Raw genomic sequence first — 72,089 nt, 5'->3', positions numbered from 1 at the left:
GTACCTAATCAAAAATGATGTCCCACAAATAGAGTTTTCTTTTGGTGGTATTTGATCTCCTCTGCAATTTTTATTTATAAACAAAAAATGCGACAATTCTGAAGAAAAAAAAACAATATTTTTCACATTTTGCTATATAACATTCCCAAAAAAAGAAATTTAAAAATCAAATTTTTAGGCCAATGTGTTTTCTGCAAAATATTTTTGGTAAAAAAAATCGCAATAAGCGTATTTTGATTGGTTTGCGCAAAAGTTATCGCGTCTACTAACTACGAGAAAGATTTACATAATTTTCATTGTTTTTTTTTGTTGTTTTTTTACTAGTAATGGCGGAGATCTGCGATTTTTAGCGGGACTGCGACATTGCACCGGACAGATCGGACCCCTAACTGACATTTTTGACACTTTTGGGGGGACCAGTGACATTACTACAGTAATCAGTGCTAAAAATATGCACTGTTACTGTAATAATGACATTTTCAGGGAAGGGGTTAACACTGGGGGTTATCAAGGGGTTAAATGTAAGCCTAGGGGAGTGTTTCTAATTGTATGGGAGTGGGGCTTTTGAAATTATCACAGAGACATGTGATCCTATATAGAAGGATCACAGGCGCTCTGAGATCCTTCCAGAGAGAAGAACGGTCAGCTGTGTTTACAACAGCTGACTGTCCATCTCTCTCAGCGGGCAACAATAGCGGGTGGCCGGCAGCAATTGGACCCGCCGGCCCCATGCATCAGAGTCCACGCTGCCGAGTGGGGGCGGGAGCGCTCCGCCGGTGGTGCGCGCTTGCCCCCTAGCAGCAGGCACGCAAACGCCATCGGGCTACATCGGTTCGCGCAGCAGAGGCTGCCTGCCGCAGTATATCTGCGGCGGGCGGCCCGGAAGAAGTTAAACAATAACACAAATTCTGGCAGAGTGTCTTGCAGGAAGCCTGGAAAAACAAATGAGAGAATAAAATGAGGTTAGTTACAATTTTGTGTGTTACATGTTAGCCCAAGAATTTGGAAAATGCTAAATTTCCGTAAAAAATACACTAAGGTTAATTTTAGGGCACAAAACACAAAAAGAAAGAAAATAACCAATTTTTTTCATATAATATAAAAGAAGAGGGTCCATTGAGTAAATAGATCCCAACAAGTCAAGCCTTAAAATTGTGTGTGCCAGTAAAACGGCAACAAACTTCAGTGCCCTATATCCTCCATAGGCAACAATTTAAAAGCCCCTACAGGTAATCAGTTTATTATCCAGGAGCTCCGATGTTAGAATTATTGCTCTCACTCCGGTGTGTGTGGTGATATGTAACCTGTAGCGCAAACAATGTTTTCATAGGTAGGCACCCCCAACACATGCATTTTTGTTCATACATGCATATATGTAGGGTGGGTGGAGGGGGGGGGGGGGGGCTTTACAGTTCTATGACAGGGGGAGGATTTTTTTTCAAATATGTCTTTTATTATTTTTCTCCAAACACAAATAGGGGTTTACAACAATTCAAAAGAAAGATAAGTACAACACTGTCCAGCTATAGCAACATTGAAACTCCTTCATACTAAAGAGGCTATTCCAGTCTTAATTTCATCTACTGTATATCCCTTCAGGGAGTTCTAAATTTATATATCTTACCACAATCTATAGTCACTCCCACCATTAAGGCGTCCACTATCTTGCTAGTCTCAACCATACTACCCCATTTGCATACCCAAACAATTTAACAGACGCCAGTAAAAACAACGAAACTAAAAAAAAAAAAAAAAAAAAAACCCCGAAGGTTCCCTCTCCTCCTCTTCCCATCATCATCCCTGTAGGTCTCCCCCCCTCTCTTCACTCATGTCTGCAACAACCTCAACCCCTCTTCTGACCGGATGAAGCCATTCCAGAGCTCCCAGGTCTCAGTATACAATCCACGTTTACTCTGTGATGTCAGCACCAGGTCTTCCATTTTATTAATAACCTCTACTCTACGTAACCAGTGCTTTATCGTAGGAGGATGTGGGCTTTTCCATAATGCAGGGATACAGGCCTTCGCCCCATTGACCAGATGTCGCACCACTGACTTCTCATATCTCTGTATGGGAATATCTGAGAGATGGAACAGGAAAAAAGCCGGATCTTCGTGAATAGTATATTCCGTAAATTTTTGGATAATAAGTTTCACCTCAGTCCAATATCCTGCAAGTTTCGGACAGGACCAGAAAACATGAAATATCCCTGCATCCTCTCCTCCACATCTCCAGCAGTTCGCTGATGTGTTTGGGAATATCCTGTGGAGTTTATGAGGTGTGTAGTACCACCTGTTCAATACTTTAAAGTTGGTCTCTTGGGTTTTGGTACAGATAGATGTTCCAAAAGCCAACGAGATCATATTCTGTATTTGTACTGATGTGAACGTACGATTTAGATCATTTGCCCACATGGTCACCCATGGTAAAGCATAATTATCTGGTACTGGCATTAATTAATAAGTTGTATAGTAAGGAAAGTGTATGTAATAGCACTCCTTCTCCCCGACAGTATCCTTCAAATTTAGACATACTCCTTGAGTACTCTGCAGAATTTGGCAGGGTACCCAGGAAATGATGCAGTTGTAGAGCTGACCAGAAGGTTAACCTAAAATTGCCATCCTGTTTCGTAAGAGTCTCTAATGTCGGCCAATTATCTGCTACTAGGAATTGCTCAGCTCGGGCATATCCATCTATACCCAACGCAATCAGGTCTGGTGATGAAAATCCAGGCCCAAAACGAGGGTTTCCAATCACCGGGAGCAATGGAGAGAAGGGGGGAATGATAGAGTATCTCCTATTAGCCAGATAGCCTATACGCAGCGTCGTACCTAAAAGAGGATGAAGTCTTAGTTGTGAGGGTAGATCTGGATAGCACCACAGTGCTCCTCTGAGGGGGATATTTGTCTGTGCTTGTTCTATACTAGTCCATAATTTAAGTGCATGATGTCTACACCAGTCAACCACCCTGCTCAGGTGGGCTGCCTGAAAATATTTCTGCATATCCGGGAGAGCTAAACCACCGCACTTTTTTGGCCAGGTTAGTAGCTTCCGCGCTAAACGGGGTCTTTTCTTTGCCCAGACGAATTTGATAAATAGAGCATGAATCAGATGGAAGTATCGAGCAGGTAACCGCACCGGTAGGGCTCTTATCAGGTAGATATGTTTAGGCAGAATATTCATCTTTATCAAATTACATCTGCCAAACCACGAGTGGAAGCCTGTGTGCCATTTTTCCAGAAGGGTACGTGTCTCTGCTATCAAAGGGGGAAAATTCAAATCATAAACCCTGGATAGACATGGTGGGATATAAGTGCCCAAGTATCGTAAAGCTCTATTAGTCCAACGAAAGCAAAAATTTGTCTGTAATGTTCGCCGAAGTGACGCACTCACCCTCACTCCCATCGCTTCCGACTTACTATAGTTAATTTTAAAGTTCGATAGAGATCCGTATCTGGTTAGTTCCCTCAGTAAATTCGGTAGAGAAATAATTGGGTTTGTCAGGGAAAACATAAGATCATCAGCGTACGCAGAGATCTTATAATCACCCACTCCCACTTGGAGTCCCTGTATATCTGGATTCTGCCGCACCGTACAAAGAAAGGGTTCCAGTGAGAGAGCGAATAATAGAGGAGATAAAGGGCACCCTTGTCTCGTCCCGTTATTAATGGGAAAAGAGTCAGATAAGAATCCATTCACTTTGACCTGTGCAGTAGGATTTGAGTAAATGCTAGTGATCCAACGTTGCATATTACTTCCCAAGCCTATATGTTTAAGAATCGTAAACATAAATCGCCAGTTCACCCTATCAAAGGCTTTTTCTGCGTCTGTGTTGATAAAGACACTTGATATTCGAGAGGTATCAGCAACGTGGATCAAATTTAGAATTTTAGTAGTGTTGTCTCTGGCTTCTCGGCCTGTGACAAAACCCACTTGGTCAAGGTGAACAAGATCAAGAAGATGTGGAGCCAATCGGGCAGCTAGAATTTTAGAAAAAATTTTTAGATCAATATTAAGTAAGGAGATAGGTCTATAGCTTCCACAGCATGTAGGGTCTTTTCCCTCTTTCAAAATCACAGTTATATGTGCCGCTAAGGTATCTCTAAGCATGATAGGGTTTTCTCTTGGCGAATTAAAAAGTCTAACCAGATACGGACCCAAGATGGGAAAAAAAACCTGAAAATACTGAAGCGTGAAACCATCTGGGCCGGGAGCTTTCTTTAACTTCATAGTGTTGATGGCCTGTTGAATCTCTGTCAGGGATATTGGCTCCTCTAATTGTTCTCTTATCTCAGTGTGAAGGGTTGGTATATGCGATTCTACAAGATAATCTTCCATCTCTGAGATAGAGGCTGGAACATCTGTCAAAGAGTATAGCGACGCATAGGATCGACCGAATTCACTCACTATTTCTTTGGGTAGGGTCAGTTTCTGTCCCTGTGATGAAATAATATTAGGAACATATGTTGTTAATTTTGGGTCTTTTACCGAGCGCGCCAGTAGCTCCCCACATTTATCCCCGAGTTCATATCCCCGGCCTCTGCTCCTCTGTAGTGCCGCTTTGGCCCTAAACAGGAGCAGATCAGCTAATTGCTGCCGTACTTGTATAAGTTTAGCCTCTAAAGTTGATGTTGTAGAATGTTTGTATTGAGCTTCCAAATGTCTAAGTTTATCTAGAAGCTGTGTTGATTGTTTCTCACATTCTTTTTTGAGTCTAGATCCGTGTTTAATGAAAAGCCCTCTAAGAACCGATTTATGAGCTTCCCACAGATTCCTTATTTCACAATCCTCCAGATCATTCATATTAAAGTATTCTTGAAGGCCCGACGAGATATCCGTCAGGACCTCAGGAATCTGTAAGAGGCTCTCATTCAGTCTCCAAAAACCTTGACGAGAGGCGGTATACTCCGATACAGCATAAGTGAGAAGCACTGGTGCGTGGTCCGACCATATTATATCCCCAATTGTTGCCGTTTTAACCGCATGAAACTGACCGTGTGGGATTAAAAAATAATCAATCCTTGAATAGGACTTATGGGGTGCTGAAAAAAATGTATAATCCCGGTCTGCAGGGTGTAGTATTCGCCACACATCTATCCATTGGGCATTATAAAACGTTTGTGCAATATTTTTATTTGCGGATGGTAGTATAGCCGAGTTACCCGTGGATGTGTCTATTCGGGGAAGTAGTGGTACATTAAAGTCTCCGCCTAGAATAAGCTGTCCTTCCCTAAACTCCAGGAGTAATTTAGTCACTCGCTTAAAGAACCCTGCCTGTCCTTCATTTGGTGCATACAATGTTGCAAATGTAATTAATGTGTCTGCTACTTTCCCCTTAATAAAAAGGTATCGTCCTTCTGTATCTGCCATAATCTCATTCAATGTCCAAGGTATTTTAGATGATAGCAGTATAGATACTCCCTTGGTTTTAGCGTCAGTGTTCATAGAGTGATAAACTGTATTGTAAAGTCTATTCGTAAATTTAGGGGCTTTATCTCCTTTAAAATGCGTTTCTTGAATAAAGGCAACATCTACCCTCAATCGCTTAAGATCATTAAGTAACATCCTCCTCTTTTCCGGTATATTAAGACCCCTGGTATTTAAAGAGAAGATGGTAAGGTCCCCCATCGTCAAAATGGGGAGAGGAGGAGAAAGTTTTAACAAAAAAAAAAAAACCCCAAAACCCCAGACAAACCCTCTCAAAGAAGAAAGGGTGGCGTTACCCCTTTCCTCCTTAGAGCCTATCGCTCTTCCACTAATAAGGGAATTCCCATGTACACTATGTGACTAAAAAGTCACCCCTCAATGTACTGACCTAATTGGGAGAGTGGTATAAATCATGCACGGAAGCAGAGGTATATATAGAAAAAAGAGAAAAGAAAAATCACTGCTCTCCCAGTTCCCCCCCAGCCCCACCGACAAGGATCATGACCTTATTATTCTAAAAGGGAAAAAAAAAAAAAAGGGAAAAAAAAAAAAAAAGGGGGGGGGGAGGGAAAGACAAGGGGGAGGAGGAGAGATAAGAAGGCCCCTAACAGGGAAGAGGATAAAAAGTAGGAGAAAAAAAAAAAAAAATTCTTTCTCTTTCTCCCTTCCCCCCCTTCCCTCCCCCTCCCTTAATTCCTGTAGGAGCCTGTAGGATCAGTATAATGCCCACTAATCCAGCTCACTCATTATTATTTACATAGAACATTATTAGTAATTAGATATTGGTTGTTCATGGTCGATCCACCAGGGTTCATAACTCACTGGCGTTCAGCATCACCCATCCAGGGTCGTTCACTGCCAGGGGAGACAAGGGTCAATAGGGTACTTCGACCCTTGTGAACTTGTTCGTGAAAAAAGAGCACGAGAGAGAGAAAAAAAAAAAAAGGGGGAATAAAACCCCTGATGAGAGGCCTTATATATAGGCCTCAAGGTAGAAAAGAAAGAAAGAAAAAAAAAAAGAAAAAAAAAAGGAAAAAAACCCACGTCATATTATTATTGTGAAAGAGATCAAAAAAAAAAGGGGGGTGAAAAAGTGAACCCTTATCATCCCCGTGAGTGATTCCGCCCGTCAAATACTCTTCAATACTCGTACTAAAAATATCTTGCGACGTCCCCTTAGTCCCCTTGGTGTGTCTGGCCACTAAACACCACTCCTTGCTTCCAACATTTATTTTGCATGTCAGGAGTGAGAAAAAGAAGAGAAAAAAAAAAAAATAAAGGCAAAAGAAAAACGCAGAAGCCTGACCTTAAGTCTTCTAAGGAGCATAGTTCTGTATCCCTAGGGCTCCTCGTTCCTGCTCGGGCCATATCCTCTCCCTCTCTCCTCAATTCATCAAATATCATTATATCCTCTGTTATCAATAATCTAGCATTATATCAACCTATTATCTTGAAGAAGGGGTGAGCAATACTATACATTCTCTATTATCCACTGATCATGGGGTGCTACCCCTTAATATGTCTAGGTATAGCTCTGCATGCGCGTCCATCGTTTAGTGTATCGAGAAAAAAAAAAAGGCAAGCATCCCAGAAACCAAGTAGGAAGGAGGAAAAAAGGAACCCCCTATTCCATGTCTAAACCAAAGTGGGAGGCCTCTTACCAAGAAGAGGAACTTTACAAAAACACTAAAAGAAAACCCACACCTCCCCCGTTTCAGTGATTACGAGAGCTATATTAGGCTCAAACAAAGTGTCCCCAACAAGTGAGAGAGAAAAAAAAAAAAGGGGAAAAGAAAAAATTCACCCTACTATTGCGATGGAAGGAACATGCAGACCCGTACCTCTCTCCATTAAACATACATCATCACTCCCTCTATTTAAATTTCCTTGTAGCCCCATTCCCCTCACCCCTCTCCCCCCCGTCACTTTTACCCCACCTCATATCAATAGAAAAGTATATATCTAAAGATGACGACATAAGGAGGGGTTGGAGTGATACCCTCCAGTCTCGTTCAATTTCACCAAAAGGGGAAAGAGAAGAAAAATAGGGGAGAAAAAAAAAAGGAAAAATAAGGGGGAAAAGGTATCGTCCCATAATACTATATCCCCCTAGACACCTCCAAAAAACGACAAAGAAGGGTGAGAAGGGACTAAAGAGCAGAGACTCTCAATTCCTTCTTTCTTTTCTCTTTAAGGGCACACGGTCCTCTCCCCCCATCCCCCTAAGAGTCTCAGGCAAATGTCTTTATTCTTGGTATGTCTATTGCTTCTTTCCAGGAGGTATCATATCTCTGCTCCTTCTTGTATTGGGAGAAAAGGTTAACCAGTTCGGTACTTGTATAGGCTCTATTCCCATAAATGTGAAAAGGCTTGAAAGGTCACTTAACACGCGTAAGGTAAAGGAGCTTTGTGCATTACGGAAAGTGACGGACAATGGGAAACCCCATCTATACTTCAGTCCCAGTTGTCTGGCTTTATCTAGTATGGGTCGGAGAATGGCTCGTCTTTGCAGTGTGGCCTTAGACAAATCTGGAAGTATTTTAATGGGTACCCCCTTTAAATCCACTGAGCCCTTTTCCCAGGCCATACGCACAATTAGTTCCTTGTCCACATAATGATGAATCCTACATACAACGTCTCGAGGTCTATCTGGATCGGTAGCTCGAGGCCCTAGGGCACGATGGACCCTATCAAGTTGTAATCTAGTAGGATACATTTCCCCAAGAGTCTTTTGAAAAATATCTTTTACAACCACCTCTAAATTTTCCGTGTCTATAGCCTCTGGAATACCTCTTAGCCTTAAGTTATTACGTCGGCTTCTATCCTCCAACTCCTCCATACGCAGTTGTAGGGATATTTCTGCCTCTAAGTGTAGTTTGGAATGGGACTCCAAAGCTCTTACCCGCCCTTCCAGGGTAGCTATGGCACTCTCATTCACCGCCACTCTCTGCGCCGTCTCCTGGATCTCTCCTCTCACCTCATTAACGGCTGCTTGATGTTTTTCCTCCAGCCGGGTAACCATTGCAGCGATGTCCGCTTTAGTAGGCAGTGCCTGCAGCAGTGCCCTTAGCTCCGCATCAACCCTCAGTGCCAGCACTCCCTCTTCACCTCCATGCACACCCGGGGTATCGGCGTCTACCCCCGAGGTCTCCGGCATGGTGGGATGTACTAGACCTGTGCTCTCATCCCTCGGTGCGCTCTCGCTGGCTGTATCCATCGCTATAGCGTGTCGGCCACGAGGCGCGGCCATCTTGGACCCTGAGGGGGTTGTAACCGGGAAAAACTGCAGGATCTCGCCTTCAGGTTTAGGTACGCTGTTTTTCTTAACTGATCCCTTGGTTCTCCTTTTCTTTGTCAGAGTCATCTCTCCCTTGTTATCTCCGTGTATGTCGGCAGGGCGGGGGAGATCCCGGGAGCTCAGCTAGCGTGCAGCTCTACTCCGCCATGTCAAGACCACGCCCCCTCACAGGGGGAGGATTTTAAGTGCTTCGGTGTAACCTTAATTTTACAATGTTACATTTTTTCACTAAACTTTTTTATCTTCATCACATGAGGACAATGCGTTTCCTATGTGATGATTTTTTGGTGGCATGTTCTCTTTATTAAGACATTAGAGGTCTAAAAGACCCCTGATATCTCACTTATCCTCCAATGAATCTAATACAATGCAGATTGTGATAGTGAAAGGGAAATCTGGAAGTGACATTACCCATTGCTTCCGGGTCAGCAAGAAGAAGAGGAGAAGAGTGGTCAGATGTTTGCTCAATTCTCTACCCTGTAACAGGTGCGGAGCCTGGCATACATGGCGGGGGCACACATTGGGGGGGGTGGCCATTTTTTAATCGATCCATCTGACCACTGGCAGTCAGCTTGTCATAAATACACACACTCCTCCTGGTGGCTGCAGCCACCAGAAGTGTGAGTAAAAATCCCCTGCTGTCGGGTCCATACAATGTACGGACCTGGCAGTAAGAGGGTTAAGAGCTAAAAACCAAGAAAAGTGACATTTAATTAGCACATGTTTTTATCTTTCTTTTTATACATATCAATGTACACTTTTTCGGGCAGCTCCATATTATAGCAGAGAGCAGCCACATTTTTCTATAGAAGAAAAAAGAGGCTCTCTGCAAGGGAGCACAGAAAACTATGTTTTTTTTTTGTCTGCCATGTATTCGCTTCCAAACTGCGAGGCATAGTGGTGCGGTAGAATGCAAACATTTTACATAGTTACATAGTAGTTGAGGTTGAATAAAGACAACAGTCCATCCAGTTCAACCTGTGTAGGTGTGTGTGGACAAATTCATTTCCCATACCCCTGAATGTTCTGATCTTGGAGATGTATGTCCAAGAGTCTTTTAAAAGTAACCGTACTTCCCGCAGTTACCACCATTTGTGGAAGAGAGTTCCACAATCTTATTGACCTTACTTTCAAAAAAAGTCCTGCGTAGCCTGAGGTTAAACCGCTTCTCCTCTAGTCCCATTTTATGGCCTTGTGTCCTCTTGCATTCCTTGCGACTGAATAGTTTTTTTCTATGCTGAGATCACCGTTGAGGTATTTGTAATTCGCTATCATGTCCCCTCTCAGGCGTCTCTTCTCCAGGGAGAATAAATCAAGCGATTGTAAACGCTCCTCATAATTTGAGGTGAGTGAGGGAAAAAAGTATTTGATCCCCTGCTGATTTTGAACATTTGCCCACTGACAAAGAAATGATCAGTCTATAATTTTAATGGTGGGTTTCTTTTAACAGTGAGAGACTGTTACAACAAAAATATCCAGAAAAACACATTTCGAAAAAGTTATACATTGATTTGCATTTTAATGAGTGAAATAAGTATTTGATTCCTTTGCAAAACATGACTTAAATGGGGTACACACTATAAGAAAATCGGGCAAATGATTGCCCGATTTTTCTCGTTGTTTCACAGCAAATCGGAACCAATGAAAGAATTTTCTTACGAAAATTCGTACAAAAATTCTTGTACGACAAAGGCTTTTTTTTTGTTTGTTGTTTCTGATCATGCGCAGTCTTTCTTTTCTGATTTTTCTTGTACAAAAATCGTATGTAAACGGTACACATTGAACGAAAACCATTACTTTTTTCCCGTACGGGAAAAATTTTGGTGTTTGTCCCTTTGAGAATTTTCGTAAGAAAATTCTGAATCATCTGTAGAAAGTTCTGTACACACTATACGAAAATCGTACGAAAATTCTTTGGACGAAAATGTTCACCCGATTTTCTTATAGTGTGTACGAGCCTTTAGTGTCAAGGTCTTACCTTGCCTTCCTGTTGACAGTCATCTTGGACATGTGCTGCTGTCTCTTATATACTCTGTTTGCATCATCACTTGCCTGCTGCCTGGGCATTGCTCAGTGATGATGTTGCACACCTGACTATATATATATCACCTGAGGGCTTTCAGTCCTTGTCCTTGTGTTTGTGCTCCAAGGTGCATCACTGCTAGCATTTTTCTGTTCTCCATGTTCCTCCGTGCATGACCTGGCTTGTCTGACGACTTTCCTGGCTCTCGAATTCTGCATCGGCAGATGACCCCCGCATCGGCAGATGATCTGGCATCGGCAGACTACCCGCTACTGGACTCGACCCCAGCTTATATGACTATCCCCTCCTGGACTTGCCCCCGGCTTGTTCCTGCTCTCACTTCCTCACTCTTGCTGTGCATTTATTGTTCTTTGCTCCAACAAACTGCTTTATTTTACTTGCATCTTTGTGTGGTCTGGTTTCCTAGCACCCTGAAACTTAGTACTTGGTGGCAAAACCCTTGTTGGCAATCAAAGAGGTCAGATATTTCTTTTAGTTGGCCACCAGGTTTGCACACATCTCAGGAGGGATTTTGCCCCACTCCTCTTTGCAGATCCTCTCCAAGTCATTAGGGTTTTGAGGCTGATGTTTGGTAACTCGAACCAATAGGTTTTTGGATCTGAACTGGATAGAAGAAGTAGTTTCTGCCACCATCCCAGGGTTATAGTATGTCGGTCTGTGGTGCCTCAAGTCAAGTATGGGATTTTAAGGGCAGAAGTAAACAAGTACACAGAAATAGTACAATTTTAAATAAAAAATAGAATTTATTCCATGTTAAGGTTTTATACATAACATAGGTGAATAAATGGGTACAGTCCCATAGTGATAGTGAAGAAGAATAGTAAGTTGTGTTGAACGTGAATTGAGTGACTTTAAAGAAACAATTAGTAATTGGTCCTGTTCTGCTGTTCCTCATATCCAAGATTAGGAATGATTGCAGAGAACGGGCTTGATCGGTATTTCCGACATGTTTCGGCCTGTAGCGGCCTTTATCAAGGATTTTTTACCGATTCTGAGGTAAATGAAAAGAATGTCAGTGGTAACAGTATATGGTTGTAATCAACTTAATTTGTTCATAAAAATTGTGGTGTTACATACATATTTTTTGTCCAATTCCTAAAATATTGTTTTTCCGGAATGTCTCCGGGAGCTGCAGGAACAGTGCTGTATTAGATGAGAGGATATATATTAAAGTTTACCAGATTTAAGCAAATTGGGAGTAAAAAGTATAAAAGAAAAAATTAGTATTTTTACTTATTGGGCCACGCTTTTTTGGGTCCAAGATGCAATGTGGTCAGGATAGGTGAGAGTCCACATCGATGAGGGTCCTCTATAATAAAGGTATATAATGGTACTTGTGATGAGTAATACATCATGGGTTCTGAGTTGTGCAAGTTTGGGAGTAAGGTGCAGAGTGGAGGTAAGTAGTTAGACTTGGTCAGAAGATATGTGATAATCTTCTCCGAGTCTATACTTACATTTGCTTGATGCGTGGTTCAAATAGGGTATCGCAGCACGTAGTCTCCAGGTCCTCTCCTCCCTTGGTCCGGGAGAGACTGAGGACTCGGAGATGTTCCCCGGCCTTTTAAAGGCTGTCGCGCATGCGCAGTAGTGCGCTGCGTGACGCCAATGAGCAGCGTGCGTGGTCAGGTGGGGGATGCGCCTGCGCGATGCGGGAGCTGCATCCCTTGTGACCGTGCGGACGTGCCCAGACGGCCGCCGACACGGAGTAAAAGCCGAGATCCCCAATGGGGATGGTGGAAGGTCAGAGACCGACCGATCGGCCTTAAAATGCCCCGATCCAAGGAGGATTCGGGGCTTACCGTGCCGGGAGTTCCCGGAGTATGCGGGAAAAACAAAAAAGGAAAATGGATTGAACAATCTTGTATTGAGGTGATACTTACTTAAAAGTAATCACCTTAAAGTACAGTAGTATAATAGGCAGTATAATTTAAGACATAAATTATAACTTTATATAGAAGATGCAGCAATGTAGTGGTGGAATGCGAGACACAGTTGTGGGAGAGTCTGGATTGGGTTTGAGGGAAAAAAATCAGAGTCAGGCATATGCCAATTGTGTGGCAAGGTTTTAAAAGATTTTAAAAAGAAAAAAGGATTGGATGGTGAGTGGTGATAAGTTTGGACAATTTGAGCAATCTAAATGATTGGTATAGGTAGTAGTTGGTGGAGGGGAGGGTATAAATGGTATGTGATAATTTTTCTGGTAGGTAAGGGGGGGTGATAGGGGAGAGAAAAGGGTGGGGGGGGGGAAAGGGTTTGATTTTTGGGGTTTAGTCTTTTTTTCCGGATGAGAAGCCTGTGAGAAGTCCAATACAAGATTGTTCAATCCATTTTCCTTTTTTGTTTTTCCCGCATACTCCGGGAACTCCCGGCACGGTAAGCCCCGAATCCTCCTTGGATCGGGGCATTTTAAAGCAGATCGGTCGGTCTCTGACCTTCCACCATCCCCATTGGGGATCTCGGCTTTTACTCCGTGTCGGCGGCCGTCTGGGCACGTCCGCACGGTCACAAGGGATGCAGCTCCCGCATCGCGCAGGCGCATCCCCCACCTGACCACGCACGCTGCTCATTGGCGTCACGCAGCGCACTACCGCGCATGCGCGACAGCCTTTAAAAGGCCGGGGAACATCTCCGAGTCCTCAGTCTCTCCCGGACCAAGGGAGGAGAGGACCTGGAGACTACGTGCTGCGATACCCTATTTGAACCACGCATCAAGCAAATGTAAGTATAGACTCGGAGAAGATTATCACATATCTTCTGACCAAGTCTAACTACTTACCTCCACTCTGCACCTTACTCCCAAACTTGCACAACTCAGAGCCCATGATGTATTACTCATCACAAGTACCATTTTATACCTTTATTATAGAGGACCCTCATCGATGTGGACTCTCACCTATCCTGACCACATTGCATCTTGGACCCAAAAAAGCGTGGCCCAATAAGTAAAAATACTAATTTTTTCTTTTATACTTTTTACTCCCAATTTGCTTAAATCTGGTAAACTTTAATATATCCTCTCATCTAATACAGCACTGTTCCTGCAGCTCCCGGAGACATTCCGGAAAAACAATATTTTAGGAATTGGACAAAAAATATGTATGTAACACCACAATTTTTATGAACAAATTAAGTTGATTACAACCATATACTGTTACCACTGACATTCTTTTCATTTACCTCAGAATCGGTAAAAAATCCTTGATAAAGGCCGCTACAGGCCGAAACATGTCGGAAATACCGATCAAGCCCGTTCTCTGCAATCATTCCTAATCTTGGATATGAGGAACAGCAGAACAGGACCAATTACTAATTGTTTCTTTAAAGTCACTCAATTCACGTTCAACACAACTTACTATTCTTCTTCACTATCACTATGGGACTGTACCCATTTATTCACCTATGTTATGTATAAAACCTTAACATGGAATAAATTCTATTTTTTATTTAAAATTGTACTATTTCTGTGTACTTGTTTACTCCTGCCCTTAAAATCCCATACTTGACTTGAGGCACCACAGACCGACATACTATAACCCTGGGATAGTGGCAGAAACTACTTCTTCTATCCAGTTCAGATCCAAAAACCTATTCTTTCAACCAATACCCCGGATGGATAACACATCCAAAGCCTCTCGGATCCCTGGAGATACTAACATTATCATATAATTATTATTTTTGGTTGCTAGGCAGCAATAGCACCAATTACTATTCCCAGACATACACAGCTTGCACTGTAGAAATCCACTACAGTTTGCAAGGAAAGCCGTGTAAATTGCCTGGTTTCAAAACAACACCCTTTCTTAAACAAGTAAGGATGACTGAAGAGGAAGGAGAAAAAGATGTGGGAGACCTGGTTGGTGATGAATGGGAGACTCTCATGTCAGGCATCCATACCAATTTCAAGGTAAAAGAACAAACTGATTCAGATATTCTGGTACTTTTTAGAACACTCCAAAAACATCTGGAGAGAAAGTCGGCATTACACTGGCACATCAAGACATTCGAACGCTACATTAGCGAAAGAATTAATCCTGTAGGATTAAGAATCCAAATTTTTCCTACGATGGAAAACATCTCAACCCAACTTAAAAAAGAATGGGAAAATCAGCTAAATGAATGTTCATGGAATTTAATGATTCTTCTACAGGAAGAATATCTAAGACAAATAAAAACGCTGGACCTTGACATCAAAAAGACCTACGAGCAATTAGCTCCCCTTAAAAAAGTACAACTATACAGTGAACAAGAAACAAAACTCAAATCACACCTGGAAGAATACGGAAAAGATATCCTACGCAAAAAAGAAAGAAAATATTGGCGTGACAAGAATGCCTTTGCCCAAGGTAGAGCTTACAGATGGGCCAATCAACGGTCCAACCGAAGAACACAATATGGCAGATCTATTGATAAAACTGGACAACCCTACTACTCATCGGATTCATCTTCATACAATTCTGGCCCTGAACAATACAGAAACAGAAGGGGACCTCCTAAACTACAGGAACCCCAACGAAGAACAGACAATGAAAACACCCAAGAGACTGAACCTCAAGGGACTAACCTAATAGATGAACAGACAACACAATCGGTGAACTCTGACCAACCCTCCAAACCTTACAATATGTTTACTAGATCCAAAGTTGATCCCAAACAGGGTGTTTTTTTTAGGAAAAACAAACCCAAAACCCTCCAAAAAACACCAATCGGAGAAGAAACAGGAGGAAGAAAAACGGTAATAAACTTATCACCTCACATACTAACTGAAGATCAAAAAGAAGTGCTATCCCTAGGACTCTCTTTTTGTCCCAATACACGTATTGATAGATTTGAAACAATTAAAGACGTCAATCTATTCGCCAGAAACCTGTTACTTAAAACTCTTTATCAAAAACAACCGCAACCACAAACCACACCTACACTCACAGCGGCCGAATTCAGAGCCATCCGTGACCTCAACCTATTACTCCAGGAAAGCGATTTAGATGACTGGGATGATCCCATGGAACCGGACCAAGACCCCGACAACGATGAACCTGAAACCACTTCAGACATACCGACATTCAAAAAGAAGTCCAACAAATTCCCCTCCTTGAACACAAATCCGGCCATCGCACTATTTGTGCGACAAACTACTAAAGACATAGAAGCCATCAAGGAACACAGATATGTCGCAAACCTGACTAATAACCAAAAACGAGCACTTCAAGAACTCAAAAATAATGATACGATCATTATCAAACCTTCAGACAAAGGAGGAAATGTAGTAATTATGAGTAAAGAAAAATATAAAAACATGTGCTACACCATACTCTCCAATACCAAATGCTACAAACATATCACTCCTATAATGATCAAATCATACAACCAAATCTTTTACACCAAAGTCGACAATGCATTCAGGAACGGCACCATCTCCCAAACCTTATGGGAATACATAAGGACACCTCATCCCAAAACCCCTACATTATATGCACTACCAAAACTGCATAAAAATATCAACGACCCACCCGGAAGACCGATCATATCGGGAAATGGAAGTATCTCGGAGTCAATGAGCAAGGTTATAGATAGATACCTACGCCCTCACGTAAAAGGATTACCCTCCTACACCCAAGATACTCTGCATCTTCTCAGAATACTCAACGACATCTCTATACCTGAAGAAACCTACCTAGTCACGATTGACGTGGAAAGCCTATATAATAACATACCCCATACTAAAGGGATACAAACAGTGGAAAAGACACTTTGCAGCCTTAGTGAACGTGACCAAAACTTCAATTCCTTTATCCTTGACATGTTACAATATATACTGAACTACAACGTTTTCACCTTTGGAGGCAATTACTACATTCAAACCTGTGGGGTGGCGATGGGAACCAGCTGCGCCCCCTCCTACGCCAACGTCTATCTAGGCTCATGGGAACAAGAGTTCCTATCTAATGAAGACAATACCATCTATACGGACAGGATCCTCACATGGCAAAGGTATATTGATGACATACTGATTATATGGAACGGGCCCGAACATATGATACCTCAACTACTAAACAGGATGAACCAAAACGAATATAACATGTTCTTTACAATGACTTACAACAAGCAACAAATACCTTTCCTTGACACCCTAATATATAAAGAACCTACCGGAAAAATCTCCACCACCCTCTACAGAAAGGACACAGCAGGCAACTCCATCCTCCTTGCCTCCAGCTTTCACCCACCACCCCTCATTCACTCCATACCCTACAGCCAATACCTAAGATTAAAAAGAAACTGCACTGATCCAGCCAAATTTCAATTGGAAGCTGATGCACTAACCTCCCGACTTTTACAGAGAGGCTATACAAAAACATCACTACGCAAAGCATTCAATCGTGCCAACAATTATGACAGAGAAACACTCCTCTTCAAAAACAAGGAACCAACCAAAACGGGACTGGATACCCGTATTATTATTAAATTCTCACAAAAAATTGGCCGATCCTTATGGAAGAACCAAGCACCTCCAAGCTTCTACCACAACACCCACTCATCACCTTTAGAAAGGCAGGTTCCCTACAACAGAAACTAGTACGCAGCGAATTTCAGGAAGGATCTACAAAAGATCCATGTAAAAAACAAAGGCACCTACCCCTGTGGGAGCTGTGCCCAATGCCATGTCATCCGCAAAACAACCAATACCATCCTACCCAATGGAGAACCATACCAACCAAAACATTTCTGCAACTGCAAAACGAGAGGAATAGTATACCTGATGACTTGTGAATGCGGGTCTTTCTATGTAGGAAAGACCCGACAAGAGTTTGGCAAAAGGGTCAATCAACATCTTCAAACCATGCAGGTTGGCAACTTCTATGTACCGCTAGGTAGACACGTGAGAGACGACCATAACTATAAAATACCAAAGATCAACTTTATGGCACTGGACAGGATTCACATCCCCCTACGCGGTGGTGATTGGAACAAAACATTGCTACAATTAGAAATGCGATGGATTACACATCTCAAAGCTACCATTCCACCAGGATTAAACGAAGCACAAAGCTTCCGCCCCTTTCTCCCAGGCTTCTCATCCGGAAAAAAAGACTAAACCCCAAAAATCAAACCCTTTTTCCCCCCCCCCACCCTTTTCTCTCCCCTATCACCCCCCCCTTACCTACCAGAAAAATTATCACATACCATTTATACCCTCCCCTCCACCAACTACTACCTATACCAATCGTTTAGATTGCTCAAATTGTCCAAACTTAACACCACTCACCATCCAATCCTTTTTTCTTTTTAAAATCTTTTAAAACCTTGCCACACAATTGGCATATGCCTGACTCTGATTTTTTTCCCTCAAACCCAATCCAGACTCTCCCACAACTGTGTCTCGCATTCCACCACTACATTGCTGCATCTTCTATACAAAGTTATAATTTATGTCTTAAATTATACTGCCTATTATACTACTGATTACTTTTAAGTATCACCTCAATACAAGATTGTTCAATCCATTTTCCTTTTTTGTTTTTCCCGCATACTCCGGGAACTCCCGGCACGGTAAGCCCCGAATCCTCCTTGGATCGGGGCATTTTAAAGCCGATCGGTCGGTCTCTGACCTTCCACCATCCCCATTGGGGATCTCGGCTTTTACTCCGTGTCGGCGGCCGTCTGGGCACGTCCGCACGGTCACAAGGGATGCAGCTCCCGCATCGCGCAGGCGCATCCCCCACCTGACCACGCACGCTGCTCATTGGCGTCACGCAGCGCACTACCGCGCATGCGCGACAGCCTTTAAAAGGCCGGGGAACATCTCCGAGTCCTCAGTCTCTCCCGGACCAAGGGAGGAGAGGACCTGGAGACTACGTGCTGCGATACCCTATTTGAACCACGCATCAAGCAAATGTAAGTATAGACTCGGAGAAGATTATCACATATCTTCTGACCAAGTCTAACTACTTACCTCCACTCTGCACCTTACTCCCAAACTTGCACAACTCAGAACCCATGATGTATTACTCATCACAAGTACCATTTTATACCTTTATTATAGAGGACCCTCATCGATGTGGACTCTCACCTATCCTGACCACATTGCATCTTGGACCCAAAAAAGCGTGGCCCAATAAGTAAAAATACTAATTTTTTCTTTTATACTTTTTACTCCCAATTTGCTTAAATCTGGTAAACTTTAATATATATCCTCTCATCTAATACAGCACTGTTCCTGCAGCTCCCGGAGACATTCCGGAAAAACAATATTTTAGGAATTGGACAAAAAATATGTATGTAACACCACAATTTTTATGAACAAATTAAGTTGATTACAACCATATACTGTTACCACTGACATTCTTTTCATTTACCTCAGAATCGGTAAAAAATCCTTGATAAAGGCCGCTACAGGCCGAAACATGTCGGAAATACCGATCAAGCCCGTTCTCTGCAATCATTCCTAATCTTGGATATGAGGAACAGCAGAACAGGACCAATTACTAATTGTTTCTTTAAAGTCACTCAATTCACGTTCAACACAACTTACTATTCTTCTTCACTATCACTATGGGACTGTACCCATTTATTCACCTATGTTATGTATAAAACCTTAACATGGAATAAATTCTATTTTTTATTTAAAATTGTACTATTTCTGTGTACTTGTTTACTCCTGCCCTTAAAATCCCATACTTGACTTGAGGCACCACAGACCGACATACTGGTAACTCGAACCTTCAGCTCCCTCCACATTTTCTATGGGATTAAGGTCTGGAGACTGACTAGGCCATTCCAGGACCTTAATGTTCTTCTTCTTGAGCCACTCCTTTGTTGCCTTGGTCGTATGTTTTGGGTCATTGTCATGCTGGAATACCCATCCACGACCCATTTTCAATGGGAAGGAGGTTTTCACTCGAGATTTGACAGTATATGGCCCCCTCCGTCTTCCCTTTTGATGCAGTGAAGTTGTCCTGTTCCCTTAGCATAAAAACACCCCCTAAGCATAATGTTTCTACCTCCATGTTTGATGGCGGGGATGGTGTTCTTGGGGTCATAGGCAACATTTCTCCTTCTCCAAACATGGCAAGTTGAGTTGATGCCAAAGAGCTTGATTTTGGTCTCATCTGATCCCAACACTTTTACCCAGTTCTCCTCTGAATCATTCAGATGTTCATTGGCAAACTTTAGACAGCCTGTACATGTGCTTTCTTAAGCAGGGGGACCTTGCAGATGCTCCAAGATTTCAGTCCTTCACAGCATGCCTTTGAGATCATTGACAGATTCTCCTGTGTAGCTCTGGGCTGATCCCTCACCGTTCTCATGATCATTGAAACTCCACGAGGTGAGATCTTGCATGGAGACCAAGACCAAAGGGGATTGACAGTTATTTTGTGTTTCTTCCATTTGCGAATAATCGCACCAACTGTTGTCACCCTCTCACCAAGCTGCTTGGCGATGGTCTTGTAGCCCATTCCAGCCTTGTGTAGGTCTACAATCTTATCCCTGACAGCTTTTTGGTCTTGGCAATGGTGGAGAGATTTGAATCAAATTGATTGATTGCTTCTGTGGACAGGTATCTTTTATACAGTTAACAAGCTGGGATTAGCAGCACTCCCTTTAAGAGAGTGCTGCTAATCTCAGCTCATTAGCTGGATAGAAGACACTTGGGAGCCAGAAATCTTGCTAATTGATACAGGGATTGAATACTTATTACACTCATTAAAATGCAAATCAATTTATAACTTTTTTGAAACGCGTTTTTCTGGATATTTTTGTTGTTAGAGAGTCTGTCTCTCACTGTTAAAATAAACCTACCATTAAAATGATAGACTGATCATTTCTTTGTAAGTAGGCAAAGGTACAAAATCAGCAGGGGATCAAATATTTTTTTCCCTCACGGTATGTCCATGTATTCATTCACCTAGCTTATCCCCATTCATTAAAGGGACAGGCAACTCTTGTTCTGGGTCATGCAACATCCAGTTCTTGCCTCACCATTTCTTTGCTGAATCACAAATGTGGGAGTGCTAATGTGCTGAAAACACATAGCTTTTTTTCATTGCTCTGCCGCTTGTGTCTGTTTCAGATCTAATTAATATGCAGTTGAATTTCTTTTGAAAAATAGCAGAGCTCTTCTTGGTATGTGAGTGTGAATGGGTACTTCTGTGTCTACAACTTCATAGCTATGCCCAAGGCTTTTTTGAGGTGGAATGTGGCAGAACTCTGTTCTGCTACCTCCAGCACTGGCCATGGCCTCACCTTACTGTTACTTAAAAGAAGCCTGACTTCTGTGTTTCCAAGTGACGGCATACTTTTCATGGCAGCTGCCAAAAATACAAACTGTATGTATGCAGCTGCCAACATCCCCACAAGATGATCTAGCTCCATGGCCCTCAACATGAGGCCCGCAGGTTATTTGCATCAGTCAGATTGCAGAGTGCCAGCGAGGTGCCAGGCTCTGAAATGTGTCCCAGCACTGAAAGAGAGAGACGGTACTATGGGTGGTGTTAACTCACAATATAAGTAACTATGAGTGGTGTTAATTCACAATATAAGTAAAGTATGAGTAAAGTCCTGGCCTGAAGAGAGAGAGAGTAGTGCAGGAGCGTTTGATGGGTAAGGGATCAACAATGGAGCACTGCCATGACTGCAGGAGGGGTATGGGGTGGGGGTTAACACTTTCACTGGTATGACCAGCAATACAGGAGGGGAGGTTAACACGTTTACTGCCATGACAAAAAATTACAGGGGGGATGGGAGGTTAACATTTTAACCGACATGACATGGGTGCTTCTAATGTTTGTGGACTTTTTCATGAATGAGTTTTAAAGTCTTGCATTTTTTTCTACAATTCTGTTAATTGTTTCCAGCAATTTATGCTAGCTGCTTCATATTACCTAAGCACAGAGAAAATTCCCTTTTTTTGTATTTTCTTTCACTGACATGATGACTAATATGGGGGGTTAACTTTTCCTGCCATGATCACCAATGCAAAGGGTAAGGGATTAACTATTACAGCCATAATCATAAACACAGGGGGGGGGGGGATGGGGCGGGGGTTAACACTTTCACTGCCATGACCACCAATATGGGGGTTTAAAACTTTCACGGCCATGACCACCAATACAGTGGGATGGGAGGGTTAAGTTAAGTGAACCCTGTACTTTGTTACATATGTATATATACATAGTTACAAACAGGGGATGGCTGGCAACCTTGGGCCTGGGGGCAAGTCCAGTCAAGTGGCCCATTGAATCACCAAATCAGCTTACCATCAATGCCCACTTGGTTTTATAACAGATATTGATGTTATGAAGCAAGACAAAATTGACATGGATCTTTTTGCTCCCCTCCACGCTGCTCTATGTCCCCTTCATCCCTACACTCATTCCCTCTGACATCCCGCAATTTCATTACCAGAGCAACTCAGGTATCCTCTTATCTCCTATCTCCTCCTCTTTTTTGTAAGATAACTGGTCTAATGGGGTCCTGGGTGGCAATGCCCCCTGGCCCACGCTTATGTTTGATCTCAGTTACATCTCAGTTTATTACGCCTAATGCATGACTTTTTTCCTAAAACTTTGAACATACTATGCAAAGTTTTCTGTACTGTCGGTGATCGGATGTGTATTCTACTAAGGCTCGGTTCACACTATTGCGATGCGGGAAGGCTGCGAATTCGCAGCCTGTTCCCGCATCGCACACGCACCCCCGGCAGTTCACACTGCCATATGCGATCCGCTGGGGGTGTCAATGTAATCTTAACGACACCCCCAGTTTGATCGCATATCGCAGTGCGATCGTGCAGTTCGCACAGGATCGGATCGCACAAGTGTGAACCGCTGTGCGATCCGATCCTGATGCGGCAGCAAAAATGCCTCCTGTGCGTCTTTGCTGCGGGTGCGGTGCGAATTTAGCCATACAAACTGTATAGCTAAACTCGCACCGCACAGCTGATCGCATGTCATGTCGGAGCAGTGCGCTCCGACATGACATGCGAACCCGGAACACGCAGTAGTGTGAACCGGGGCTAATAGCGGGCCATCTTTGTTGGCCCTATTTTGTATTGTTTTCCCATTGTTCACCACTGTTTATCATACATACAGTTTGTATTTTTGTTGACTTTGCAAAAATAAAATAAAAACGTAAAAAAAATTGACATGGCGATAATACGTCTCTTTACGTCTCTTTACTATTGTGTCTCTTTACGTCTCTTTACTATTGTGATCGGCTGTGTCCAATTACTGCACATGTGCAGTTCTGAGCTGGCAGTACAGCGGCCCTTTTATGGGGAATCTGTCAAGGTCTTACCTTGCCCTCCTGTTGGCAGCCATCTTGGACATGTGCAGACTGCTGTCTCTTATATACTCTGATTGCACCATTACTTGCCTGCTGCTTGGGTGTCGCATAGTGATGATGCTGCACACCTGACTATATCTATCACCTGATAGGTTGCAGTTGCTCGCAGCTTCTGTTTTCCGTATTCCTCCGTGTATGACCTGGCTTGGATGGAAGAATGGAACATTCTCTAGCCTGTGACAGGTGCAGCTAACCTGGCTCTCCTGGCTCTCAACCCCGCATCAGCAGACGACCCGCTTCTGGACTTGATCCCGGCTTGGATGACTATCCGCTTCTGGACTTGACCCCGGCTTCCTCACTCTCGCTGTGCATTTATTGTTGTTTGCTCCAATAAACTGCTTTATTTTACCTGCATCCCCTTGTGGTCTGGTTTCCTGGCCCTCTGACGGAATCAGAGCGGCCCGGAGGGAAATTGCCACTCTGCCCCCTGGCCCAGTCCGCCCCTGGTTACAAAGTTGGTAAAGTTGAATAAAGACACCAGTCCATCCAGTTCAAGATGTGTGTGTCTGTAAGTATTTATGTCACTACCATTTTTAATATCCCTGTATATTGCATTCGCTAAGATGCCCATCTAAATGTTTTTTGAAATTATCAACACTCCCCAATGACACTACCAGCCATGGAAGGGAGTTCCACATCCTTACTACTCTAACAGTAAGGATCTCCTTATAGATTTTAAAAGGAGAAGTATGGCCAAAGCTTTTTTGGCTATACTTCTCCTATGGATCCTATGACCCATTTTTAGCCAACAGAGGGCTAAAACTGATGTCACTATTAAAGTCGGGTTCCAAACAGATTCCTGAACCAGCAGCTATCTCAGCCTTTCAGCATGCTGTTGAGAACCTGAGTCAGTCTCTCCTGCCCCCTCCACAACCTGGTGCTCCAGTTGGCACTAGAGGGTCAGAGCAGAAAGCCGGTGACTGACAGTCACCAGTTCTCTGTTCACTGAAGGCTAAGACCTGGGTGATTGGCGGTCTTTGATCTCTTAGTGTCGATTAGGCAAAATAACCTTCAATGGAATTACAGCTAGTGTGTTCAGCAAAAGATAGAGCAGTTGAGGCATAACAATAAGGCGGGCCCTACCAATCAAAGACAAAGATAGTTTATTCCAAAGCTTAATTTCATCTCTAAAGCAAGACAGCAGAGGTATAACATTTAATCAACAGTAGTCGGAAGGAGAAAATATTGAGGGCCACGATCCCATCAAAAGGTAAAAGAGCCGGCTTAAATCAATTCACAGTTAGATCCAAATAAATCCCCAAATTAGGAAATTGTTTCCATTGCCACTCTGAGCGATGGTCCAGTGTCACCTATGAGCCGAAGCATATTATCAGCATTAAGCATATTTTTTTCTTGGATGGAGCCATGGAGAAAAACAACTGTTTCCTCATACAACCTAATCAGGGCCGCCAGAAGTTCCATTGCTAGAGCAAATAGTAATGGGGAAAGGGGGCAACCCTGTCAAGTACTCCTTCCCAACATGAAGGTGGGGAGAGAGTCTCCTCCCCTCCTAAATAGCCGCTTGTTGAGCATGATATAATAGTTTTACCCAATTTAAGGGAAAAATAATTATTTTTCAGTTTTTCATTCATACGTGACATACAGCCTTTCACACAGTGCTGTTCTAATCTGCTATTCAAAAATCACCAATTTAAAGGAAAATTTTTTTTTCCCTATCCACATTTGTTTGCAGAGCACTTGCCATGCTCTTAACAATATTTTGCTGCCATTTGCAGCCCTCTAGCCCTTTCCATGTTTTTTTTTAGAGCCATTTTAGTGCTCAAAAGTTCGGGTCACCATTGACTTCAATGGGGTTTGGGATCGGGGTCAAGTTCGGTTTAAGTCCGGGTCACAAACCCGGACTTTTTTTCAAGTTCAGCCGGACCCGCCGAACCCGGACATCCAGGTGTTCGCTCAACTCTACTTTTGATGCATAAATCCGGCTTGATAAGAGTATATTATGCTGGAAAAAACTTTATGAAGCTGAAGAGCCAACATTATTGACAAAATTTTAATACCAGTTTGTATAAGTGACCTGGGCCTTTATGCAGTAGGATCTGTTGGAATTTTACCTGGATTTAAGTTAAGTGTAAGATTGGCCATCGTCTTAGAATTAGAAAGACGTCGCCTTTCAAAAGGCTCATTATAGGCTTTCAATAACTGTGGTAGTATACAATCGACATATCTTTTGTATGCTTCCATGGGAAGGCTGTCGTCTTCTGATGCTTTTCAGTTTGGAAATAGACTGATCGCAGCTTGGACTTACTCATAAGAAATTGGAGAGTCCAATAAACTGCGGATGGCAGGGTAATTAAATTGATTGCATATACTGTCCCAGCAAATGTGAAGAGACATTAAAGCGGAGTTCCGGGCTCAAAAACAACTTTGGCCCATCCGCTTGCTGTGAATGCTCTAAAAATCAAATGGATATTCCCGAATTTTTTGTTTCTTTACTTACCTTGTTTTTTAAGAAAGTATACTTACCTTCCTTCTACTTCCTCCCTCTTCGGCCACGGCCCGCGCCGTCTCTTCCTGCTTGCGATGACTTCTGGGAGCTGAACGTCATCGCTCCCAGGAGTCAATGCGCCTGCACCGGCCCCGCTCATCAGTTCCGGTGCAGGCGCGTCATTCCCTGCTAAACAGCTTCTGGGCATGAAGTGACGAGCAGGGGCCGGTGCAGTGCATTCTGGGACAAAGAGGACACGGAAGAGGACGCAGAAGAGGACGCGCTGGCTTCAGCTGCCCACACCCAAGATGGCAGCACTGGAGAATACATTTTCAAGGTAAGTATTTCTTCTAAAAGTAAGCGCGACCTGGGACAGTTCAGAGGCTATGGAATGTACTAGCCCTGACTGTCCCGGGGGGTATTTTTTTCTCAATTTCATCTCAATATTGTACTGCTCTCCAGCCCTTTGGTGAACAAATTGCCTCCTGCTACAGCCATATATTTTACATTTTGACGATTTAGTCCAGAGCACTTGCTACCATTTTTCTGCATCCCAGTTCCTATGTTTTCGTTCATATTTGAGTCGCTTAGCCTTGTTTCCATATCTGAGGTATGGCTTTTTGGCTGCAATTCTTCCATGAAGACCACTTCTAGCCAGACTTCTCCAGACAGTAGATAGGTGTACCTGGGTCCCATTGGTTTTTGCCGGTTCTGTGCTGATGGCACTGCTGGACATCTTCCAATGGAGAAGGGAAGTAAGCATGATGTGTCTTTCACCTTCTACATTAAGTATCCTTTGCTGACCACTGTGTCCGTTACCTGTTTCTTTGAGCTTCTTCAAAAGAGCTTGATGAATTGAATTGATGCTGGTGTGAAACCAAAGGGTAGTCACAGCATAGAGCAGTTGAGGCATAACAATAAGGCGGGCTCTACCAATCAAAGACAAAGATAGTTTATTCCAAAGCTTAATTTCATCTCTAAAGCAAGACAGCAGAGGTATAACATTTAATCAACAGTAGTCGGAAGGAGAAAATATTGAGGGCCACGATCCCATCAAAAGGTAAAAGAGCCGGCTTAAATCAATTCACAGTTAGAACCAAATAAATCCCCAAATTGGGAAATTGTTTCCATTGTCACTCTGAGCGAATGTCCAGTGGGAGAGATAGGAGATTATTGTAGGGACAGGCTGGAGAGATTGCTTTCAGGGAAAAGAATAGGACACAGGACAGAAGAATCTTCTTTAATCACTTCCCGCCCGCCCTATAGGCGATTGACGGCGGGAATGTGGTTGCATCATCCTGACCGGACGTCATATGACGGCGGCAGGATAATGCGCTCTGCGCGCCCCCGTGATGCGCCGTGTCAGTCTGACTCCCCGCATCTCTGATCTCGGTAAAGAGCCTACTGATGTAGGCTCTTTACCATGTGACCAGCCATGTCCAATCACGGCTGGTCACATAGTACGCAGGAAGAGCCGTTGATCAGCTTTCCTCAGTACGTGCCTGACAGGCAAGAGTAAAGGAGCGCCGATCTGCGGCTCCCCTGACAGGGGGGGGGGTCTGCACTGGTAATCAGATCATTGATTACCAGTGCAGACCCTCGGGGGGTGCCACTAGAACCACCAGGGATGCCCACCCATGACCCCAGTGATGCCCACCCATGACCCCAGGGATGCCTACTATGGCCACCAGGGATGGCAATCAGGGCTCAGGGAGCCCCCCAGTGCCCTCCCCATCAGTGCTGCCCGCCAGTGCCCTCTCCATCAGTGCTGCCCACCTGTGCCCATCATTGCCACCCACCAGTGCCCATCATTGCCACCCACCAGTGCCCATTATTGCCCACCAGTGCCACCTATCAGTGCCCATCAATGCCACCCGTCAGTGCCACCTATCAGTGCCCATCAGTGCCCACCAGTGCCGCCTATCAGTGCCTATTAGTGCCCATCAGTGCCGCCTATCAGTGCCACCTATCAGTGCCCATCAATGCCGCCTATCAGTGCCCACCAATGCTGCATATCAGTGCTACCTATCAGTGCCACATATCAGTGCCCATCAGTTCCGCCTATCAGTGCCGCCTATCAGTGCCACTTATCAGTGCCACCCCATCAGTGCCTCCTCATCAGTGCCTTTCAGTGCAGCCTCATCAGTGCTCATCAGTGCAGGAAAAAACGTATTTATTTACAAAATTGTATAGCATAAACAAAAAAACTTTTTTTTTTTTTTCAAACTTTTCGGTCTTTTTTTTTTATTTGTTTAGCAAAAAAGAAAAACCTTGTGGTGATCAAATACCACCAAAAGAAAGCTCTATTTGTGGGGGGAAAATTACATAAATTTGGTTTAGGTACAGTGTTGCATGACCGCGCAATTGTCATTCAAAATGCAACAGCGCTAAAAGCTGAAAATTGGCCTGGGCAGGAAGGGGGTGAAAGTGCCCTGTATTGAAGTCGTTAATCAGATCTACATCTATTTTATTGTGTGGGGGTGCAGTGCATGATCTTTTTGCCCTGACCTGAGCCCAGTGAGGAGGAGGGAGAAAAAAAAAAAACTTTTATCAGTCTGTTAGGTGGGCGGCGTGCGGCGTGTGGCGTGCAGCGGACATTTAATGCAGGCTCAGTGCATATGTGTCTGCTTAATCTGGATTTAAAAAAAAAAAAATGTTTTTTCCTTCATATTTTTTACTGTGACATACAGTGTTTAGACACTGCTGTTCTAAATTGCTATTCAAAAATCACCAATTTAAGGGAAAAATAATTATTTTTCAGTTTTTCATTCATACGTGACATACAGCCTTTACACACAGTGCTGTTCTAATCTGCTATTCAAAAATCACCAATTTAAAGGGAAACATTTTTTTCCCTATCCACATTTGTTTGCAGAGCACTTGCCATGCCCTTAACAAGATTTTGCAGCCCTCTAGCCCTTTCCGTGTTTTTTTTAGAGCCATTTTAGTGCTCAAAAGTTCGGGTCACCATTGACTTCAATGGGGTTTGGGATCGGGGTCAAGTTCGGGTTAAGTCCGGGTCACAAACCCGGACTTTTTTTTCAAGTTCAGCCAGACCCGCCGAACCCGGACATCCAGGTGTTCGCTCAACTCTACTTTTGATGCATAAATCCGGCTTGATAAGTGTGTATTATGCTGGAAATAACTTTATGAAGCTGGAGAACAAACATTATTGACAAAATTTTAATACCAGTTTGTAGAAGTGACCTGGGCCTTTATGCAGTAGGATCTGTTGGAATTTTACCTGGATTTAAGTTAAGTGTAAGATTGGCCATCGTCTTAGAATTAGAAAGACGTCGCCTTTCAAAAGGCTCATTATAGGCTTTCAATAACTGTGGTAGTATACAATCGGCATATCTTTTGTATGCTTCCATGGGAAAGCTGTCGTCTTCTGATGCTTTTCAGTTTGGAAATAGACTGATCGCAGCTTGGACTTACTCATAAGAAATTGGAGAGTCCAATAAACTGCGGATGGCTGGGGTAATTAAATTGATTGCATATGCTGTCTCAGCAAATGTGAAGAGACATTAAAGCGGAGTTCCGGGCTCAAAAACAACTTTGGCCCATCCGCTTGCTGTGAATGCCCTAAAAACCAAATGGATATTCCCGAAATGTTTTTTTCTTTACTTACCTTGTTTTTTAAGAAAGTATACTTACTGTCCTTCTACTTCCTCCCTCTTCGGCCACGGTCTCTTCCTGCTTGCGATGACTCCTGGGAGCTGAACGTCATCGCTCCCAGGAGTCAATGCGCCTGCACTGGCCCCGCTTGTCAGTTCCGGTGCAGGCGCGTCATTCCCTGCTAAACAGCTTCTGGACATGCCCAGAAGCTGTGCAGGGATGACACGTCGGCCCCGGAAGTGACGAGTGGGGGCCGGTGCAGTGCATTCTGGGACAAAGAGGACACAGAAGAGGACGCAGAAGAGGACGCGCTGGCTTCAGCTGCCCACACCCAAGATGGCAGCACTGGAGAATACATTTTCAAGGTAAGTATTTCTTCTAAAAGTAAGCGCGACCTGGGACAGTTCAGAGGCTATGGAATGTACTAGCCCTGACTGTCCCGGGGGGTATTTTTTTCTCAATTTCATCTCCGAGGCCAGAACTCTGCTTTAATATTAGAGGTGTAGAGATAACTAAATAAATGGACAGCATTAAGGACACCATTGATCCTGACCAAATGTCCAACTCTATTTGCAGAAATGCCACCCCAAACTTGCAAGGAACCTCCACCATGCTTCACTGTTTCCTGCAGACACTCAATATTGTACCGCTCTCCAGCCCTTTGGCGAACACACTGCCTCCTGCTACAGCCATATATTTTACATTTTGACGATTTAGTCCAGAGCACTTGCTACCATTTTTCTGCATCCCAGTTCCTATGTTTTCGTTCATATTTGAGTCGCTTAGCCTTGTTTCCATATCTGAGGTATGGCTTTTTGGCTGCAATTCTTCCATGAAGGCCACTTCTAGCCAGACTTCTCCAGACAGTAGATAGGTGTACCTGGGTCCCATTGGTTTTTGCCGGTTCTGTGCTGATGGCACTGCTGGACATCTTCCAGTGGAGAAGGGAAGTAAGCATGATGTGTCTTTCACCTTCTACATTAAGTATCCTTTGCTGACCACTGCGTCCGTTACCTGTTTCTTTGAGCTTCTTCAAAAGAGCTTGATGAATTGAATTGATGCTGGTTTGAAACCAAAGGGTAGTCGCACCAATTATTGATTTAATCAAGATTTTTATTCTGTTCACTCACTTTGCATTTTGTGAATTGATAAAAATAAACAATTAAAATGGAAAAGGAATTGGCAGCACTCGAGGTTGAGTCAAAATCCAGATTTATTGACTGGACATCCAAATATGACAATCGTGACAAGGTAGGCGCGTTTCACACACTGACTGTGTGCTTAATTATTACCAGATAATGATTAAGCACACAGTCAGTGTGTGAAACGCATCTACCTTGTCACGATTGTCATATTTGGATGTCCAGTCAATAAATCTGGATTTTGACTCAACCTCGAGTGCTGCCAATTCCTTTTCCTTTATCAAGTTTTCACGGAGGCGAGCCGGGGCATGCACCGGTGTGATTCATCAGGCAATTACACCACCTTGAGCAGTGAGTTCTTGTCTTTTCATATGAAAGCATTCTAACTTTACAGCATTTCTTAAGACCTGTGTATAACTTTTGCGCAGTACCGTACAGTAGATCTCTGCCCTTCTTTGAATTATGGTACCCCATTAGCTTTTCGTTAATCTGCTGGTACCATTCCAGGCAAAAGGCTGTCCTTAAAGATTAGGAATAATGATCTGGGTATAACATGGCTACGTTCTTTGAGTACTCTTGGGTGTAAGCCATCTGGTCTTGGTGATTTATTCACATTAAGTTTTTCAAGTCTTTTTTGAACATTGGCTTCTGTTAGCCATAAGAGTACATTCCATGTTGCATTACTAATACAATCTTGTTTATTATACCCCTCCTTTTCCTTTGTAAAGATTGAGTAAAATAATATATTTAATACAGCTGCCTTCTCCTTACCACTTGTAACCAATTTCCCCTGATTATCCTTTATGGGGCTAATATACTCTGACCTCACCATTTTACTATTAATATATTTAAACATTTGAAGGGGGGGATTTTTATACTTTGTTTCTTGTGGTCTGTTTTAGATTCCCTGATCACACTCTTGTATTTCTTATTGCATTCTTTGTAGTGTTTGAATGCCGATGGTGACCCCTCAGCCTTAAATTTTTTAAAGAACAGTTTTTTTTCTCATTGATAAGCTTTTTACACTGGAATTTAACCTTTTATGTTCATCTTGAGTTCTTGTATATTTGTTTCTCATTGGAATGCACTAATGCCAATATTTAATATGTCCTTAAAGCACTCCCATTTTTCTCAGTGTTCTTTGATTCTAGAATCTGATCCCATGTAGTATGGTGCACAGTTTAGTAAATTGCTTTTTTTTTTTTTTAATGTAGTGTTCTCATCTTATCCTTGTGACTCCTTTTCCTATGATTTACAGTGTATGGAATTACTCCGTGATCCCTGTTTTCTTAGTTATCCCTACTTCCACATCTGCTCTATGTCGTTTGTAATTAGTAGGTCTAGCAGAGCATTATTTCTAGTTGGAGCATCCACCAATTGGTACATGAAACTGTCCTGCAAGATATTCAAGAAATGACGAGCCCTAGATGAGTAAGCAGTTTGACCTGCCCAGTCACTACGTGGATAATTGAAGTCCCCCAGGATCATAACATTGCCCTGCCTCATCACCATTTCTAACTGTGAAAGGTGTTTGGCCTCCACTTCATCCTTCAGGTTAGGGGGGCCTGTAGCGTATATCCACTATTCATTTACTCTTTCTTCCTTCCCTTTGAGGCTCCAGCCACAAGGATGCCACACCCTCCCTTGCCCCGTTAGCGATGTCATTGCCATTGTCATTGCAAAATCAGTCTTGACATACAGGCACAGTCACCCCCCTCTTTTACCTACCCTGTCCCTCCAATACAGGGAATACCCCTGAACAGTAAGCCAGTCATGTGAGCTGCTAAAGGAAAAAATTGTAACCGCGTATGGCAAGCTTTAGGTACTCTAGTTTCATTAACAACTTTGACCACATCAGCAAAGATCAGCTGCAGGGAGATGACAAGCAATACTGGTGCCCAGTCTTTTGTAGTTTGCTTGTCTCCTTTGAGCACAGCTTCCACAGTACAGGTCCTCGTTAGTCACCTTCTGAGAATGCATGCATGCCCAACTCCAATCCAAAGCCCAGCCAAGACATTTACGACAGAAAGTGAGAGAAAAACTTCCCAATTGGGTCACAGAGGGAAATAAAACAAAAAATGTCTGAAGTTAGGTTTTAATTATGTAACTTTGTAAACTTACAGTAGCTCTGTGTAATATAATGTTGAACTTTATTGTGGGAAGCCCCGTTATTTCTCAGCACAGACCCTCATTGGTCATAAATCAGAACACTCACTTGCCACCTTGCTTTATATTAGTCTCCCCCTGTTTTTCATCATACCTTTTTCCTTCCACAGAATGTCTGTCCTAACTTGCTCCTCAAAGCTTACTGCTCTGAGAAGACTTCTAACCCACAGCTTTCCAGAGTCACTAAAGGTAATTCTGAAGCAGGGAAGAGGTTTGGATTCACCGCTACCATGGATTCACAAGGTTTGCAACTTTTGGTCAGTTTGCAAGTTCTCAAAATGAAAAATGAGCAACTTATAATAATGTGCCTTTTCCTTGATTAGCTGAGTCACAAGAGCCAATTATTTGAAGGAATTGCATTGGTACATGTCCCCCATGGCAGTACCTGGATTTGCCACACTATATGTTTGACAATAGCTTGCTTATTAAATCTACAAAAAGAAAGAATTGAATAAGATTTACCCCCCCCCCCCCCATAGACTTTAGTGTGGTATGCCACAAGGTTTGTGAACTTCGAGCAAGATTTGCAAAACTGAATCCAGGCAGCTGTGCTTACCCCTATTTAGAGGTGAACTTCACTTGAACATGTTAGTTGTTTGAGTTTCTCTTTGTGTCATTCATATAGGCATGTGGAGCGCTACAGCATGTGTTAACCGGCAATGCATTCCAACTAGAGGTCCTGGTTGACCAGTGGCCAGACTTCTCCACTGTGATATGTCGTCCCTCATTGAAGGTGGGTTTGAGCAATTGCGCAGATATGGGAGATAAAGCTTTGTGTCTAAGACCTGCTCCCGTTACTCTTTCATATTTTAATGCAAAACCAATACATTAGGGATAGCAGAATGCTTAACATACTTAACGCAATCCTGCTATCGATTGTAACATTTTAAGTCAAGCCTAAGCAAAAAAAAAAAAAACCTTTGTCCTTTTTTAAATGCTGCTTTATGCATCAGCATACCTCCTTTGACCAAGTTTGTCCAGATAGTATGGTCACCTGGTGACTAAGCACCATTCACATGCTGATTTCCCCTTAAGCCATGGAAGTTGAATGCAATGCAAGTTTTCGTCAGCTAATTGCAGTACAGCGGATGTTTTTTTTATTTTTTTTTAGTCTTTTAGCTCCGACTGATGGAACATGGAAGAAACAGAGAGGGTCTAGATAAGACTAAACTAACCAGCATTAAACATGAGAGGATGACAGAGGGAGACACCAATCTTAAGTAATAAGTTGTAGTGACAAAAAACCTTCACTAGATGTCAGCATACTAATAATCAATAACCTGATGCAATTCAATATGGCACAGTAAAATTCTATAAAAATGGGGCAGAGCACCCCTCTCTCTAGTTTAAGGCTGACTTTATAGTTAAACCATTTCTTATTTTATAGCTACAGCTTGAGTTAGGCCCCTTTCACACATACGGATTGTTCATTTCATCAGTTGAGTCACGTTTTTTGTCATCAGTTCTTTACAGTCAACATCAGTTTTTCATCTTTTGTTATTAATTTTGCATTCCTTTTTCATCCATTATCATCAGTTTATCATCCGTTTTTCATCCTTTGTCATCAGTTTTTCATCCGTTTTCATCCGTTTTTCGTCCGATCCATCGTCCGAGGGGTTAATCTAGCTAAGACATTCCTAATTTTAGATAACGTAGGTGAAGGTTAAAACCGATGTAAGGTTTTTTTACATTTAGTGACCATTTGGAGACAATTTCCAATTACCTCCTGTGTAATCACCAGGAAGTAAAGGTAAATATCCCCAATGGTGGTAAAGACAGCAATGAAAACTGACAAAGGTTCTAACCCTTCTCTGCTCAATCTAAAGCTAAAATAAAATACATTGATTCGGGCTTGAATTTACTATGAGGTATCTAAGCTGTAAAATGCCAAGAAATCTATAACATCTGAATGTTTTTTTTATACTTTCTTTTCTTTTTCTTTTTTTTTTTACAAAACTTTGTTTAGAAGAGCAGGAATCATATGCATTCATTCGTTGATCATATTTGCACTAGATATTCTGTATTTCCCTGTGTAGGTCATGAAGGACCCCTCAGATCATTATATGAATACATACTGCCTATTCACTAAAGACCCTCAAAATCTGCACAAAATGCTGGAGGATCCCAGAGTTATCAACTGGAACCAAGATCTTCAAATAGAAGGTGAGGAAGAGGGTCTGAATGAATCTCAATATATGTGAATTTAAAGGGTGATTTAACCCAAAGTTATGATACTGAGATTGGTAGAGCTCACTGGATTCTTATTTTTCTTTAATATTCCAACAAGGAAATGTCTGGACCAAAATTCCTGACTCCCTTCTGTCTACTTGGAAGTTTTGGGTTTTCCAACACCTTTATGTGATCCAGCTACTCTGGTTAGATTCTCCATAATATAAAATAATATACAGTATATTAGTATAATAATATACAGCATCATCCACAGTGCAGCTCCCCCCTAGTATAAATGTCCCTCTAGTACAGATCTATGCCCCAAATATCGCTTTCCCGTAGTGCAGTTCTTCCTCCAGTTCAAATCTCTCGCAGTACAGATCGCCTTCCCTACCAATCTAGCACCCCCCACCTTACGAAATACACCACCACCTTGAGTACAGTTCCCCCAAGTACAGATATCTCCTCCTAGAACAGTCTCCCCAGTTAAAATATCCCCCCCCCAGATTATAGTTTCTCCAGTACAGATCTCCTTTCCTCAGGACAAATATTCCACACCAGTACTGCACCCCAAGTACAGATCTCCCTTCCCACCAGAACAGATCCCCAACCCCCAAGTAAAGTTCCCCGCCTAGTTAAAATTTTTCCCCAGTACAGATCTCCATTTCCCCTCAGTACAGGGCCACCCCAGTACAGCTCCTCCCAAGTACAGATCTCCCTTCCCACCAGAACAGATCCCCAACCCCCAAGTAAAGTTCCCCGCCTAGTTCAAATGTTTCCCCAGTACAGATCTCCATTTCCCCTCAGTACAGCTCCTCCCAAGTACAGATTTCTCCCCCAGTTTTGCTTCCTCTCCAAGAAATAATTTACCAGTTCAGGCATTTCAGTGTGAGATGAAGTCCTCCTTTGGCTGTGTCATGTGACTGGAACCAATGAGGTTCCAAGGAGAGCCTCCCTCCCTCTGAACTGCCACTGCTAGCTGCAAGTGCTTAAATACAGCTCTGTAGTGATAAATTATACGTAAAATGCATACGATCATATATATATATATATATATATATATATAGTGCCTTGCGAAAGTTTTCGGCCCCCTTGAGCTTTGCGACCTTTTGCCACATTTCAGGCTTCAAACATAAAGATATAAAACTGTAATTTTTTGTGAAGAATCAACAACAAGTGGGACACAATCATGAAGTAGAACAAAATTTATTGGATATTTCAAACTTTGTTAACAAATAAAAAAACTTAAAAATTGGGCGTGCAAAATGATTCAGCCCCTTTACTTTCAGTGCAGCAAACTCTCTCCAGAAGTTCAGTGAAGATCTCTGATTGATCCAATGTTGACCTAAATGATTAATGATGATAAATAGAATCCACCTGTGTGTAATCAAGTCTCCGTATAAATGCACCTGCACTGTGATAGTCTCAGAGGTCAGTTTAAAGCGCAGAGAGCATCATGAAGAACAAGGAACACACCAGGCAGGTCCGAGATACTGTTGTGGAGAAGTTTAAAGCCGGATTTGGATAAAAAAAAAGATTTCCCAAGCTTTAAACATCCCAAGGAGCACAGTGCAAGCGATAATATTGAAATGGAAGGAGTATCAGACCACTGCAAATCTACGAAGACCTGGCCGTCCCTCTAAACTTTCAGCTCATACAAGGAGAAGACTGATCAGAGATGCAGCCAAGAGGCCCATGATCACTCTGGATGAACTGCAGAGATCTACAGCTGAGGTGGGAGACTCTGTCCATAGGACAACAATCAGTCGTATACTGCACAAATCTGGCCTTTATGGAAGAGTGGCAAGAAGAAAGCCATTTCTTAAAGATATCCATAAAAAGTGTAGTTTAAAGTTTACCACAAGCCACCTGGGAGACACACCAAACATGTGGAAGAAGGTGCTCTGGTCAGATGAAACCAAAATCAAACTTTTTGGCAACAATGCAAAACGTTCTGTTTGGCGTAAAAGCAACACAGCTCATCACCCTGAACACACCATCCCCACTGTCAAACATGGTGGTGGCAGCATCATTGTTTGGGCCTGCTTTTCTTCAGCAGGGACAGGGAAAATGGTTAAAATTGATGGGAAGATGGATGGAGCCAAATACAGGACCATTCTGGAAGAAAACCTGATGGAGTCTGCAAAAGACCTGAGACTGGGACGGAGATTTGTCTTCCAACAAGACAATGATCCAAAACAAAGCAAAATCTACAATGGAATGGTTCACAAATAAAACATATCCAGGTGTTAGAATGGCCAAGTCAAAGTCCAGACCTGAATCCAATCGAGAATCTGTGGAAAGAACTGAAAACCGCTGTTCACAAACGCTCTCCATCCAACCTCACTGAGCTCGAGCTGTTTTGCAAGGAGGAATGGGCAAAAATTTCAGTCTCTCGATGTGCAAAACTGATAGAGACATACCCCAAGCGACTTAAAGCTGTAATCGCAGCAAAAGGTGGCGCTACAAAGTATTAACTTAAGGGGGCTGAATAATTTTGTACGCCCAATTTTTCAGTTTTTTATTTGTTAAAAAAGCTTGAAATATCCAATAAATTTAGGTCCACTTCATGATTGTGTAACACTTGTTGTTGATTCTTCACAAAAAATTACATAGTTACATATAGTTACATAGTAGGTGAGGATGACTAAAGACAATAGTCCATCCAGTTCAACCTGTGTAGATGTGAGTACAGTAAACCCCCCTCCATTGCGGGGGTTACGTTCCGGACCCAGCCGCGAAAAGTGAAATTCCGCGAAATAGAAAAACCCTATTAAAATGCATTGTAGGCATGATTTTTTTACTGTCACTGTACGTGTAGAAGCATTTTAAGGTCTTTAAACACACTTTTAAAACAATAGAAACTCATTTAAACACATAAAAGATACTTAGAGACAGAGCAAGAGCTATGAAAAACACAAAAATCTTTCATTTTTAATGATTTATATAGTAAAATAACATTACAAAAAAAAACGCGAATTACCGGGACCGCAAAAACTGAACCGCGATGTAGCGGGGGATTACTGTAGCTGTAATCATCTCACATAGCCCTGAATGTTCTGATCCTTGAGATGTACATCTAAGGGCTCTTTCACACGGCCGCTCCGTGTGAGAGCTCCGCTGCGGTCCTTTTTTTTTTTTTTTTCATGGAGCGGATGACATTTCTGTCATCCGCTCCGTGTGCCCGCATATCATCCCATCCGTTTGCGGATGATATGCGGACATAATGTAAGTATATGGCATTGCGGATGTCAGCGGATGACACCGCTGACATCCGATTTTCCTTCCTTTACGTTTTTTACACGGATGAAAAAATAGGGTTCTGTTCCGTTCCAAAAAACAGAACAGAACTGAAAGGAGGAAAATCGGATTTGTCAGCGGATGGTATTCCGCTGACATCCGCAGTGCCATTCACTTACATTATGTCCGCAAATCATCCGCAAAAAAATAGGATGATTTGCGGAAAAGCGGAGCGGCCGTGTGAAAGAGCCCTAAGAGTCTTTTGAAAGCCACCATACTACCCACAGAAACCACCTCTTGTGGTAGAGAATTCCACATCTTGTAGCCCTAACAGTAAAGAACCCCCCACGTTGCCTGAGGTTAAAACGCTTCTCCTCTAATCGCATTGTATGCCCTAGAGTCCTCATGCAATCCCTTCGACTGAACAGCTTATTTTCTAACCTGAGATCCCCATTGAGATATTTAAAAATTGCTATCATGTCCCCCCTCAGGCGTCTCTTCTCCAGGGAGAATAAATCAAGCGATTGCAGACACTCTTCATAATTAAGGTCCTCCAATCCCCTAATTAGTTTAGTTGCCCTTCTCTGGACTCTCTCCAGCTCCAACACATCCCTCCTGAGGACTGGCGACCAGAACTGGACAGAATACTCCAGATGCAGTCGGACCAGAGTTTTATAAAGTGGAAGGATTATAGACTAATCTCTGGAATACATCCCTTTCTTTATGCATGCTAATATTCTGCCGGCTTTGGCAGCTGCCGCTTGACATTGCATGCTATTGCCTAGTCTATCATCAACCAAGACTCCCAGATCCTTCTCCATTTTTGATTCCCCCAAGGGTTCCCCTCCTAACGTGTATTGTGCTTTTATGTTTCCAGTCCCCAAGTGCAAAACCTTACACTTCTCCACATTAAACCTCATTTGCCAAGTCGTTGCCCATTCCGTTATTTTGTCCAGGTCATCCTGTAGGATATCTGCTTCATGCTGTGCAGTTATTGCCCTGCCTAATTTTGTGTCATCTGCAAAAACTGATATCGAACTACTGATCCCGTCCTCAATGCTGTTTATGAATAAATTGAACAAGGTTGGTCCCAGGACTGAGCCTTGGGGCACCCCGCTTACAACCTCAGACTAGTCTGAGTATGCGCTGTTTATTACCACCCTTTGGACACGCCCTTTTAGCCAGTTCCGTATCCAAGAGCAAACCCTGCTGTCGATACCTGCAGACCTTATTTTATAAATTAAGCGCTTATGGGGAACTGTATCAAATGCCTTAGCGAAATCTAAGTACACCACATCCACTGGTCTGCCCCTATCTAGCTCACAGCTCACCTCCTCGTAGAATGTTAGGAGATTGGTTTGACAAGAATGCCCATTTGTAAACCCGTGCTGATTACTGCTGATGATGTTGTTGTCTTTAGCAAACTCTACGATATAGTCCCTTATCATCCCCTCCAGAAGTTTACATACTATTGATGTCAAACTGACAGGCCTATAATTTCCCGGTATATGCCTCTGACCCTTTTTGAATATCAGTTTTATATCTTTATGTTTTAAGCCTGAAATGTGGCAAAAGGTTGAAAAGTTCAAGGGGGCCGAATACTTTCGCAAGGCACTGTATATATATATATATATATATAAATATATATACAGTATATTGTATACATACTCACCGGCCACTTTATTAGGTATACCTTGCTAGTACCAGGTTGGACCCCCTTTTTCCTTCAGTACTGCCTTAATTCTTCATGGCATAGATTCCACAAAGTGTTGGAAACATTCCTCAGAGATTTTGGTCCATAGTGACATAATAACATCACGCAGTTGCTGCAGATCTGTTGGTTGCACATCCATGATACGAATCTACTTCAACCACATCCTAAAGGTCCTCTATTGGATTGAGATCTGGTGACCGTGGAGGCCATTTGAATACAGTGACCTCATTGTCATGTTCAAGAAACCAGCGGTGAGATGATTTGAGCTTTGTGACATGGGTCATTATCCTGTCCTGTTAAACAGCTGTATGGTCTTGGCCACCGTGCTGCAGCTCAGTTTCAGGGTCTTGGCAATCTTCTCTTAGCCCAGGCCATGTTTATGTAGAGCAACAAATCTTTTTTTCATATTCTCAGAGAGTTCTCTGCCATGAGGTGCCATGTTGAACTTCCAGGGACCAGTATGAGATAGTGAGAGCGATAACACCAAATTTAACACACCTGCTCTACATTAACACCTGAGACCTTGTAACACTAACGAGTCACATGACAGTCACGAGTCACATGACACTGGGGAGGAAAAATGGCTAATTGGGCCCAATTTGAACATTGTCACTTAGGGGTGTTCCCACTTTTGTTGCCAATGGTTTAGAACTTAATGGCTGTGTGTTGAGTTATTTTGAGGGGACAGCAAATTTACAGGTATACAAGCTGTACACTCACTACTTTACATTGTAGCAAAGTGTAATTTCTTCAGTATTGTCGCATGAAAAGATATAATAAAATATTTACAAAAATGTGAGGGGTGTACTCACTTTTGTCAGATACTGTATGTATATATATATATATACAGTGCATTGCGAAAGTATTCGGCCCCCTTGAACTTTTCGACCTTTTGCCACATTTCAGGCTTCAAACATAAAGATATAAAACTGTAATTTTTTTTGAAGAATCAACAAGTGGGACACAATCATGAAGTGGAACAAAATTTATTGGATATTTCAAACTTTTTTAACAAATAAAAAATGGAAAAAATGGGAGAGCAAAATTATTCAGCCCCCCTTAAGTTAATACTTTGTAGTGCCACCTTTTGGTGCGATTACAGCTGTAAGTCGCTTGGGGTATGTCTCTATCAGTTTTGCACATCGAGAGACTGAAATTTTTGCCCATTCCTCCTTGCAAAACAGCTCGAGCTCAGTGAGGTTTCATGGAGAGCGTTTGTGAACAGAAGTTTTCAGTTCTTTCCACAGATTCTCGATTGGATTCAGGTCTGGACTTTGACTTGGCCATTCTAACACCTGGATATGTTTACTTGTGAACCATTCCATTGTGAATTTTGCTTTATGTTTTGGATCATTGTCTTGTTGGAAGACAAATCTCTGTCCCAGTCTCAGGTCTTTTGCAGACTTCATCAGGTTTTCTTCCAGAATGGTCCTGTATTTGGCTCCATCCATCTTCCCATCAATTTTAACCATCTTCCCTGTCCCTGCTGAAGAAAAGCAGGCCCAAACCATGATGCTGCCACCACCATGTTTGACAGTGGGGATGGTGTGTTCAGGGTGATGAGCTGTGTTGCTTTTACGCCAAACATAACGTTTTTCATTGTTGCCAAAAAGTTCGATTTTGGTTTCATTTGACCAGAGCACCTTCTTCCACATGTTTGGTGTGTCTCCCAGGTGGCTTGTGGCAAACTTTAAACTACACTTTTTATGGATATCTTTAAGAAATAGCTTTCTTCTTGCCACTCTTCCATGAAGGCCAAATTTGTGCAGTATACGACTGATTGTTGTCCTATGGACAGAGTCTCCCATCTCAGCTGTATATCTCTGCAGTTCATCCAGAGTGATCATGGGCCTCTTGGCTGCATCTCTGATCAGTCTTCTCCTTGAATGAGCTGAAAGTTTAGAGGGACGGCCAGGTCTTCGTAGATTTGCAGTGGTCTGATACTCCTTCCATTTCAATATTATTGCTTGCACAGTGCTCCTTGGGATGTTTAAAGCTTGGGAAATCTTTTTTTATCCAAATCCGGCTTGAAACATCTCCACAACAGTATCTCGGACCTGCCTGGTGTGTTCCTTGTTCTTCATGATGCTCTCTGCGCTTGAAACAGACCTCTGAGACTATCACAGTGCAGGTGCATTTATACCAGTGGCGGCTGGTGCTCAAAATGTTTGGGGGGGGGGGCGCAAAAAGAAAAATGTAATAGGTATTGCTTCGCGCCAAAATACGCAGTAAAAAATTGCATGACTTTGAAGTCATGGTACAGGCATGGCACAGGTGATGGTATAGGCATGGCATAGGTGATGGTACAGGAGATGGTATAGGCATGGCACAGATATGGTATAGGCATGGCACAGATATGGTATAGGCATATCACAGGTCATGGTACAGGAGATGGTATATGCCCCCTTTCAATGCAGAGACCAGCGTACAGCCTGGGCTGGGCTGGAAATGAGTCGGAAATTAACGCAGCTGCGCGCTGACGTAGGCTCTGCGGAAAGGAGAGTGGGAGGGGGTTCGGCCATCTTGGAGTCCTAGCGGAGCTCTGGAGCGGGGAGCAGAGCAGCTATCGGAGAGACATACAGGAGTGTGCAGTACAAAGTGGTGTAGGCTCATGCTTACTACAGATTGGTTTCCATCATTGACCGCTGGAAGGATTATCAAGAGGTCGGAGTCTGTGATTTGTCTATGTTTGCAATGCCCGTGTAATACCTTATTAAGGTGAGAGGCCACTCTGGAAGGTGGAGGGAGTGTGTGTTTTCTGCTATCTGCACCTGGCTCCTCTGGAATTCATTGGGATTCTTTGCACCTCATAAGGACTATCACCCCTATAACCTTCTGATCCTTCTTACCCGATCTTTTACCTGACTTTTATAGATGGACTTTGTATTTGCGATTTATTTGCGATTTGATCCCACAGCATTGTACCCCAATGATTGCAGAGTGCCCACAGCATTGTACCCCAATGATTGCAGAGTGCAACAGAATTGTACCCCAATGCCTGCAGAGTGCCACAGAATTGTACCCCAATGATTGCAGAGTGCCACAGAATTGTACCCCAATGATTGCAGAGTGCCCACAGCATTGTCCCCCAATGATTGCAGAGTGCCCACAGCATTGTACCCCAATGATTGCAGAGTGCCACAGAATTGTACCCCAATGATTGCAGAGTGCCACAGAATTGTACCCCAATGACTGCAGAGTGCCACAGCATTGTACCGCAATGATTGCAGAGTGCCCACAGCATCGTACCCCAATGATTGCAGAGTGCCCACAGCATTGTCCCCCAATCAATGCAGAGACCAGCGTGCGTGCTCCCTTCAATTTAATGTACTTACCTGGCGGCGGCTCGGCTCCCGGCGGCGGGTTCTCCCCTCCTCGATCCTTCGTCCTCTTCTGCGGCGGGGGGAAGGTGAGCGGCTTCTCCCTCGTCCTCCAAGCGGCGGTGACAGTGAGTGACTGACGCACGCACCGGCACCGCCCCCATTGCGACGTCAGCGATCGGATGTCCTGGATGATGATTGGTCCAGGCTGGAGACTGGACCAATCACAGCCAGGATATCACGAAGGTGGGGGTGGCCAAGCGCTCTTTCCTGCACCCAGGTTACGCCCCCAGAAGGCAGCCAATCTGCGCCTTTCTGGGTCGTAAACCCCACCCCTCCTTTAGCCACCACATAGGCCGGCGAACCGATTTTTTTTTTTCTATAACTTTATTGTTCTTTTTTGTCTTTTTTTTTTCCTTTTTTTTAAGGGGGGCGGCGCCCTGGCGCCCCCTATGCACGGGCCGCCACTGATTTATACGGAGACTTGATTACACACAGGTGGATTCTATTTATCATCATTAGTCATTTAGTTCAACATTGGATCATTCAGAAATCCTCACTGAACTTCTGGAGAGAGTTTTCTGCACTGAAAGTAAAGGGGCTGAATAATTTTGCACGCCCAATTTTTCAGTTTTTTTTTTGTTAACAAAGTTTGAAATATCCAATAAATTTCGTTCCACTTCATGATTGTGTCCCACTTGTTGTTGATTCTTCAAAAAAAATTACAGTTTTATATCTTTATGTTTGAAGCCTGAAATGTGGCAAAAGGTCGAAAAGTTCAAGGGGGTGAATACTTTCGCAATGCACTGTAAAGTATATATATATATATATATATATACAGTATAAATATATATATATATATATATACATATATATATATACACACACAAAAATATCTCCAGGCACATATGCACATGTCTGACAAATATCCCTACAAGGAGACCTAGGAAAACTATGTCCCATCCCTCTATATGGCTCAATCTGAGTTTTATACAGGATGTCTGAAACCCATAAGTAGGCAGGTGCAGTCTTCTTGCCACTGCAGGTGGCCCTTGAGCACAGCGGCAATGCAGGTGGGGGAGGAAGTTGAAAGGAACTTGATTCCTCCGTGATTTCCTTGATCATATAAGGGCAGCTATCCGATTCAATACTAGTACCCCATGTAATTCTTGCAGCCATCTTGGGTCAAGCAGAGTCTATTTAAGACTGACTCCCGAGCTTGGGGCGCTTTATGTGAGTGGCTAGCTTAGGGACAGGCTCCTTGTCTGTTAGGGACAATACTTAGAGATAGGAAAAGGTTTCAGAGGAGTAGAGAGAGTGCAGGGACTACATCTGCCTCCACCAGAAAATATTCCTCTTTGGTGTGGACCGGCCAGGCCTTATTTTGCTTCTAGTGGTAGATGCTGTCGGCATCTTCTGGGCTTTAGACCACAGTTGTTTCGCTGTTATAGTTTGTAAGTGGCTCCCAATGAGTGTACCTTCCTACTAAGCCTGTTTGTACTTGCTGAACTTTTCTACAATATATTGCTTTTGGGAAGTTGGACTCTGTGTGCTCACTGCTGCCATGCCACTCTGCACCTAGCTTTCATGTAAGCTTCACCCAACCTTACTGACATGACACCCAAGCCCTCTAAACTCTACCAGCTTCTCCCTCCAGCATTGGTGTGCCTCACCTGAGGACAACCCATAAAGCAAGTGAACCAATATTATTATATTATCTATTCATAAACAGGTTTTCAGCCAGAATTAGAAATCCTGCTGCAGAAGGTCAGTTCCAAACACAGGAGGCAGATGGAGACAATCGGTGGCTTTCTGCTCACAAGGGAAAAATTAAAAGATGAAGAGTTGGAGGAGATCAACAGAAGGTACTGTGAAGTAAAAAAGTAAATTGTAAACCCACCAGAGAGAATCCCTCAATCATTGCCAACATCCCAAGAACACTTAGAGGTAGGGATAGACTGATAAGGTTTTTTCAGGGCCGATACCGATATTTTGGTCACAACATATCGGTATCGGCCGATATGGGCCGATATTTTGTACATTTAAAGTTTTGAAAAATAAAGACAATTTTTGACACAAATCTGGTACTGAACATGTTAATTTTTGTTTAATACTCAATGGCTGGCTTGCTGGCAGTCTGTGGTGGGTGGCTGACTGGCTGACACCCTGTGGTGGGTGGTTGGCTGGCACAGGGGCTGTGGGTGGCTGGCTGGTACAGGACCTGTGGGTGGCTGGCTGGTACAGGACCTGTGGGTGGCTGGCTGTTTGGTACAGTGTCTGTGCCTGGCTGGTACAGGGCCTGTGGGTGGCTGGCTGGTACAGGGCCTGTGGGTGGCTGGCTGGTACAGGGCCTGTGGGTGGCTGGCTGGTACAAGGCCTGTGGGTGGCTGGCTGGGTCGCTTGTACAGTGCCTGTGGCTGGCTGGTACAGGGCCTGTGGATGTGGGTGGCTGGCTGGCACGGGGCTGCTGTGGGTGGGTGATACACTCCTGCGAGACTAGTCCCGACTCCAGACGAGACTGTCCAAAGCGAGGGAGGCGGCCTAAGAAGGCAAAATTACATCACCAAAATATCGGCAATAGCGGCCAGTTCTGGGGCAGATACTGATATATCGGGGAAAGTGCATATCGGCCATGCCGATAATCGGTCTATCCCTACTTAGAGGAACAAAAGGACTACCCCTAGAAAAAGGAATTTAATGGCAACTGAAAACCATATGATACTGAAGTGCATAAAAAAACATATTTTATTGCATCATATAAAACGTGCAAAAAATTACAAAATTCATAAAAAATAGTAATAACGACTGAATACTCAATATGTGGATAAAAATTAGGTCAGAAAAAATAAATTTCTTTCATCAGGGGTATATAAAGGAAAGATGGTAGGATTACAGTAATCCCCCGCTCCATCGCGGTTCAGTTTTTGCGGTCCCGGTAATTCGCGTTTTTTTTTGTAATGTTATTTTACTATATAAATCATTAAAAATGAAATATTTTTGTGTTTTTCATAGCTCTTGCTCTGTCTCTTAGTATCTTTTATGTGTTTAAATTAGTTTCTATTGTTTTAAAAGTGTGTTTAAAGACCTTAAAATGCTTTTACACGTACAGTGACAGTAAAAAAACATGGCTACAATGCATTTTAATAGGGTTTTTCTATTTCGCGGAATTTCACTTTTCGCGGCTGGGTCCGGAACGTAACCCCCACAATGGAGGGGGGTTTACTGTACTTATAAAATAGAATGAACATTTATAAGGATTCAATACATATCGCAGGCATTATAAATAGGGTTGAGCGGACACCTAGATGTCCGTGTTCGACGGGTTCGGCCGAACTTTAAAAATAAGTCCGGGTCCGTGTCCCGGACTTTTACCGAACTTTTCCCGGACACCGAACCCCATTGAAGTCAATGGGGACCCGAACTTTAAGGCACTAAAATGGCTCTAAAACACCAATGGAAAGGGCTAGAGTGCTGCAAATGGCAGCAAAACATAGTTAAGAGCATGGCAAGTGCTCTGCAAACAAATGTGGATAGGGAAATAACTTAAAACAACAAAAAAAAAAACAGAAAAATAAAACAATGTTCTTCATCTCTGAAGGACGAGGCCCATATGGAGTAGGAGGGAGGTTGAGGTGGTGGTGGATGTGGCGGTGTCATAGGCGTGCGCACAGGGTGTTCCGGGTGTACCTGGGCACACCCTAATCACCTAGGGCACATAGCATTATCGCTCTGTTTGCCAGTGAGGAGATGGGAAAGATCTCCCTCGGACCTGCTCTGCTCTATTTCTCTTTGCCAGCAGGGAGAGTAATGTATCGGGGCCATGTACATGTAGGCAAACACATGCATGTGTATTTCAACTTTGGGGTGCACACCCTAATGCAATAGGCTGCGCACACCTATGGGCGGTGTAGGTGGAAGCGGCGGTGGAGGAGGACCAGGGCCGGATTAAGAGCATCATGGTCTTGGTGCTGAGGATTTTAAAGGGCCTTAAGGGCCGTGCCTTGGCATGCACCCAGAGGAGGAAGGGTGCAGCCATGCATGCCTAATTCAACATGGGATGCTGTCTCTGAAGCCCATAAACACATCCATGCATCGGCAACTGTCCCTCCTTGTCCGGCCTTCGCGCTGTGTGGGGAGGTTCTGAGGGTGCTGCCTGGGGAAGCGAGCATAGAAGCCAGACTTCTGTGTTTAAAAGTGACAGAAGAGCGGTAACAGTGAATATGGCCAACCCGGGGCATAAAAGGTAGGGGCCTGGAGCTGCAGCTCCAATAGCCCCTACGTTAATCTGGCCCTGAGGAGGAGGACGAGGTAGCCAACACTGCTTCTTTTCACAAATTTTAAATGAGGGTACACCCCAAAAGAGTGAGAAAGAGCAAAAATGGAACAATGTCAGCAATGGGTAAGGTCGGTATCCATTGCTATTCTGCATAAGGTACGGAAAAGTCCCGTGGGATCCATGCCTGGTTCATTTTAATGAATGTGAGCTTGTCCACATTGTCTCTGGACAGGCGGCTGCGCTTGTCTGTTATAACGCCCCCAGCCGTGCTAAATACCCGTTCAGATAATATGGTGGGTAGGAAAGTGCGCTGATTCAATATAGGGTGTGCTGCTACCTTAGAGTGTATGTTGTAGAATATGTAAAGAAATCAGGTGCGCTGCCCTAGTGCATATGTGCAACATACAAAATGATGCAAACAAATAAACCAAAAATGCAATAATAATGCAAAAAAATGAAAACGTATGCAATTCGTGTAAAACAAAAAATGTCCAGAAGGTGACTAGTGATACACCAATGTGCAATAAACGTCCATGTTATAAGTCCATAAATAAAGTGCAAAAAATGGTGACATAAGCTTCCAGCTTGGGGAAAGGTGAACTGTGATTGGAAGGTGCAAAGTCCCACCACCAGCTTGGCCTCTTACCAGAAGTTAAACGTTAAGGGCATATATGAATATGACCGCTCCAAAGGTCATGCAGCCAGGTAGAAAAGTTCCCAGAAATACAGAAGGCACTCTGACACACTCGTGCTCCCTAGACTCTTACCGGACAAAAGCCAAACAAGAAGCCTGGTTCTATGGTGATGAGTGGTCCTGCCGGGGGTTACTGGACTCTAGGATGGCTGATGTAGTCCTTGTGTCCAAGAGGAACAGACCCAGTCAGAAAGCCTGACGAAAGAAGATCCTGCCAAAGGTGACTAGACTCTGATTGGCTGCTGTAACTCCTTAGTCTGGTTGACCTCAATAATAGGGGACACAACAGAGGGGACCGCAATAGTGCATTACCAACAGTAGATATTTATTAAAAACAAATGGTTGCACTTACAGTTGTGAAGACAATAATAGCGAGTTCCCTCACGGAGGAGCTGTATGGCGGGGTCCGCCTGCAGTGCGGACCGCTGCCTGGTCTAGATGTGATGACGCGGCGCCTCCTCTCTGACGCGTTTCTCCCGATAGGGCATCCACTTAGACAGCTCCTCCGTGAGGGAACTCGCTATTATTGTCTTCACAACTGTAAGTGCAACCATTTGTTTTTAATAAATATCTACTGTTGGTAATGCACTATTGCGGTCCCCTCTGTTGTGTCCCCTATTATTGAGGTCAACCAGACTAAGGAGTTACAGCAGCCAATCAGAGTCTAGTCACCTTTGGCAGGATCTTCTTTCGTCAGGCTTTCTGACTGGGTCTGTTCCTCTTGGACACAAGGACTACATCAGCCATCCTAGAGTCCAGTAACCCCCGGCAGGACCACTCATCACCATAGAACCAGGCTTCTTGTTTGGCTTTTGTCCGGTAAGAGTCTAGGGAGCACGAGTGTGTCAGAGTGCCTTCTGTATTTCTGGGAACTTTTCTACCTGGCTGCATGACCTTTGGAGCGGTCATATTCATATATGCCCTTAACGTTTAACTTCTGGTAAGAGGCCAAGCTGGTGGTGGGACTTTGCACCTTCCAATCACAGTTCACCTTTCCCCAAGCTGGAAGCTTATGTCACCATTTTTTGCACTTTATTTATGGACTTATAACATGGACGTTTATTGCACATTGGTGTATCACTAGTCACCTTCTGGACATTTTTTGTTTTACACGAATTGCATACGTTTTCATTTTTTTGCATTATTATTGCATTTTTGGTTTATTTGTTTGCATCATTTTGTATGTTGCACATATGCACTAGGGCAGCGCACCTGATTTCTTTACACGTTCAGATAATACACTGGCTGCAGGGCACGCCAGCACCTCCAAGGCGTAAAGGGCAAGCTCAGGCCATGTGCCCAATTTGGAGACCCAGAAGTTGAAGGGGGCAGACCCCTCATTCACTACATGTAGGCGTGTGCACACATACTGCTCCACCATGTTGGTAAAATGCTGCCTCCTGCTAAGACGTTCCATCTGAGCTGCTGGTGCTGCTGTTTGTTGTGGCATGCTGACAAAGCTTTTCCACATTTCGGCCATGCTAACCCTGCCTTCTGAGGTGCTGGCGGTGCCCTGGTTGCGTTGGCGTTCTCCTCCTCCTCCTCCTCTGCCTTGTGCTTCCACTGTGGCCCCGCTGTCAGATGGGAATGCCAGCAGCATCGCGTCTACCAGCGTGCGCTTGTACTCGCGCATCTTGCGATCGCGCTCCAGTGAGTGAATTAAGGACGGTACATTGTCCTTGTAACGGGGATCCAGCAGCGTGGCCACCCAGTAATCAGCACAAGTTAGAATGTGGGCAACTCGGCGGTCGTTGTGGAGACACTGCAGCATGTAATCGCTCATGTGTGCCAGGCTGCCCAGAGGCGACGAAAGGCTGTCCTCTGTGGGAGGTGTATCGTCCGTGTCCTCTGTATCCCCCCAGCCACGCACCAGTGATGGCCATGAGCTGGCCTGGGTGCCACCCTGCTGTGAACATGGTTCCATCTCCTCCTCCAGCTCCTCCTCCTCCTCATCCTCCTCATCCTCCAGAACTGTGCCCCTGCTGGACAATTGTGTCCCTGGCGTTTGTGTGTGCAGGAACCCACCCTCGGAGCCCCTTGCGAATGACTGCCCTGAAAGCCTTTGAAATGTTACCTCTTCATCCTCCTCCTCCTCATCCTGTGCCACATCCTCTTCCATCATCGCCCAAATTGTTTTTTCAAGGAGGCATAGAAGTGGGATAGTTAAGCTGAGAACGGCGTCATTGCCACTGGCCATGTTGGTGGAGTACTCAAAACATCGCAACAAGGCACACAGGTCTCGCATGGAGGCCCAGTTATTGGTGGTGAAGTGGTGCTGTTCCGCAGAGCGACTCACGCGTGCATGCTGCAGCTGAAACTCCACTATGGCCTGCTGCTGCTCGCACAGTCTTTGCAGCATGTGCAAGGTGGAGTTCCACCTTGTGGGCACGTCACATATGAGGCGGTGAGCGGGAAGGCCGAAGTTACGCTGCAGCGCTGCCAGGCGAGCAGCAGCAGGGTGAGAACACCGAAAGTGCGCACAGACGGCCCGCACTTTCTGCAGCAGCTCTGACAAATCGGGGTAGTTTTTAAGGAACCTCTGCACCACCAAATTCAGCACATGCGCCAGGCAAGGGATGTGTGTCAAACCGGCTAGGCCCAAAGCTGCTATGAGATTTCGCCCGTTATCGCACACCACCAGGCCGGGCTTGAGGCTTGCTGGCAGCAACCACTCATTTGTCTGCTGTTCCATGCTCCTCCACAACTCCTGCGCGGTGTGTGGTTTGTCCCCCAAACAGGCAAGTTGTAAAACTGCCTGCTGACGTTTAGCCCTGGCCGTGCTGAAGTTGATGGTGAAGGTATTACGCTGTCCGGATGAGGAGGCGGTAGAGGATGAGGTAGCGGAGTAGGATGAGTTAGGAACAGGAGGCAAACTGAAGCGCCCTGCAATCCTCGGTGGTGGAAGGACATGCGCCAAATTGCTATCCGCCTCAGGCCCATCCGCCACTGCATTTACCCAGTGTGCCGTTAGGGAGATATAACGCCCCTGACCGTGCTTACTGGTCCACGTATCGGTAGTTAGGTGGACCTTGGCACAGATGGCGTTGCGCAGTGCACACCTGATTTTTTCCCCCACTTGGTTGTGCAGGGAAGGGATGGCTTGCCTGGAAAAGTAGTGGCGGCTGGGCATGACGTACTGTGGGACAGCCACCGACATAAGCTTTTTAAAACTGGGCGTCTCCACCAGACGGAATGACAGCATTTCAAAGGCCAATAATTGTGAAATGCTGGCATTCAGGGCCAGGGATCGCGGGTGGGTAGGGGGGTACTTCCTCTTCCTCTCAAGTGTTTGGGAGATGGAAAGCTGAACGCTTCCACGGGACATTGTGGAGATGGTTGTTGGTGACCCAGGTGGTGGTGTTGCTGACAGATCGTCTGTTTGCGAGGTGGCAGGTGCCGGTATGACTACAGATGTGGCTGGAGCGGCCGAGACTGCAGCAGAAGAGGAAGCAGGATGAGCCAGAGACGTTTCTTGGTTTTGAAGGTGTGTACTCCACTGCAGCTCGTGCTTTGCACTTAGATGCCTGATCATGCAGGTTGTGCTCAGGTTGAGAAGGTTTATGCCTCGCTTCAGGCTCTGATTGCACAGGGTGCAAACCACTCGTGTCCTGTCATCAGCACATTTTCTGAAGAACTTCCACGCTAGAGAACTCTTTTGAGCTGACTTTGGTGCGCTCGTTCCCTTGCTGCGTTGGGCAGTAGCAGGCGTAGTGTCTAGGGCATGGCCGCTCCGCTTCTGCACCCTGCTCCCTCTTCTGCTGTGCTGGTGGCTCTGTGCGACCACCGCCTCTTCCTCCAAACTACTCAGGTCACCTGCATGACCTTCATTCCATGTGGGGTCGAGGACCTCATCGTCCTCCACATCATCTTCCACCCAGTCTTCACCCCTGCCCTCCCTGTCGGTCTCCACAATGCTGAACGCCGCAGCAGTTGGCACCTGCGTTTCGTCATCATCGGAGACGTGCTGTGATGGTCCTTCCATGTACTCATCTTGAGAAATAAGTGGTTGGGCTTTGCTGCACTCAATCTCTTCCACTTCTGGGGCAGGGCTAGGTGGATGGCCCTGGGAAACCCTGCTGACAGAGTCCTCGAAAAGAATAAGAGACTGCTGTATGGCTTGGGGCTCAGACTGCTTGCCTGATTTGCAAGGGGGTGAGGTGAAAGACGGTTGGACATTGGCTGCAGGTGCCAACTCTGACCTTTCTGCAGTAGACTGGGTGGGAGACAATGTGAAGGAACTGGAGGCACTGTCAGCAGCAAACCAATCTACTATCGCCTCTACGTGTTCTGGCCTCATCACTTCCAGAGGCGTATGATGCCCTACCAAATACTGATGCAGGTTCTGTCGCCTACTCACACTTGAGGAAGGTGTTTCACTTGTGCGTGTAGCTGGCACAGATCGACCACGTCCTCTCCTTGCAACAGAAGCTCTACCAGCAGCACCACGACCCAGGCCACGGCCCCTATTTGACGCTCTCCTCATATTTCTGTAATTTAAGATCTTGCCCTAGAAAGGTGTTTATTGAATAGCGGAACAAAAGAACAACAGTATCGCACGGGTGTATCTCACAGTCAAATATGCAAACTATGCCGCAATTTAATGTTTTTTACACCAAAAGGGTGTGTATTGAATAGCGGAATAGGATAAAAAACTGTGTATCTCACACGTACAAACACAGACTAGGCCCGATTAAATTTTTTCCTACCCTAAAGGGAGGATGAGGAAGAGGAGTATGGAACAGGCAGCACCCTCAAATCTTCAGAAGTATGAGATGAACCTCAAAAACTTGGAAAGGTGGATCTCACACGTACCGACACAGACTATTCCGCAATTTAATTGATCCCCAAAGGTTTTTATTGAATAGCGGAATAGGAAATATGATCAAAAAAAATGTATGTATCTCACACGTACACAACCACACTAGGCCCCAATTACTATTGTTTGTACCCCTAAAAGGATGGATGAGGAGGAGGAGGAGTATGGAACAGGCAGCACCCTCAAAGCTTCAGAAGTATGAGATGAACCCCAAAAACTTGGAAAGGTGGATCTCACACGTACCGACACAGACTATTCCGCAATTTAATTGATCCCCAAAGGTTTTTATTGAATAGCGGAATAGGAAATATGATCAAAAAAAAGTGTATGTATCTCACACGTACAGAAGCACACTAGGCCCCAATTACTATTGTTTGTACCCCTAAAAGGATGGATGAGGAGGAGGAGCAGTATGGAACAGGCAGCACCCTCAAAGCTTCAGAAGTATGAGATGAACCCCAAAAACTTGGAAAGGTGGATCTCACACGTACCAACACAGACTATCCCGCAATTTAATTGATCCCCAAAGGTTTTTATTGAATAGCGGAATAGGTAATATGATCAAAAAAAAGTGTATGTATCTCACACGTACAGAAGCACACTAGGCCCCAATTACTATTGTTTGTACCCCTAAAAGGATGGATGAGGAGGAGAAGGAGTATGGAACAGGCAGCACCCTCAAAGCTTCAGAAGTATGAGATGAACCCCAAAAACTTGGAAAGGTGGATCTCACACGTACCGACACAGACTATCCCGCAATTTAATTGATCCCCAAAGGTTTTTATTGAATAGCGGAATAGGAAATATGATCAAAAAAAGTGTATGTATCTCACACGTACACAACCACACTAGGCCCCAATTACTATTGTTTGTACCCCTAAAAGGATGGATGAGGAGGAGGAGGATGAAACAGGCAGCACCCTCAAATCTTCAGAAGTATGAGATTTTGTTCACTGTACCCCACAAAGATTGTGTTCACTGCACCCCACAAAGATTGTGTTCACTGCACCCCAAAAGGATTTTGTTCACTGCACCCCACAAAGATTGTGTTCACTGCACCCCACAAAGATTGTGTTCACTGTACCCCACAAAGATTTTGTTCACTGCACCCCACAAAGATTGTGTTCACTGCACCCCCACAAAGCTTGTGTTCACTGCACCCCAAAAGGATTTTGTTCACTGCACCCAAAAAGGATTGTCTTCACTGCACCCCACAAAGATTGTGTTCACTGCACCCCCACAAAGATTGTGTTCACTGCACCCCAAAAGGATTATCTTCACTGCACCCCACAAAGATTTTGTTCACTGCACCCCAAAATGATTTTGTTCACTGCACCCCAAAATGATTTTGTTCACTGCACCCCACAAAGATTGTGTTCACTGTACCCCACAAAGATTTTGTTCACTGCACCCCACAAAGATTGTGTTCACTGTACCCCACAAAGATTTTGTTCACTGCACCCCACAAAGATTGTGTTCACTGCACCCCACAAAGATTGTGTTCACTGCACCCCCCACAAAGCTTGTGTTCACTGCACCCCAAAAGGATTGTCTTCACTGCACCCCACAAAGATTGTGTTCACTGCACCCCAAAAGGATTTTGTTCACTGCACCCCACAAAGATTGTGTTCACTGCACCCCCACAAAGCTTGTGTTCACTGCACCCCAAAAGGATTAGGTTCACTGCACCCCAAAAGGATTGTCTTCACTGCACCCCACAAAGATTGTGTTCACTGCACCCCCACAAAGATTGTGTTCACTGCACCCCACAAAGATTGTGTTCACTGTACCCCACAAAGATTTTGTTCACTGCACCCCACAAAGATTGTGTTCACTGTACCCCACAAAGATTTTGTTCACTGCACCCCAAAAGGATTGTGTTCACTGCACCCCCACAAAGCTTGTGTTCACTGCACCCCAAAAGGATTGTCTTCACTGCACCCCACAAAGATTGTGTTCACTGCACCCCAAAAGGATTGTCTTTACTGCACCCCACAAAGATTTTGTTCACTGCACCCCAAAAGGATTTTGTTCACTGCACCCCACAAAGATTGTGTTCACTGCACCCCACAAAGATTGTGTTCACTGTACCCCTTAAAGATTTTGTTCACTGCACCCCACAAAGATTGTGTTCACTGTACCCCACAAAGATTTTGTTCACTGCACCCCACAAAGATTGTGTTCACTGCACCCCCACAAAGCTTGTGTTCACTGCACCCCAAAAGGATTTTGTTCACTGCACCCCACAAAGATTGTGTTCACTGCACCCCCACAAAGATTGTGTTCACTGCACCCCACAAAGATTGTGTTCACTGTACCCCACAAAGATTTTGTTCACTGCACCCCACAAAGATTGTGTTCACTGTACCCCACAAAGATTTTGTTCACTGCACCCCACAAAGATTGTGTTCACTGCACCCCCACAAAGCTTGTGTTCACTGCACCCCAAAAGGATTTTGTTCACTGCACCCCACAAAGATTGTGTTCACTGCACCCCCACAAAGATTGTGTTCACTGCACCCCAAAAGGATTGTCTTCACTGCACCCCACAAAGATTTTGTTCACTGCACTCCAAAAGGATTTTGTTCACTGCACCCCGCAAAGATTGTGTTCACTGCACCCCAAAAGGATTGTCTGCACTGCACCCCACAAAGATTGTGTTCACTGCACCCCACAAAGATTTTGTTCACTGCACCCCACAAAGATTGTGTTCACTGCACCCCCACAAAGCTTGTGTTCACTGCACCCCAAAAGGATTTTGTTCACTGCACCCCAAAAGGATTGTCTTCACTGAACCCCACAAAGATTGTGTTCACTGCACCCCAAAATGATTTTGTTCACTGCACCCCACAAAGATTGTGTTCACTGCACCCCAAAAGGATTGTCTTCACTGCACCCCACAAAGATTGTGTTCACTGCACCCCAAAAGGATTGTCTTTACTGCACCCCACAAAGATTTTGTTCACTGCACCCCAAAAGGATTTTGTTCACTGCACCCCACAAAGATTGTGTTCACTGCACCCCACAAAGATTGTGTTCACTGTACCCCTTAAAGATTTTGTTCACTGCACCCCACAAAGATTGTGTTCACTGTACCCCACAAAGATTTTGTTCACTGCACCCCACACAGATTGTGTTCACTGCACCCCCACAAAGCTTGTGTTCACTGCACCCCAAAAGGATTTTGTTCACTGCACCCCACAAAGATTGTGTTCACTGCACCCCCACAAAGATTGTGTTCACTGCACCCCACAAAGATTGTGTTCACTGTACCCCACAAAGATTTTGTTCACTGCACCCCACAAAGATTGTGTTCACTGTACCCCACAAAGATTTTGTTCACTGCACCCCACAAAGATTGTGTTCACTGCACCCCCACAAAGCTTGTGTTCACTGCACCCCAAAAGGATTTTGTTCACTGCACCCCAAAAGGATTGTCTTCACTGCACCCCACAAAGATTGTGTTCACTGCACCCCAAAAGGATTTTGTTCACTGCACCCCACAAAGATTGTGTTCACTGCACCCCAAAAGGATTGTCTTCACTGCACCCCACAAAGATTTTGTTCACTGCACCCCAAAAGGATTTTGTTCACTGCACCCCACAAAGATTGTGTTCACTGCACCCCAAAAGGATTGTCTGCACTGCACCGCACAAAGATTTTGGTCACTGCACCCCAAAAGGATTTTGTTCACTGCACCCCACAAAGATTGTGTTCACTGCACCCCACAAAGATTTTGTTCACTGCACCCCACAAAGATTGTGTTCACTGCACCCCCACAAAGCTTGTGTTCACTGCACCCCAAAAGGATTTTGTTCACTGCACCCCAAAAGGATTGTCTTCACTGAACCCCACAAAGATTGTGTTCACTGCACCCCAAAAGGATTTTGTTCACTGCACCCCAAAAAGATTGTGTTCACTGTACCCCACAAAGATTGTGTTCACTGCACCCTAAAAGGATGTTGTTCACTGCACCCCAAAAAGGATGTTGTTCACTGCACCCCACAAAGATTGTGTTCACTGCACCCCACAAAGTATTTTGTTCACTGCACCCCAAAAAGTTTGTGTTCACTGCACCCCAAAAAGGATTTTGTTCACTGCACCCCAAAAAGATTGTGTTCACTGCACCCTAAAAGGATTTTGTTCACTGCACCCCAAAAAGATTGTGTTCACTGCACCCCAAAAAGATTGTGTTCACTGCAGCCCACACACAGAAAAATGGATGTGGATCACTGACACCTGCCTATCTCCTATCCCACACCACACAGCAATATCGATTGTAGTTTGTAGAACACAGTTTCCCTAAAATTCAGCAGCAGCCTCTCCCTAACAGGATTGAGAAGAGATCGTAGATCGGGACTAAGTGCAGACCCCACACAGCAATATCGATTGTAGTTTGTAGAACACACTTTCCCTAAAATTCAGCAGCAGCCTCTCCCTAACAGGATTGAGAAGAGATCGTAGATCGGGACTAAGTGCAGACCCCACACAGCAATATCGATTGTAGTTTGTAGAACACACTTTCCCTAAAATTCAGCAGCAGCCTCTCCCTAACAGGATTGAGAAGAGATCGTAGATCAGGATTAAGTGCAGACCCCACCCCACACAGCAATATCGATTGTAGTTTGTAGAACACACTGACCCTATAATTCAGCAGACTCTATCCCTAAAATGCCTACAACTCGCCCTGCCTAAACACTCCGACCTGTCCCTCAATTCTATCCGGACACCAATTCGTTTTCCCTGCCTGTCTTTCCCTAATCAGCAGCCAGCACGTATGGGTGCTCTGTCCCTGATCTAAGCAGCAGAATGACGCCGCTGCGGCTGCCTCGAACTTATAAAGACTTGGTCACATGCTTCAGACGGCCAATCACAGCTACTCATACATTTGCAGGCATGGCTGGGATGGCTTAAGGCACACCAGTTAAACGATTGTTGATTGGCTGTTGAAAGCCCGCCATGAAAAGAGCGCCAAAACATGCAAAACCCGGAAATGAAAAAACAACCGAACACGGATTTTTACCCGAACATACAGTAAAGTGTCCGTGTCCGTGTTCGGGTAACAAAAATCCAATTATTCGGTACGAACACGAATAATACAGTCCGTGTTCGCTCAACACTAATTATAAACATTCTTCAATACTGCAGAAATGACATACCATCGAACACTATGCATCACCTAGTACAGCCGTTAAGTATAAAATCAATGTTTACCATGGCCTCCAGGTAAAAGTTCACCGCAAACCCCCCCAATTGGCACCAGACGTCTCACCCTGGGATCCCCCGAAGGTCAACTGTGATGTAAACAAAGTAGATGGGGAGTCTGGAGTGAAGAAAATAGATAATATATTTGTGGATGTATATATAATAGAAAAACAGACTAGGAAGTCTCAGTGAAAGGCCAGTATTGTACTTATCTTGGAGCTGGCACTTAAGGGAGATATCCATCGTGTGGATATGGTTAGTCACAAACAGGTAGTCATCACATGGTGACATCATACCATAAGTAAAACATAAAAAATAAGTAGGTTACTTGGAGATGGAGAAACGTATCTGATTCCAAGGAACGATCCCACTTACATGTATAGGAAAGAATTGAAGAGAATTATAAACTAAATTCTCCTTTTTTTTCCCGTTAAAGATAACAAACATGTTATACTTACCTGTTCTGTATAGTGGTTTTGCACAGAGCAGCCCAGATCCTCCTCTTCTTGAGTCCCTCTGCCGTGCTCCAGGTCTCTCCCTCCTGTTCAGTGCCCCCACAGCAAGCAGCTTACTATGGGGGCACCCAAGCCAAGCCACAGCTCCCTGTGTCCATTCAGAGATGGAGCCACGGCACAGCTCTGACCTGTTCTCTCCTCATTGGCTCACTGACTTTGATTGACAGCAGTGGGAGCCAATGGCGCCACGCTGATCTCTCAGCCAATGAGGAGGGGAGTCCCGGACAGCCGAGTCTCTCGTGCAACATCGCTGGATCTAGATGGACCTCAGATAAATATTAGGGGAGCTGCTGCATAGAATACATTAAGATTAAAAAAACCTTCTGCCTTTACAAGCACTTTAAATCAGAAGGAAGGGAAATATCTGATGCCTTGTACATGTAAGGTTCCAGTTATATACACAGTGCCAAAGATACATAAAAATAGAGACTGCCCTCCTGGACGGCCCATTATCAATGGAATTGACTCCATCTGTTCAAGGGTGGCTTCTTACAACCATTGGTACACAAAACACCAGCTTATCTAACAAAGCATTTATTGCAATTGCACTGGTAAGCTGTCAGGGCTGCAGGAGGGGGATCTGGGCACACAGGGGGGAATCAGATGTCGGCAGAACAGGGAGGGGGATTGGTGCAGAGGGGGTCAATTACAGAACTATGCCCTGTGTCTGATTTTCTCCCTGTAGCAGCTAAAAGCCAGCAGGAGGGAAAGAAACCTGCTTTCAGCTGCTGCAGAGAGCCGAATAGGTCATCATTCTGCAATTGTTCCCCAGCCCGGATGCACCAATTCCCCCTGCTGTCCAGGCCCCCCTGTGTGCCTGGACCCCCTACAGGAGGATCAAGGGGGTACCCCCCTCTCGGCAGAACTGACTAACTGTGGGAAAGCTGCTAGTGCTAATGAATGCTTCTATCCCCACCCCAAAACTGATTAAATCTTACTGTTGCTAGCTGGAAGATTTCTAGGCTGAATCCACACTAATGTAACAAGGTTCAGGATTACTAAAAATACAATTCAATAAATACTGACACAAGTGAATAAATTCATGTATATAATAACCACACTAAAATAAAATAAATCATAACAAATGACAAGATTTGATGATACAAAACTAACAGTTAGTCAGTACACTAATGCTGATACTGCACACTGTCACTGTACTAATGACACTGGCTGGGAAGGGGTTAATATATAGGGGCAATCAAAGCATTAACCGTGTGCCTAACAATGTGTAATGTGTGCTGCTTTTACTTTACTGTCTGGCTGTTTTTTCTCCCTACTATTCAGGGAGAATAAGCAGCCAGATCGCTATTCACAGTATACACACACAGTTTGGAAACACAGAACTCTGTGTGTGATTGAACACAGTCAATCACCAGACTTCAGAAAAATCATTGGCTAGCCAAACTCGTGCTACAGTCAGGTCCATAAATATTGGGACATCAACACAATTCTAATCTTTTTGGCTCTATACACCACCACAATGGATTTGAAATGAAACAAACAAGATGTGCTTTAACTGCAGCTTTAATTTGAGGGTATTTACATCCAAATCAGGTGAAGGGTGTAGGAATTACAACAGTTTGTATATGTGCCTCCCACTTTTTAAGGGACCAAAAGTAATGGGACAGATTAACAATCATAAATCAAACTTTCACTTTTTAATACTTGGTTGCAAATCCTTTGCAGTCAATTACAGCCTGAAGTCTGGAACGCATAGACATCACCAGACGTTGGGTTTCATCCCTGGTGATGCTCTGCCAGGCCTCTACTGCAACTGTCTTCAGTTCCTGCTTGTTCTTGGGGTATTTTCCCTTCAGAGAGATTCACTGAATAGTTCACTTATTACCTACTTCCCTACAGTGGCAAGGTGAAGCAGCGGCCTTGCCGAATCCGTAACCAGCAGCTCCCATGGGAGTAGTGCTACAGTAGATAATCTCTGCTCCCCGCACTACAGGTTCCCAATCTGTGATCTGCAGCACTGGCAGCTCTCTCACATAGGGGGAAACACACAATTCCATAGTGCAAATATCGTATGGTAAAAAGTCAACTTTATTAAATAAATACAATTTAGCACTCAGGTGTGACTGGTGCTAAAGCGCACCTGTCTATCCAGGTAAAATACAGAGTTGTAGGTTGATGAATGGCCGAACGAATCCTCACTGTTGGATTTGTTGGAACCAACATTCCACATGCTGTTAAGTATTAGATCACAGGCTAGTGTCGGCAGTGCTGTATTTTGGCCTAGGCCAACAAGGCCCAGGCCTAGGGCGGCACTTTGCAGGGGGTCAGCAAAAAAGCCACCCCCCTCTCCACCTGAGACTCTATTGGCCACTGGTTGCTAGAGCCGCCTCTCTCACCCCCCTCTCCCACCCCTCTCTCTCTCACTCACCCCCTCTCACCCACTCCCCTCTCTCTTCCCCCTCCCTCTCTCTCTCACCCCTCATCTCTCTCTCTCTCTCACACCCCTCTCTCTCTCTCATCCCCCCTCTCTCTCTCTCTCTCTCGCTCTAATCCCCCTCTCTCACCCCCCTCTCATCCCTCACTCTTATCCCCCCTCTCTCTCTTATCCCCCCTCTCTCTCTCACCCCCCTTTCTCATCCTCTCTCTCTATATATATATATATATATATATCCCCCTCCCCCTCTCTCTTTCTCTCTCATCCCTCTCTCTCTCTCTCATCCCCCCTCTCTCTCTCTCATCCCCCTCTCTCTCATCCCCCCCTCTCTCTCACCCCCCATCTCACCCCCCCTCTCTCTCACCCCCTCTCTCTCTCTCTCTCTCTCATCCCCCCTCTCTCTCTCACCCCCCTCTCTCTCCCTTCCTCCCTCCCTCACCCCCCTCTCTCCCACCCCCTCTCACCCCCCCTCTCTCAGGGGTTCATGCTGGGACTTGTAGTCCTACAATTATGGAGGGAGTCACATCTGTTAAAAAAGGAGTGGGTCAAATTTACATAGGAGGGGGGGGGGGCGCCCAATTTTAGTCTAGCCTAGGGCAGCACAAAACCAAAATACACCACTGAGTGTCGGTGATCATTTAAACTCGAAGTTTCTAACACCAGGTATTTCACACAAAGGAAGCAATACAAAGAGAACAGGATACACTTTCATACAAGTACACAGTACAGCAGGCACATATCAGAAATACAGGAGAGAGTGTACCATAAAAAGCACCACATTTATTGAATGGTAATGAACTCACTCTCCAAACCCCCACACACATCAGAAATATGACATGTTGGGTTTACATATTATTTAATACCACTTTAAGCTTAAGTGCCAGTTCACACCGGTGCGATCTGGGAACCCTGCAAATCCACTGCGGGTTCTCGCATCACACCCGGCTCACAGACAGTTCTCACTGCCATATGCGAACTTCTGGGAGTGTCAATACAAAGTTTATGCCCCCCCAGATTAGTTTGCATACTGCGGTGCGAACTCTCAATTCGGACAGGAACATCCATGCGATCTGATTCTGGTGCGGACCAAAAAAAGGGTCCTGCATGACTTTGGTCTGAATGCAATGCGAATTCCACCATGCAATCTGTATGGCTGAATTTGCATTGTACAGACATCACATGTGATTTGCAGAGCAGTGCGGTGGGAATCACGTGCAATGTCTGACATCGCTATAGTGTGAACCCACACTTACAGCCACATGGCCTATAAAAAAAAACAAAAAAAAAACAAAACACCATCTCTCTCTGACCTCAGCCGGGTTAGCCCCCCCAAATCAAAGTTTTTGAAAAAAACATATGCAGTTTGTTAGATCTTTGATAGATCAGGTTAGTTCAATTGTTGTTTGCGTTAGATCTCACACAGAAGAAGCAATTTTAACAGTTATTTGCTGGGGAGGGGGGGGCTATCCAGTCATCAGCCCCCCCCCATTATCAAAAAATTTACCAAACAGCTGTTTTGGAAGCTATTCGTTAGATCCGGTAAGATCAACTGGTTTTAACGCACAATTAGAGACTTATTAAGTTTAATAATGAGGGGGGCTCAAAAAAAAAAAATATATATATATATATATAGAGAGAGAGAGAGAGTTGGAGACCATTGTTTCAGGGTTCTTTTTTGGGAAGAGATTCATTTTATTTTTCTAGGACCTCTTTTTTTATTATACGGTCTGCAGCATAAACTTGGTACTGACACAGGTAGGCCCTTTGCTTGCAGCAAGTCACCACAAACTTGTGATGTAAAGTATTGTACACCATAGCACCACATCACTGTCCCAACAATTGCCATAGCTAAAGTTAGGCAATCCCATTTATTTAAACTATCAGGCAGGCAGGTCGAAAGGGGGAGGCAGAGGTTCTGATGGGGAAGTAGTAGGGGCAAGCAGGTTCTGCAGGAAAAGCTGTGGGTAGACTGCACTGTCTGAAAGCAGGGCATGTCTTCCTTTTCTTTCTGACAGTATGCAGAGAAGATAGTGAGTTGTCTGACAACGCCTTCCATTTATTCCTCCTCCCAGGTGCAGGGCAGCCATTTGTCTGCAACAGCTGATGTTCCCTCTTCCTACTCTTTTTCCTTCTCTTCTGCTAATCCTGCCACAGCCAGCAAACTGGCACAAATTATTTCATGATACAGTGAGTCACTTGCTGCAGGAGGATTTAGGTCATGCATGACAATTCCTTGCTTCAGATGTTGAGCAAGAGAGTCCCAGGACCAAACAGGGAGGAGACATCAGGCAAGGAGCTGCAAGAGGCAGACCAGGTTCACTTCAGCGATGGGAAGGCTTGGGATGACAGAGTGGAAGGCCATATGTGGGGAGAACAGCAGCAGGAAAGGATTTTGTCCTGGGACAGTTTTCAGATTACTGGAGGGAGAAGCAGTCCTATTCCACTGCTATCCCAAGGGCCAGTTCACACAGCTCCATAGTCTGGACCTTTTTTAACACACTGCTGCTCACAGCTGTGTCCCTGCCTGCAGTGTGTCAGTCAAGATAAAACTACCGATCATTTGGGTACCACATGCATAAGAAGACACATAAGTGTATTTTTGCAAACTAGAGGCACAGCAATGGGTGCGAGTTTTGCACCTTGTTATTTCAACTTAACCATGGGGTACTGGGAGGAACATTCCATTTGGAAACAATAGCCGTTTATGAGACACGTCATCTTTTATGGCAGGTATATTGATGACGTGCTCATTATTTGGGATGGGGATATCGAGAGTTTTTCTGCATTCGTTGCACATTGCAATGCCAACACACTGGGCCTCACTTTTACACATGTAAAAGCCAGCTATATTGTACAATATGTGTAGCTTTTGTCTCTGAATTATTACATATGATACTTGCTCCCTTGGGTGATGTGGAATCACCTCTTTAGTAGGGTGGCAGGCTATCATTTCCATCTCAGAATCTGGTTCTTGGTGTACAGTGGGCACAAAAAAAAGTTAGGTTCCAGTCACTTTGATCTTTTTACCATTTATTGTTGAACTAAATTTTGGGAGAGTGGGATACAGGATACCCCAAAAGAGCACAATGATTGACTTCTGTTGAGCAGGGATGGCCACACACTGATTCATATTGTCCAGTCCTTGCTGAACTGGCAAATATCCATCAGTATGGCCAGCTTTACAGTCGGAAGAAATCAAAATACTGAACTTAGGAGATCTAATGTGTTTCATTTTGTCAGACAGCTTCAATTATGTGATTTGTTGATCCAACAGGTCTGGCAGTAATCAGGCCTGGGTGTGTCAAGTGAAATTTAACTCAGCTTTAAGAAAAATGTGGTTAATCACAGTTCATTAACCACTTGCCGACTGCCCGCCACAGATATACTGCGGCAGGCTGGCTCGGCTGCGCGAACCGACGTATGGGTATGTTGGTTCGCGAGAGCACTCCGGCGACGTGTACGTGCCCCCATTAGGCAGCGGGGAAGCCGATCCATGGGGCCGGTGGCCGCTGAGCACCCGCGATCGCTTCCCATGGAGAGAGAACGACGGTCTGCTGTTGTAAACACAGCAGACCGGTGCTCTCTCTGGAGTGAACACAGAGCGCCTGTGATCCTCATATTTAGGAACACAGGTCTCTGTGTTGATTCCACAAGTCCCTCCCCCATACAGTTAGAAAACATCAGTGCCAGTTTCTACTATTCTATCCCCAGGATTGGTGCCAGTTTAAGAAATAGCATCCAATTTACGCAATAATATCCCACAGCATTCGTGTCAATTTCTGTAACAATAATCCCTAGCAATAGTGCTATCTTATGTAATAACCCCCAGCTTTGATGGCAGTGTGTCTGATACCAATGTGAACTGGCTGGAGTGGGTAACTCTTTGGGGGGTCGATTACCTACTTGAGCTCTTGAAAATTTTACCCCCTTCCCCTGCTCCACTTTGACTGATAATTGGGCAGTCATGCAACGATGTGCACACGAAATATATAATAATTTTTTTTCACACAAATATAGCTTTTTTTTTGTGGTATTTGCACACTACTGCGTTTTTTATTATATAAACGAAAAAAGACTAAAAATAAAACAATATTTTTTACTTTCTGCCATATAACATATACAATAAAAAAAATAAAAAATAAACAATTTCTTCATAAATTTAGGCCAAAATATATTCTGCTATATATCTTTGTTAAAAAAGAACTAAGCGTATATTAAGTGGTTTGCGTGAAAGCTATAGTGTCTATTAAATGATGGAATATATACTGGAATTTTTTAATATACTAGCAATGGGGGCGATCAAAGACTTATAGTGGGACTGTGATAGTGGCACTAACTGACACTTTGTGGGAACTGACTAACTGCCGCTGACCTCACCAGTGACACTAATACAGCGATTAGTGATAATTATGCTATACACGGTATTTATATATATATATATTTTCGCTGCTTTGTAGGGAGAAGAAACAAAGCAACCATTCCCTTTGTACAGAGCCCACCCAGGGGAGTTGACGGGTGAGGGCATGCGTCTGAAACAGGCAGCGATGCATGGATACGCTGCAGTGCCTGTAGTTACAGCCCTGTTGCAGTATATGTACTGCGGCAGGTGGGCAAGTGGTTAATTACCAATGGTATTTGTAATATGCAGCATGAAGGGGGTTAATGTGTTGGCACTGGCCACTAATGCATTAGTGACCAGTGTCAGAAAATTAACTCCTTTGTGCTGCATTAGTGGCTGTAGTGTCATGTTTATAAACCCCTACATGCTGCAGCATAAAGGGGTTAATAAACACTGATACTGGTGCCACTAATGCAGCACAAAGGGATTAATTTACTGACACTGGTCACTAATGCATTAGTGGCAACACATTAACCCCCTTCATGCTGCATAATACCATTAGTAATTAAATAACATCTGCCCCCCCCCAATGTAAGCCAATTCAACTGTAGATGCAAATCTTCTTACTTTTTGGATGCACTAGCTGGCTCTATTCTAATTTAGGTCGCACTCACTGCCTTCCCGGTGGCTTTCTATGGTCCTCTCCGACCCCGCCTCCCGGCCGGCCTCTCGGTTACGTTACACCTTGCCGGGACTCCTAAGCGCCTGTTGGGCAGAGATTACCCTGCGGCTCCACCTGACAGGGAAGTGGAGGCCGGTGTTGTGCCAAAACCAGTTTCCCCAGGCACTCGGCTCTGATCGGAACTCTGCCTCTCTAGCAGTCTTCAATCCAGCTCCGTCTCTCCAGCAGATATGAATTATGCCCCTCCAGCCTTCTGCACTCCAGCTCCTCCCATGCTCCTCCCATGCTTCCTCTGCTCTGTGTAAACATCGGGTCCTAGGCTTGTGCCGAGTGCAGGAGCGCACTCGGCACATCCTTACAGCTCTGTAGTATTGTAGCGTGGCCGGCGGTAGTCACTTGTTGCCCAGAAAAATATTAGCACATTGTCAGCACTTCACCTGCGCTGCGCCCGCCCTTCCTACAATAAATTGTTCCACCCATGGCATCCATCCCATCCGCCCACCCCTTGTACCGGCCCTGAGGCTGGCTACAGCTTAGCTGCAAAACTCACTAAATTTAATTAGACATACAGTCTAATGTTAATTTCAAGATAAATTCTACCTTGTCTCTCCCTCTTTTATTGCAGCCTAAAGAAATTATACTGTCCAGCCACGGTACAATACTACTTGCTATTGTCTCTGAAATACACTCTAATTTTTATTTTCTGATAAACCTGTAAACCTGTCTTGCCTTTCCCTGTTTTGGATTTGCCTTCACTTTCTGCCTGGTAAAACTGTTGTCATGAGGATAGAAAGTGCGGGGAAAATCTTTCTAACAGAGCCCCGGATACTGTACAAATGAAAGAGTTCCAATAACTCCACTCCATTGTTTTTTTGTTTCTCCTTTTTAATTTTGGGCAACTAAGAGATTGAAAATAAGAGACTGGCAATAGGAGGGCAGCAAACAGGCAGCGGTAGCATCACAAGGATATCAAATGGGTACTGATGACAAAATATGGACAATAAAGTGCATCCGGAAAGTATTCACAGTGCTTTACTTTTTCCACATTTTGTTATGTTACAGCCCTTTTCAAAATGGATTAAATTGATTATTTTCCTCAAAATTCTACGAACAATACCCAATAATGACAACGTGAAAGAAGTTTGTGTGAAATCTTTGGAAATTTATTAAAAATAAAAAACAAAAAAAATGACTTGTACATAGGTAGTCACAGCCTTTGCCATGACATTCAAAATTGAGCTCAGGTACATCCTGTTTCCACTGATCATTCTTAACCACTTAAACCCCAGCCCTATTTCGGACACTTTTTGTTTACAAGTTAAAACCAGTATTTTTTCCAAGAAAACTACTTAGAACCCCCAAACATTATATATATTTTTTTAGCAAAGACTCTGGAGAATAAAATGTCGGTCATTGCAAAATTTATGTCACGCGGTATTTGCGCAGCGGTCTTTAAAACGCCATTTTTTTGTAAAAAATTTGAAAAATCACATTTCACTGCATTTAAAAAATACTAAACAGTAAAGTTAGCCCATTTTTTTTTGTATATTGTGAAAGATGATGTCACGCCGAGTAAATAGATACCCAACATGTTATGGTTTAAAATTGCGCCCCCCCCCCCCCCCCCCCCCGTGGGATGGCGACAAACTACGGTCAATAGAGATCTCAATCTGCGACGCTTTAAATTTATTTAACGGTTACCAGTTTAGAGTTAGAGTGTAGCTCTTTTTTTTTTAATTATTGCCCATGCTCTGGCGATCGCGGCGATACCTCACATGTGTGGTTTGAACAGATTTCATTCGCAGCTCGACTTGCGTATACGTTTTTTTTTGTGCGCGAGCTAACGATGACGGGGGCGGCTAAATTTTTTTGTGTTTTTTTTTCCTATTTCTTTTTTTTTAACTTTATTACAGTTTTTAAAAAAAAAAAAAAAATCTGATCACTTTTATTGCTGTCACAAGCAATGTAAACATCCCTTGTGACAACAATATGTAGTGACAGGTACACTTTATGGAGGGATCGAGGGTCTAAAAGACCCTAGACCCCTCCACTACACTTCCCTGTATGCAAAATGCCGAAAACGGCGTTTTTGCATACAGCCGTTTTTTTAATTTGTCGCCTTTTGCAGCACAGTAACCCGGAAGTGACGTCATGGACGCCGCCTCCGGGTTACGTCATCGGAGACCCGATCGATGCCGTTTAGGGCATTCATCGGGACTCCATCCAGCCGGCGGACGTGCTAAGCCACGGAAGGCAGCGGGAGGGGGGGGACGTCCCCTCCCGCTCACCCGGGTAACGATCGAGCGTCTCCCGAGCCGCATCGGTCATTACCGACGGAAGGCCGACCGTCGGCTTCAAACCACGGTACCGTGATGATGTCTCTAGCTAGAGGCATCATCCCGGTATACTACCACAAAGTTACCCGACGTACTGGTACGTCAGTATGCGGTAAGTGGTTAAGATGTTTCTACAACTTGATTGGAATCCACTTGTGGTAAATTCAGTGGATTGGACATGATTTGGAAAGGCACACATCTGTCTATATAAGGCCCCACAGTTAACAGTGTATTTTAGAGCACAAACCAAGTCATGAAGTCCAAGGAATTGTCTGTAGACTTCCGAGACAGGATTGTATCGAGGCACAGATCTGGGGAAGGGTATTGAAAAAATTTCTGCAGCATTGAAGCTCCCAGTGAGCACAGTGGCCTCCATGATCTGTAAATGGAAGAAGTTTGGAACCACCAAGACTCTTCCTAGAGCGGGCCGCCAAATGAGTCATTTTGAGAGAGGCCTTAGTCAAGGAGGTGACCAAGAACCCGATGGTCACTCATTTCTTTGTGGAGAGAGGAGAACCTTCCAGAAGAACAACCATCTCTGCAGCACTCCACCAATCAGGCCTGTATGGTAGAGTGGCCAGACGGAAGCCACTCCTCAGTAAAAGGCACTTGACAGTCTGCCTGGAGTTTGCTAAAAGGCACCTGAAGGACTCTCAGACCATGAGAAATACAAATTCTCTGGTCTGATAAAACTAAGATTGAACTTTTTGGCCTCAATGGCAAGCGTCATGTCTGGAGGAAACCAGGCACCGCTCATCACCTGGCCCATACCATCCCTACAATGAAGCATAGTGGTGACAGCATCATACTGTGCGGATGTTTTTCAGCGGCAAGAACTGGGAGACTAGTCAGGATTGAGGGAAAGATGATTGCAGCAAGGTAAATAGACATCCTTGATGAAAACCTGCTCCAGAGGGCTCTGGACCTCAGACTGGGGCGAAGGTTTATCTTCCAGCAGGACAAAGACCCTAAGCACACAGCCAAAATAAGAAAGGAGCGGTTATGGGACAACTCTGTGAATGTCCTTGAGTGGCCCAGCCAGAGCCCAGACTTGAACCAGATTGGAGCTTGAGAGGTTCTGCAAAGAAAAATAGGTGTGTCAAGCTTGTAGCATCATACTCAAAAAGACTTGAGGCTGTAATTGGTGCCACAGGGGCAAATATTTTGAGGAAAATAATTAATTTAATCAATTTTGGAATAAGGCTGTAACATAACAAAATGTGGAAAAAGTGAAGTGCTGTGAATACTTTCCGGATGCACTGTATATAGTCAATTGTAACAAGTGGCCAATAGTGGAAATACTTGGGCAACAATTGAATACATAGGGAAAACAAGCAATGGTGGCAATACGTAGGCAATAAAATATGAGTGCAGTAGCTGATACCCAATCTGTTTCCCCCAGCCAACTTACCTCTGCTTTAGAGACTCCAGAAGCAGGCATTAGTTTCCATCTTGCCTTATCTAGTACCTCCTTCTGGCCACTGAGAACCAGGGCCGGTGCTAGACTATTTTGCGCCCTAGGCAAGACCAGCTACTTGCACCCCCCCCCCAAAAAAACTGTACACATTGCCCCCCTTCCTGCACATACTGCCCCCCTTTTTAACCCTGCACTCCCCTCCCTGCACACACTGCCCTCCTTTAACGCTACACCCCCTTCCTGCACACACTGCCCCCCTTTAGCCGTACACCCCCTTCCTGCACACACTGCCCCTCTTTAGCCGTACACCCCCTTCCTGCACACACTGCCCCCCTTTAGCCCTACACCCCCTTCCTGTACACACGGCCCCTCTTTAGCCCTACACCCCCTTCCTGCACACACTGCCCCCCTTTAGCCCTACACCCCCTTCCTGCACACACTGCCCCCCTTTAGCCCTACACCCCCTTCCTGTACACACGGCCCCTCTTTAGCCCTACACCCCCTTACTGCACACACTGCCCTCCTTTAGCACTACACCCTCCTTTCTATACACACTGCCCTCCTTTAGCCCTACACCCCCTCCCTGCACACACTGCCCCCTTTAGCCCTACACCCCCTTCCTGCACACACTGCCCCCCTTTAGCCCTACACCCCCCTTCCTATACACACTTCCCTCCTTTAGCCCTACACCCCCTTCCTGCACACACTGCCCCCCTTTAACCCTACACCCCCTTCCATTACACACTGCCCCCCTTTAATCCTTCACCCCTCTTCCTATACACACTGCCCCCCTTTAACCCTACACCCCTTCCTGCGCACACTGCCCCCCTTTAGCCCTACACCCCCCTTCCTGCACACACTTCCCCCCTTTAGCCCTATACCCTCCTTCCTATACACACTGCCCCCTTTAACCCTACGCACCCTTCCTGTAAACACAGCCCCCCTCTCTATAGGTGGCACCTACCGGAGATGAGGAGCTGACAGGAGAGTAATGTGTCACTGGCCATGGCTGCGCCCTAGGTGGCAGTGCGCCCTAGGCGGCTGCCTAGTTTGCCTAGTGGTAGCACCGGCCCTGCTGAGAACATATGCATGTGGTCAGAGTAAGATGCTGGAGGAGGAGAGAGCACGGCCCATATTGTCTCCCAGCTCTCTCCTTCAATGCAGTTTTACTGTCTGCTCCAGCCCACTCTGTGAAGCTGTGACAATGAGAGAACTCTTGCAACCCAGATTGTCATTAACCATATTGATTACCTGGGGTCCTTGGACTAATACCGGGGAGTTCCCAGCTTTGGTCATCATGACTAATACCCATAAGTGCAGGAACATTATCATCTTCCCTAAATTACTCTCCAAAGGCCAATAGAGACCCAGTTTGGCCTATTATGGTTTCTGGTGCCAGAGCTTCCTTACAACCCAAGGTAGTTCATCCACAGTTAGCAAGGCTATTACCAAACACATTTTATATCCAACATCTGTATACCAACTTTACTGGAATTAAATCAGAGTAAAGTTTATGATCCTCTCACTTTGGGACTATTCCTGCTTTAGCACTAGTTAGTCAAACATTTTTGTAACAAATTACCCATCCAACATACAGTATGTACAATATAAATAAGCATGTTTATTATAATGAGAGTGAATTTTTTTTTTTTAATGAACACCACAATCATTGCTCACTGTCTTCCCTATTTCCTTACACAGTTCAAATGAATTTTACTACACGCCACTCTTGGTCAGCGAAGCTCCACTCGTAAACAATCAATTGGTGTGCGGGCAAAAGAAGCAGCAAAGTCTTCGTTTTATAGAACGTTGTATTCAGCATCTACCTTCCATCTGTATTAGGAAAAAAGGGCTGGATCAACCTATCGGCTGGTTGTTGTCTGACTGCTCCATGGAATTTTGCACGATCTACATGAACCCCGCCTACAGGAGACTTGGTCTCTCGTACAACATGACGCTCAAGCTTTCTGCAGCCAGTCAAGAAAAAGGAGATCTATATTATGCATGTGTGGCACCTGATAATATACCAGCCCAAAGTATATGCCACAAGGCAGGATTTCGGTTTATTGGCAGATGGATGGAATTTTACTTCACGCAAAAAAGTTAAATTTCAAATACAAAATAATGAAAGATTGTTATAAACAAAACACATGGAGTGATAACATCTGCTTGATAACATTTTGTTTCACTCCAATGTATTGTCTTTGAAGAATATGTGGGTCAGAATTTCTAGTACAAGAAGGGTCTAGTAACACCCAGGTCACGGCACCTGGATGTGCCTTAGGATGCCTGATTAGATGATCTGTGCCTGATTTAGGTGACTTGGGCTGTGCCCATGCAGAGCAAACCAATACCTTCACTTTAATGTTAACCCTTGCTGCTTATCTTACTCTAACCTTCACTGCCCTGCCCCCCTGTTTGCTCATTGGAGTCCCAAGTGATTCACCAGTTCTGACTGACTGTACCTAGTGCTTTGGTGGGCCCA

At 44.4% G+C, this 72,089-nt stretch overlaps 1 protein-coding gene across 1 annotated transcript; it reads left to right on the top strand.

Moving 5' to 3' along the window:
- Positions 1 to 32,597: 32,597 nt before the first annotated feature.
- On the top strand, positions 32,598 to 71,711 carry LOC309564333 (putative glycine N-acyltransferase-like protein 1B; the record flags this gene model as incomplete). Its single annotated transcript, XM_082268960.1, has 5 exons — positions 32,598 to 32,675; positions 33,112 to 33,219; positions 34,523 to 34,649; positions 44,662 to 44,794; positions 71,306 to 71,711. 5 exons carry the CDS (start codon positions 32,598 to 32,600, stop codon positions 71,709 to 71,711), a joined length of 852 nt encoding a protein of 283 aa, XP_082125086.1.
- Positions 71,712 to 72,089: the final 378 nt, after the last annotated feature.

Source organism: Pelophylax lessonae (assembly GCF_965119305.1).
Source record: "Pelophylax lessonae genome assembly, chromosome: 9".
Classification (NCBI taxonomy): domain Eukaryota; kingdom Metazoa; phylum Chordata; class Amphibia; order Anura; family Ranidae; genus Pelophylax; species Pelophylax lessonae.
This window is presented reverse-complemented; position numbering and strand designations above follow the sequence as displayed.